Below are 72,089 nucleotides of genomic sequence, written 5' to 3' on the forward strand. Positions count from 1 at the left end.
ATCTATTACCAGTACTTAGTTACTTCCCATAGGAAATAATGCCAAGACTGTTTAACTGGAAGCCTGGCCACGCCACCACTGGGAGAAGGACGTGGCCCTCGAGCAGAGCTACCAGGCCGTGCATATTATGAACAGATGGAATGTGTGAAAAGCATCCCAGCTCAGATTCTCAATAGCAGAGTGTGTGCTAATTTGTCTTCCTATCCCTAGGGACTGGAAAGTAGTAATATGCCTTGACCCACAGCTAATAACTCCACAAGTGCTCATCACAAGATTGGAAAAAACGACAAACATTGTAAAAGTATATTTACTAGGCTTTCGTGATCCATACTTATTTTAGATGCAGTCTAGAAACGAGAATACGATTTACATTAGGGCAATGTACTTTGAAGAGTTTCACAACAAGGCAATCACAGAAGGGTCTTGCCAACTCTGAAGTGTTCCAGGCATACACTCTGAGAAGCCTTCCTGGGGTCCCAGGAGCTTTCAAATGGCTACCAGAGGCGGCCAAGACTGGATTCCCAGAGTACTCTCTCCTTATTATGCACCAAAAAATGCATTTGCCCATAAAAAAACTATGTTAACACAAATGATGAAAAATTATGGTTATTAATGTACCAAGTACAGAACTCTTTCTAAATAAGCATAGTATTTCACTTGTATCACCCAATGAACAGTTTCTGTAGACTGGTGAATCTAATAATTTAACAGCAAATCTAATAATCTAATCATCCATATGAAAATGACTTGTTAGATTTTAATCACAATTTTTATGGTATAATTGATTCTTAAATTCTTCATCATAAATTGCTGATACAAACATTTAAGGGTGGTAAATAAAATTTTTATTTCAAAATTTCTTTGCCACTTTTATGCTTTGAAAATTCAAAATGGATATATGCTATGTGAAAACAAAGTTGAGGTACAAATTATTTCAGATTTACATACCAATAAACAAAATGCTTATTTAGGATTATCAGGACTTTCAAACTGAAGGGCACTGCAGTACCATCAGCTAATCATGGCTAAACGTGAGACGCAGCACAGCTGTGTCCTTAGTACATTGCAAATGCCTAGAAAAGGGGACTAGGGGGAAATCCTAGCAGTTTCATTTTTAGAGCCCGGGGTCTTCCACAGAAGACATTCCAAAATTCTGGGAAGGCTAGGGCAATTGGAGATCATTTTGGAGTTAGAATGTACCACAAAACCGAAGTGATGCAGTTAAGGAAAATGTACAACTTCCAGCAGATCTGTGCAGATACCAAAGGTACGATGAACCCGGCTTTCATTTAAGTGTTTCTTTGCGGTATAAGAAGTCAACCCACTTTAAAATGGAAATACACCACAACAAAACAAGATGCTGCCTTCTAGAAATCCATGTTGTGAAATACCATATTGCCTAAAATTAAGCGCTTTCCTTGAAAAACTAGTATGCTTATTTCTGGCAAGGTACATCATGGAAAACCCTGGGGGTAAAGAAATTCTTGACAAGCGTATCACTGATCATATTTAAAATTTTCAATTTTCTTCCTTTGACCATGTTATTGCTCAAAAGCAAAAGCAAAATTATATCCCAGCCAGAGTTCTTCTTTTGGAAGATGGTTGTACTTCTAATAATTTGTATCATTTGTAATATCTCAAGCAGTCCAGAAGTGACCGTGAATCGTAGTGACTAGTGTCCAAGAGCCCTGGGGAGCTGTGCTCTGAGTATATCACTGATGTCTCGTAAGATATTCTTAGGGATGTCCTGTCAGCCTGGAAAAACGGCTACTGCTACACAACTCATACATAGTGCATGGATGACACAAATAATGCTTTTTATTTTTTGTAATAACAATGAATTTAAATGGGATAGCTACAAATGGGGGAGTATATGCAAGTGGCTGAACTGCCAGAAAAGGAGACAGCAGATGGACCTAAGTTGCAATACCTACCTAGCAGGGACTGGATCTGTGTAGGCGTCTATGTACAGAGACAAGCGGGGTAGGCACTTAAAGCTTTCTGATGGAAATCCTGGGGAACAGCTGGGCCTCTATTATTACTACTATCAATAACGACATACTTTTCATGAAGAAACATGCAATCAGAAACATTCTTACAGAGACAGGAAAGAGCCTAAGATTGTTCTGAAAATGAAACAACACAAGTTTGTCCAGAGCATATAATATCGGAATTATAAAATTCAGTGCTTTTACATTGTCATATTTATCATTAGTGGTAAATATCTCATTAAAAAAATCACTTAAAAATTACTGGCAATGATACAAAGCCCTAGCTGGTACAGAATGTTACTGTACTAGTACCCATCTGGTAAGGAAAATACCACCATCTAGATATCTTAAATATCTTCTACCACCCAAATATCTTAAACCAATATTCTTAAATTGTTTTATTCAAAGGTACTTTTGTTGTCCTGCCCTATTACTTTATCACCAATAGTCCTTTTAAAAATTATAATATCCTACATATATAAAATAAAAATCTAATGCTGTAAAAATCTCAAAAATGTATATTAGTAATGCTGATTATCTAAAGAACTAGGTTTCATGGAATAGCTTTGAATATTTATTGCCCAGATGTATTTAAAAAATTCTTAAATGTAATGTGGCAATGGTCCTAATACATCTGTAAACAGAATACCACTAAAAAAATTGTATTGGCATGAAATACTATACTTATGGTTGTGTGAAACTTTTAAATCTTAAAGCCTCAAACATAATCATGTATATCTATGTACAAAACATACATAAATTTCACTTTTATTTAAACATATGAAAGAGGTAATTTCAAATCACACTAAACATAATAAATATAGAACTTGCTTTGTTAAAAATCTACAGTATACATTCAAGTAAAGGCTAACCTTTCAATGCCAACTATATCTGAGACAAAAATTAAACATTTACAATAATCAGTTTCCTAAAAGTGCTATTTTTAATACCTATAAGAGGAAACTCATTCTAGTGCTTTTGCTTCCATCCAAACACCTATACATTCCTTTTTTCACAGAACCAGATGCTTCTGTTACTGAAAATACATATCCAAAGCTTTTCATATCCTTTTAAATAGACTTAACATTTCAGTTCTTTTGGGGAAGACAGGGAAGTCCAAACAAACAACTCAGACCATCTTAAATTATCAGAGATAAATGACTTTATGACACACCCTGTTTCAACTTATGTGTGAAATTTGATGAATATGTTGACGGAAAAAAACTGCAGTCCACATGTCTAAGGTAAGTCGTCCTTTTCTACATGAGAATTTGTGTAGGTCAAAGAGCATCCACCGTGGCCACCTTCCTGGGATCCGGGTCTGGATGCCACACTCCATTTCTGATTTGTACATTCCCTTCCAACCTGACTGGGTTGAGTTTCTTCAGGAGTTATATTCAGCACATTGCTTGAACTGTCAAGGAAAATAAAGAGAGATCCTAGTTATTCACTTTTTCTTTCATACTTTAGTTATGCCTGAATGTCTAAAGTCTACCACCTCCATGTCCTGTGCTAAGTGAATTTTGAGGACACAATGATCAAACATTAAAGTGTTTCAACCTAATTTACAACCTTTGCCTTATCTATCCATCTGTTTACCTCATTTATCCCTTTAGTCTCCTTTGAAGCACGGTGCCCAGAACATGTGGGTTCTGAAAGCTAATGCTCCCTGTGTCCCATCCCTCTGTCACTATTTTTCTAATCTCTCTGGTCTCTTTCTTTGCTTGTCCATTTGTTCATGCATGCTTTCCTCCATCCACCCATCCAGATATTTAATGAGTACCGATAAAAGCATTTAAGGGACCCAACTCTGATGCCAGATGGTTTTGGTGCAGCTAGCCTCAAAAGGAGGAAAGATGCTTCTATGAAAACTTTCAAATCTATGGAGCTGAGTAGGCAAATAGTATTTTTTTTTATCAATTGAATTGACAAAAACTTTTCAAAATGTATATTTATGATTTTGTTTACTAATGTGAACAAATCATAATGTAGTGATTTTTTTTTTTTTTTTCCTTTTTGCAGTTTTTGGCCGGGGCTGGGTTTGAACCCGCCATCTCTGATATGTGGGGCCGGTGCCCTATTCCTTTGAGCCACAGGCACCGCCCTAATGTAGCAGTCTTAAAAAGACATTAAATTGCTTTTAATTCTGAAATCTTTCTAAAAACAAAAACTTACACTTATTTACTAATACTTAAAAGAAAAAAACGAAATTGCTTAAAATAATTCAGTCCTCAGAATCCTGTACCTCAGAGCCCTATCAGACAAGATCAGTGATTCAACCTAAGTTCTACAAGTAACTTACTACACACTTTCTCTGCATGGAATCCAAGGCACAACCTGTTTATAAAATTCTATTCTATAATAAAGGAGCAATGAGAACACTGTAGAGATTAGTTACAAATATTCCTAATTACTTTGCTTTAATTTTCTATAATCTTTTATTACAAAGTACTTTAAGAGGAAGAGATCCAAATTTTCCAAATTACCTAAATCTCACAAACCATGTCAAAGTTCTCTATTATGTAATAACTTTTGTTTTATTCTCAGAAGACAGTAACAATGAACAGCTTAACAAAATTCCTTTAAGCTCCAAAGTTCTGTCTATGCCATGGTGTTTTAGGGGAGCATTCAGAATACAAGAAACAGAAAAGCTTTTTATAATACATTTGTTTACATATACAAATATATGTATGTGTACCTTTTTTCCCAAGTCAGAATCTTGCTCTGTCATCCAGGCTAGAGTACAGTGGTGTGATCACGGCTTACAACATCCTCAACTTGTGGGCTCAACTGATCCTCCTGGCTCAGCCTCCCCAGTAGCTGAGACTACATGTAGGCACATACCACTAACACCTGGCTAATTTTTTAAAAATTTTCTTATGCAGATAGGATCTGGCTATGCTGCCCAGGCTGGTCTTGGATTCCTGGCCCCAACTGATCCTCCCATTTTAGCCTCCCGCAGTGCTAGTATTACAGGTGTGAGCCACCATACCCGGCCATACATGTATTTTTATTTTCATAGCCTACGACTAAATGTTTACAATGGACCAGGCATTTAAATATATTGACACTACCTCACAAAACCCTATGTTGGACTTTACTGAACAAAACAAAATGCCTTCAAAAAATATGCATATCAAATATTTCATAATGAAAAACAATTACCTAAAAAGGTAAAAATTAAAAAAATATAACTGTTGTCTGTTATGCTGGCTCTTGGGTATAAAATGCATTATTTGTAAATGTGACAGAATCTGTGTCTCTGTCTATGTAGATAGTCCTGACTGTCAAATTTGGACATTTTAGTAACATACATAGAAAAGTTAAGAAAATACTTCTAAGCTTACATATTAAAGAACTTTCACATCCCCTATTCAACCCATGATTCAAACATAATCATGTATGTCTAACTTCAAAATATATCCCCAATCCCACTTTTATCTTCACCCTACGACCCCAGCCTGACTGCTACATCTCTCACTCCAACTCCAAGCACTTCATCTCCTGTTATATTACTGACTCCTACAATCTATTTTCTATACAATGAAACAGATTTCTAAAACTTAGATTTTTTTTTTCACTTTGCTGTTTAAAACTCTCGAAGGCTTTTCCACTGCCCTTTAAACATTTGACCTACTGACTAAAACATTTTACAAATGAAATCTGAAATGTGTGTGGGGGTGGACGTAAGCAGAGTGGGGTTATAGATGGACAAGACCGATCATGAGTTAACCATTGCTGAACCTGAGGGACGAGGACGCGGGGGCTCAGGACCTGACTCTCCCGACAGAAGCACATATTTCAACTTCTTCATCTCTCCATCCACATGGAGACCTCATCGCACCTCCAGGTCTTGCTCGCTCACTCCACCAGCGGCTGCAAACACATCAGGTGTGTCCTACCTCAGGGGTCCAACGTGAGCCTAGAGTGCCCTTTCTCTCTTTTTTGCCCTCTAATGTTCACTTGGAGTCCTAATCCCCCCATCTTTTAAAAGTCAACTATAAATTATAGTGTCTTGTCCTCTTCCTTTTGAAAGCTTCACTTCTTATTTTAAAATCCATCCACTTAACAATTCTTGGCCCAAGGGCCAGCCTGCTTCTTTAATTCTTGGTTTCACACCAGTCTCTATCACTGGCCAAGTTTGCTGCAGCTCTGACTCTTGCCTTCTAAGGTCTCTGTCTCCTACTTAATTGAGAGGAAAGAGATTACTACCCACTTTCCAGCTTACCCCTTTGATCTTTTCTAGTCCTATCTCACTAAGAATGCTCTACCTACTTCCTCTGCTTAATTCAAGTTAATTTTGGACTAGGCTTTGAGACAGACTATTGATAGTATCTTAGAACAATAATTTACAGAGCGAAATACCAAAATGCAGCAATTAAGAGCAGCATATGGGTTTCCTGGGGGGGGGAAGCAACTATTTTATAGTGACATCCTTGGGCACAGACCACCTTGATCACTCACGATGAACAGGCTTTTCTCAGTTCTCTGCCTTTCAATACCAATGAAATGGGCACACCAGGAGAAACTTTAAAATATGTACTCTCAACTGTCAAAACAATATACTTCCGCTTAAGGCAATTAAAATACTTAAAATATTAAGTAACTCCTATAAATAAGACTATCTTTCAAAAGTGAAATAAAAAGACACATGTATGATTAACCCTAAGAAGACAGAGGCCAGAGATCTCTCTCACTACTGTATTCCCAGCAGCTAGCACAATGCCTAGATGTACTGGACATGCAATAAATATCTGTCGAATGGATAAATCAATCTACTAGATTGTTCCCTCAAACCTCTACCGTTGCTAATGCTACAGGTAGGCCAATTTTTCCTTAGCAATGCAACTTTGACGATTTTTACAACTATATGAAAAGGTCACTTATAGACAGATACCTGTGTTTGGATACACAGGAACGTGTCTGGCCAAAGTCTGAAGGAGAAGGTGAGGCAGGGAGAGATTTCGCGAGTTTAGATGTGCAGACTGGAGACCCGTTAGCCACACTGTGAGGCTTCTTTAGCCGTTGCCTCGAGTGTACTCCAAGATTGTCCTGATCAGAACCTGTTTTTTTTTTTTAAAAAAAGGACAAAGTACATATGGTGAGGTTAAAAAAGTGAAGGTAGTTAACCAGGATGATTCATCTGTACCTGGGAGTGAAGTAAAAGAACACACTGTCACCTTATTGTTTGTGTTGCACACCCCACAAACATTCATCAGGATCTAGTTTTAAAAATATTTTCAGATTATGAATTTTCAAAAAATTATTCACAACAAAAGTTACTTTTGGTATATATAGTATACCTCTCACCCCACTCTGAATAACTAAAATATAAAAGTTGATTTTTAGTTCCTACTAGAGAGCCCTTATTGGTGATATCTAAAGTTTTATATTAATAGTTACTAGTATTTTATTTGCATGCATGTTCAGATCAGAGATTGTGAAGTACTCACTTCCTGAGAAGGCACTGAAAAATTTCACATTTTCTGAGTTCTGGTGGTCAAAGGTAGTCATATTTAAAAACTGCTGCTTTAACCAACTGGCTCTTTCTTCTTCAAATGCCTTCCTCTACCACAGCAAACAAACCAAAGAAATAATGATCAATATTTCAGTATCTACACAGTTGACATTTCACATGACTTCTCCAGCTACCTGTGTTTGCTCTCTGGTTACCTAAATGTACCTCTTGTGTTAAATGAATTGACTTAAAAAACTAAGAGACATTTCAATTAAGAAAATTATATGGAGATGTTGCATCTTTTGTATTTACCTGAATGGATTTGGACAACATTCTCCTAAGTTATCTCAAGAAAGGAAAAGCAAGCACCCACGTACCCAAACAGGTCAATAACTACAGGTCCACACAAGAGAGAAACACAGTTAAACTCAAGAAGCAGGACTGGGGGAGCAGTAAGTTCCCACCTAATGGGTACAGTGCAGGGGTATATGGAACACTTCCTGGAGAAAGGACTCGACTGCAACCCAGACTCCACCTCACAAATGCAAACAGTGTAACCTAATCATACGTACCCTCATAGTAATCCAAAATAAAAAAGAAAGTTATGTTTAAAAAATAAAAATTCACCTTTTATATAATAAACCGACAATCACTATTTTCATAATCTTGAATAGATTCAAATGGACAATGCAAAAAAAAGAAACAGAACATTAGTGTAATTTTGAACATGCAGATCATCACAAATATAAAACTACAGACAATAGAAAAATATCCTACTACCTTACACTGCAAATTAATCACTTGAACCAAAGGACACAGGACGTCATCAAGCATTTCTCTCATTCTTTAGCCGTCTACCAGTATCTGTGGCAACCACCACTAAGCCACAAGAGGATATTTGCAGGCTGTGTCAAACTCTGCCCCTCTTCTGAATAGCTGGGGACTCCCAAACTAAATCTCACTCATTGCTCTTTTCTTTCACCTTTCCTTCCCAATCCCTCACTGATCCTACTGTTCCCAGAAAACGCAGGCAGGCAGAGAGGTCCTCAAGCAGGAAAAGGCACAGGCAGCTGGGAGTGACCTGCCATGTAGCCAGAGTATCCCAAAGTAGTGTCGGGGATGTGGCTCAGAAACAGAGGGGCTCCCGTGGAGAGGAGCAAAGGCTGCAGCAAACTGCTGTTCCCTGAGGAAGAAAGCTATTGATGAAGACTTTCACAATCCTGGAGGGAATCTACGCCAGCTGCTTAAAATAACAGTTTCATTCATATACGTTAATACACACTCAAGCACCACCAGACTCTGGAAGAAAACTAGCAGTGTAAGAGAAAAAAAGATAACTGACTGTGGATAACAAACAATTCAAGAGATGAATGAAACCTTTTAAAAAAATTCTCACATCATCAGGTTAATAAACATCTATAAATTAGCATGAAGCTACATTAAACATATTTAAACGATAAATTCCAAAATAAAAATTCAGTGGCTGAAATGAACACCAAAGCCATCCCTGAAGATCAGTATGGTGATCTGTGAGGTAAAATTAAGAGAATATCCCAGAATTTAGAACCCAAAGTCAATTACAGATATATTTAGAAGATTGAACATTTGTCTAATTCAAGGTAAAGGATGAAATAATAGAGAAGAAAATTTTCCTAAACTGAAAAAAACATAGAATCTTCAGGCTGAAAGGAATTATCTAGATATATTCTGGTTTAAATTTCAGAACTTTATGAGTAGAAAAATACCAAAAACTTCCAGAGAGAAAGGACAAAAACCAAAACACAGCATTATTTACAAAATAATGCAGGTTATATTAAAATCAGTCCTCTTATTAGCAAAACCAAACACTGGAAGAAATGGATAATTCAAAGACTTGTGGAGGAAAGTTGGAAGCTAAACTCTATACCCAGCCAAACAAATCAAGTATGAATATATTTTGGGATGTTCCAGAATTCAGAATGTCTATAGCTAATGCACTATTTTGAAGAAGGTAAAACAGTTAAACCTTAAAACATAGTATAAGTTCCAGAGGGTTTCTACACTCCCAATAAGCTGAAACGAAAAAGGGAAGGCAGGTCAAACTTCAGGGCAAAAACAGAAACTCAAGAGCGAGCATAACGTGAGATATAAAAGGCCTGGCAGCTGATTCTGATTCAGGAAATCACACCGAAAGCTACAGAGAAAATCAAAGAATTCACTAAGCTTGTGACACATCACCTCTAGTGCAAAGTCTTTGAAAACAGAATATTTTCCCTTCTACGTGTAAAAATATTGTTTTAGACTAAATAATATTTGCATAACCATAATGTTATCTATGTTCTGCCCTGGTTTTCAATTTCTAAGTCTCAACTTTAGACAAAATACCTATACCTGGATTCTATGATAGAACAAGTTAAATGTGGTAACACTTAAGAAAAATTGTATCACGAACACTGCAAAGCGGGGGAGCAAGAGAGGTGGGGCGAGAATAACCCCAAGAATTTCTTCATCTTTCACTGCAGGAATGGTCTGGTATTGTCTGAAGTTGAACAAACATGAAATGCAAGCATTAAATATTTATTTAAAGTAAAAAAAAGGCAACAAGAGAAAAGTAACACTATTATGAAGAAAAAACATGTGAGTGAGGAGGCGCGTAGGGTAGGTAGGAGGGCCAATACTCTCATAGGGGACCAATAACGGACATCAAGGAAATGATGTTGGGACACGTTCAAGCTAAAATAGCACTTCCTGGAAGAATCACCCACAGACACTTGTGACATTGGTTACCACTACGGGATGAGACTGGAGATAAGAAAAGAGGGTATTTTCTGGTGTTGTAGGTTTCTGTATGGGTATTTTAACATCCACATTCAGATGCTGCTTCCCTAACTTCTGAAAGGGCAACAGGTAGGCAACGTTACATGTTGCTCAATGCTCAATGCTTGAGCTACGTCAAACAGCTGTAGAAATGGACATCCCACAACCCAAACTGTTGGCGTGTACGTCCCTGGACGAGGGGCTGTAGATGGACGCAGAACTTTATTTTTTACTGTATTTCCTCTTTTTTCTTTTTAATGGCAAACCTGCACTCGCTGGCATTGTCTTGTGATACCACACTTACTGACTGTGTGAGACACGCAACAGTACAAGGCCAAGGGGAGGGGATAACAAATGCTTACACGTTTTCATAAAAAAGTTCAAGTCTCAAATCTGGTAAAGAGGAAATGTGCTATGTATTATTCTATATGTTCAGCCTCCCTTTCATTTCAAGTTATTTCTGAGCTCACCACCAGTAAAATAATTTGGAAAAAAAAAGAGAAACAATTAAAAGCAGAACTTAGAAGCATTTAAATAAGCCTAACAACCCACTGAATTTTCAAAAGCACTACAACTGTATAAAATACCTCCAATCCCAGGCGAATAGCAGCGTCTGTAAAGCTTCGTCTTTCTCTCTCAAAGTTCTTTTTTTGCTCTTTAAAAAGGGCCCATTCTTCTTTGAGACGTTCCTTTTCTTCCAACAAATAACAGTCTCGTATCAGTGAAGTGGTATCATCATCACATGCAGTCGCCAGCTGCTGCTATCAAATTTTAAAACATAGTAAGTTCCGGAGGGTCCCTGCCACCCTCCAACAAGTAGAAATGAAAGCAAGGGAGGGCAGGTCAAACTTGAGGGCAAGAACAGAAATTAAGAAGAATGAGAAAATCAAACAAGGATTCGCCATTCCCAAATGCTACTGTCCCACCTAGCCAAGCATGGACTGTTTAAGGAATGCTATGCGATCTATCTGTCAGCAAGAAACAGACTGGAAAATTGTCAAATACTATAGACTTTATGAAAAAAGGAATACAAATCGGGTAAGATTCAGTTAAATTCTGGCCTTTCATAGAGGAGAACAGCTTTAAAAGGTGATTCGCCTTTACCTGTAAAAGTTGCTGCTGAGTTTTAATCATTTCTTTACACTGCTGAATTTCTAACTCAAGTTTTTCAGTTTCTTGTTCATGATCGTGTCGTGAGATTACATCTTCGTCATTAAGACCGTCTAAATGTACCTTTGAAACTAACAAAAATCCATAAGTTGACATAGGTTTTACAGCCACTATTTAGTTTATGGTGTTTTGAGACATATTGTTTAAAAAATCAAGGCTCTTAGAACTTGAATTTCATGGGTTTTCAAAAAGGTAATTTCCTTGGGCCTTTTAAAATTTCATTCAGCTATAATAAATTAAATTTATTTCAACACTATGAAAAATTTTTAAAGAACAAAGTAACTATCAGGTGTTCATGACAACTACAAACTTGTAGGATTTTTAAGACTAAATGAAACGCTTACCAATAGACCTCTATTGCCAACATTTAATTCGTACACATTGATTCAAGAATATGCTCTTAATAAGAACAGAGGATGTGGCTATATTCATATAATAATTAATTCATAAACTATGATCTTGTTGACATTTCTTCAAAGATCAATGAAGTGCTACAAACCCTGCTGTCACATATTATTAATAAATTCAACAAATATGAAGTCCAAACATACTTGCCATTTACTGACAATGATGCTTCAAATAAAATCTCATTAATTTATACTACAATACTATACTATTATAATAATACTAAAATAATTTTGCTGGTTGCTCTTTACTACTTAAGACAATGGAATGAGTTCACGATTTTGACTGTTAAATTTTCCTTAAATAGACTTCTTTACTAGCAGAAACCTTAATTCTCCTGATTCGAAAGCATGCAAACTTTATTTAATATAAATTAATATATTAATCAGTGTAGATCTATGAAGACAGAGAATGTCTAAAATAATACCACTGCTAAGTGAAAACACTGAAGAAACATTAAATATGTAATATTTAATTTTTATTTTTAAATGAACATTTTAGAAATCTATAGAGAAAAGATCTGGAAAGATACGCACGGAATGATCGTTACGCACCACGGACTTGGATATTCTGCTTTATGTACCTCCTAACTGATATTTTACATTGACCATCTATTATTCTGAAAAAAATTTTAAAGGAATTATTAGGAAGCCAGTAAGTAGTATGCAAGCTTCCTAATAATTTTCCTGGGAAATAAGAAAAGGTTCTTATCTATACTAATATTATGATGAATGTTTCCTGCTTTTCAAGATTGAGTAGAAGACATTCTGTTGCATTACTGAACTGTGCACTGCATTTGCAGCCGACGGACACAAGATGTTGTCTTTTTTTTTTTTGAGACAGAGTCTCACTATGTCACCCTTGGTAGAGTGCCGTGGCTTCACAGCTCACAGCAATCTCAAACTCTTGGGCTTAAGCGATTCTCTTGCCTCAGTTTCCCAAGTAGCTGGGACTACAGGCGTCTGCCACAATGCCCGGCTATTTCTTTTGTTGTTGCAATGCCATTGCCATTCCGGTTTTGAACTCGCCAGCCTGGGTGTATGTGGCTGGCGCCCTAGCCACTGAGCCACGGGCACTGCCCGTTGTCCTCTTTTCAAAGTGAGGATCAAACTTCACATCTAAACAGGCAAAATCTTCCTTTCAAACCACCAAACTAAGCTACCGTACTTCTGGTGTGAACCCATAGTGTGACTTTTCAACCGACTGAAAACGAACAGCTTCCTAAGTGTCAAGACTAGTTCCACATGCCTTGAAGCAGCAGTTACCTTGGTTATCAAGTTTTTCAACATGACTTTTTAAAATTCTCCACTGTTTCCTGATGCTGTTTGTAAGCTGCTCTCTCACCGTCTCACAGGAAAGGTCCCACACACTGTCCCTATTCAGCTCCCCCGCATCCTCTTCGGCATCGGAGATAACCTACGAGTGGTGAGAGATGGAAAGGGAAGACCAGCATCCTCAAGGAGCTTCAGACACGCAGGCAGCAGTAGTCCTCAGACTGCCCACCAGGCAGCGTCTTACCAAAGCCCTTCTGTGCTGTCTCTCTCACACACCACCCAGTACTAACATAAACAGCTTGAGAAAAGTAACTGACATTGAGGACAGAAACCCCCCAATTCAGGTCTCTCCAAACCTGAATCTGAATGTGACAATTATAGCTGGTGACAAGTCACGGAGCTGTTTGAAGTAACTATCTATCCAGCGGTGTATTAGATGCTTTCACATGACATTTATTCCTCAAATCATGTTACAGAGTGGGAAGATGAGGCTTAGAGAAGTAGCCATCATACAGTCAAAAGGCAGAACTGAGATTCGAAGTTAGATCAACTTGTTCTAATCCTAGGCTGTTTGTAGAAATGAACCTGTGAAGTAATCTCCAAAGGCAACTGCTAATCCTATTTTCCTCATATAAATTTTTATGCAACCAGAGATATTTTTCTTTGTATTCTACCAAGACAAGAAATCATAAAAAAAATGCTGCAAACTTTATTGATACATAATCATACAGAATGAAAGCAGGATAAAGAACACAGGGAATCAATACAAAAATGTAATATGTCATAGTAACCTGCAACTGTAGAAAATATTCCTTATTTGTTTTTTGTTATTAGCATCCAGGAAGGTAGAGAGAGAGATTTTCCTGACTTGAACAATAAAAATATTGCTGTGGGAAAAAGAAGAAAAAATAGGAGATGGACAAAAAGGAGGACTGGCTAGATGGCTTTCCCAAGTAGATGAGGCAGGAAGGAGGCAGTGCCTGAGTCTGAAGAACGGTTTCAACAGTCTGAGGTCAGCAGGGAGCTAGCAGAGGTCAAGGTCTCCAAGGCGGAGCAGGTGGGAGAGGTCTCTGAGCTACATGCCAGTTACTCTTCTGAGAAGCCACACCTTCTCTTCTCTCCATTCTAAAGCCGATCAGAATACTACAAATATGCTGTTAAAAAGTTAATAAGAATAAAGCTCTATCACCACAAAATGAAAATAAAACATTTATTTAACCCGAATTTTGGATATATATTTTGGCTAGAAGCAAGCAAGCCACAAAACAAAAGAAACTTGGATGCTGCCTAGGCATTCCGAGGTTATGTGTATTCCTCTTGCTACAATGCTCCAAAATATTTCCTTTAAAAAAAAAGGGCTGGATTACTTAAATTTCTAGAGAAAAGGGAGCTAGAAACATGAATCTTTTAAAAACAAAAAATATACTTAAGAAATTGGTATTCTATCCCATGCACTCAATTCTAATATGAAGCCTGTAGATGGTAATACATACCCACGTAAGAAGAAAACTCAAATTAATTCAAGGGGGGGAGGTGACGGAAGTGGAGAGGGGAGGTGAGAGGGGGATGAGTATGCTCCATCTTAAAGGGCACAATGTTAGGGTGTATGGCACACCTCTGGGGGGGGCAGGACATAATTATAAGAGGGGCTTTACTTAACAAATATAAACAATGTAACTTAATTTGCTATACCCTCAATTATCCTGAAACAATTAAAAAAAAAAAAAAAAGACTACATCAGAGCAGTGCCTGTGGCTCAGTGGGTAGGGCGCCAGCCCCATATACTGAGGGTAGTGGGCTCGAACCCGGCCCCAGCCAAACTCCAACAAAAAAATAGCTGGGCGTTGTGGCAGGCGCCTGTAATCCCAGCTACTTGAGAGGCTGAGGCAAGAGAATTGACTAAGCCCAGGAGTTGGAGGTTGCTGTGAGCTGTGATGCCATTCCACTCTATAGAGGGCAATAAAGTGAGACTCTGTCTCTAAAAAAAGAAAAAAAAGACATCAAAAATTACACCAAATGTAAATAACCTAACACTCTATTTGAGAGGCAGAGATTATCACATTCAATAAAAGAATAAGGGTCAACTGTGTGCTGCCTATAATGAATACCTTCTCATTAAAAAAAAAAAAATTAGTGTTCCTCCAAATGTAAACGTTTGAATTGTGAAGAATTATACATGATACTATCCACCAGCTGAGAAATGGGGGTGAGGAAGACAATCATCTGATAAAGATCTGGCACTTTTCGCTGACGGTAATGAGAAGTTAGTAAAAGTTGGACTGAGCACTGAAGGTGCAGCAGGAGTAACAGAACTCTGCCACCCTGAAGAGGTGTCGGGGAATGTGGAGAACTGACCAGAGGGGACAGAGTTGGAGAGAAAGGTTAAAGATAAGATGGCAAGCAGGCCCCAAATTGGAGAGTATGAAGGAATAATCAAGTAATATTTTTAAAAACGTTTTAAAGAAAAAAATAAATAGTAGGAGGTAAGATGGACTGATTGGTGGGAGTTATCAGAATAAAGAATTCTCAAGTATAGGTTTACAAAACAAGTTCCGGTGACTTGCTGGCAATTAGCATTTTCTAGTAACATTGTTATTTTCAGATTTTAATCACTAATGTGAACTTGCTGAAACCCAGATTTTAAACTTACATGTAAAGCAATTAAGGAAACTGAACTTTTTATCATTATTCCACTTTTTCCAGACCTCTGCATATTACTCTCCCACATCAAATACTTTCCCCATGTTTTCTACCTCAAAAACACCAGTTTTTAAGGAACTAGCCCAAACGTCACTTTTTCTGATGCCTCCTTTGACTGCCACAAGAACTGTTCCATTTTGCTCATTGTACCACCCTATGACAGCACCTAAAATGTGTGATAATCAATTGTCTACATGCCTGTCTCTCTCTCAAGAAGAGCTTCTTGAGGGGGAAAAAAAATCATTATCTTTTTAGGTTTTTTTCCCCAGGGACTAGAAGAAATTTATAGACTGAATGATTACTTGATTCCCAAAGTTAAGAGAAGTTTCACTCTGAAAGTAGAGCACACAATACTTCTGAAAGGATGTCTGCAAAGTGATTACAACCATGAGCTTTGGTGTGAGACAGACTGGGTTCAAATCCCAGCTCTGTCATGTGTGATGCTGGGCTATTAACTACTGTGCCTTATTATAACTGGGATAATTATAATATTTCATTCTATTTTTTTTTTTGTAGAGACAGAGTCTCACTTTACTACCCTCGGTAGAGTGCCGTGGTGTCACAGGGCTCACAGCAACTTCCAGTTCTTGGGCTTATGTGATTCTCTTGCCTCAGCCTCCCGAGCAGCTGGACTACAGGCACCTGCCACAACGCCCAGCTATTTTTTTGTTGCAGTTTGGCTGGGGCTGGGTTTGAACCCACCACCCTCGGTATATGGGGCCGGCGCCCTACTCACTGAGCCACAGGCGCCGCCCTAGTATTTCATTCTAAATTATCAAATTATAATATTTGAAATAATTTCTCAGGTATTATAAAAATGATATGAAATGAGGCAATGTTTACAAAGTGTTTATCACAATGTGTGGCACAGACTAAGTCCCTGAAAATCATCTTCATCATTTCCCTAAGCATATCTGAAAACACACAGGGACATATTTCTGGTTGTCACAGTGACTGGGGTAGTGCAGCAGTGAGCCTCCTGTTTAAACACGTGTCCCCACTGAGAATACCAAGCAGGTGTTTTTTTTACCAGCTCTAATTAACAATCTGAAGACTGTATAAAAGAGGAAAGAGTCACTCACAGTTCCTGCATTATCGTCTGCTCTTTCTCTAGGTTTCTTCTTTTGGGGGGAAAGAAGGGAAATCATTTCCTTTTTCATTTGCTGAAGAACCTTCTTAAGTTCAGCATTTTCCATTAGGATTTGTTTCTGACGACATTCATAATCATTCAAGAGAATTTTATACATTTCATCTTCATTCCTGAGAAAGAGACTGTCAGTATGAAAAGGCCGAATAGGAAGAAAAGTCTGATCAAATTTATCAATTTAAACTGGACTATACCTGGCTTCAGTTTTACCAGTCCTCCAGGAGCCTCTTTTTCCATCAGCTCTTCCCACGTAATTTAAAACATCCATAGCTACAAACACAAATACACAAAACAAAACAAATTCTTATTATTCATATTTAAGCGTTTAAAATTCTAAACTACTCTATACGCATGAGAGACATTAGCGAGTTTGGTATACAGGTTAGGAGTTCAAGTTCTAGTTCCACTACTTGTAAACAGTGAGATCTTGACAAGTTATTTAACTGCTAAGGCTATTCATTCACTTGACATGGTAAGAATAATGAAACCAAAGGATTGTGAAAACTGTTAAAGCACTTAACACAGTAGAGATGAACCTTGTATCCAGTACACAGTTAAGTACCTAAATGTTACTTTATAATTATTAATTTCATTAGCAGGGGTTTGGCAAACTATGGCAAGCAGGCCAGCTGCCTGATTTTGTAAATAAAGCTTTATTGGAGCACGGCCACACTCATTTGTATATTGTCCACGGCTACTTTTCCCAAACTACAGGAGAGACACGTGGGTGCCATAAGACTTGTAGATCCCACAGAACCAAAAATATTAGTATGTGGACCTTTACTAAGAAAGTTTGCCACACCCTGTTAACATTAACACCATCATCATCACCAAAAGAGAAAAAGTCTTGATGGTACTTAACATCTCTCCTGTCTTCAGTGGAGAGGCAAACTTTTGGTATAAGTTACTATAATTTTAGCATTAATAAAATCATTGTCACTTCCAATTGGCTTTGGGCCAGAAAATAGCAAAACCCCTATAATGTAAGGGCTCTGTTTCCAGAGTTAATTCAATCCTTAATTAACTTCTCTAACTAAAGGCTACATTTTATACTGCCAGGATTTCATCCTGCTTTTAATTTTTCTTTGCTTCATGAACATCAAGCTAACCAACATCAAAAACCAAGTCTAAAATGAGTAAGATTTATCAACTTAGAATTCCAAGGTTTCCAATGTTGTCTTAACTACCTATTACTATACATTCACTTTCTATTTTCCAATAATTTTTAAAATAAAATATTCAAATACCTGCAACAGCTCTGCTGTATAGAATGACAGAGATGTAATCGACCCTGAATTGCTGTCGACAGCAGGCAGAGCCCACCATGTGACAGCATGAACCACACGCTCACCAGCTATAGCTGAAGACCACGTCCAGTTTGGGGCAGACAGTTTAGGGGTATCACTGTATCATGTACGTTAGAGGACTGCCTATAAGCCCCTTGGAAACTATTCTTCAATAAACACAGATTCCTTTTTTTGATGTTGCTGTTGAGACAGTCTCACTCTGTTGCCCTGAGTAGAATGCAGGGGCATCATCACAGTTTACAGCAACCTCAGACTCCTGGGCTCCAGGGATCCTCTTGCCTCAGGACAACAGGGTGCATGCCACAACTCAGCTGGGTTTTTAACTGTTTTGTGGAGACAGAGTCTCACTCTGGCTCTGGCCAGTCTTGAACTCCTGAACTCAAGAAATTCTCCATCCTCCGCCTCTCAGAGTGCTTAGTCCTATAGGCATGAGCCACCACTCCCAGCTAAAAACAGACTTCTTGTTCTCTAAATTATACCAGGCCATCAAAACTTACTGTATTACTCTACTTTTTTCTGTATATAGCTTTACATTTTAATCAGTACTATTTTCTTAAAATTTTGCACATTACCTACAGGAAATAGTTGTAAATTAAAGTTTTCAAAAGAATAGAAAAAGTATACCTTAAACACACAAATATGTGCAACTTTTACAGTCTATCCTTTTGACTACTTCAAAAGTGCACACTACACTTATTTAAAGGAACTCAAAGTGACAAATGATTTGGTCTGAAGAACAAGTTTATGATGTTGACTCTAAAATCACACTTCTTTTGTCACTAAGAAACCAATCCTGATTTTTAATACTGTCAGTCCTTTGCTGTGGAAGATTAGAATGTCTTGTGGCTTAGTTTTTCTCTAAGGATTATCCTCCACCTGTCATGTTAAAAAATACATGCACTAATGAAGCAAAGCAGAATGACTCACTTTTCACTGTCTAGAAATTTGTCTAAATTTTTAGTTTATATGAACATCCATACCCCTCTACCAATCAGTGTATAAAGCACGACACCCGAGTAAGGTGCTCGATTCCTTTATCTCTTAGCATAACATTAGCTCACTTATTCCCTTAGCTGCATCTTTGCCAACTGCTTACCTATTTTTTTATCCTTCTTGTTCATAACAAGCTGATGTAGACGTTCCTTCAGTTTATTATATTCACGCTCTTTTCTCTTCATATCATGATTATATTGAGTAGCTCGACTTGCAATTATATTTTGTAATTTTTGCACCTAAAAAAAACCATTTTCTATGAGGATTATGAACCTGCTTAACATTTACAAATTCAAGAGAAAAAGAAGTCAGCATTCATCTATAATGCTGACTTTAAAGTTCCAGAATGATTCTTTCTTCTCTGTAACCAGTGAATCACATCACGTTTTTATTTTTTAATTCTAAAAATCCAGAAGTGTTAACTTCTAAATTATGTTCTATGCCCTTTACTTTACATACAGACTCTGACATTTTAAGATCTGGACCTTCCTATGGAAGTATTAAAATAATTAAATATTTATCTGAAATAAACAGAATTCATCTGGTCATTTTTAGTGACTGCTTCATACTATTGACTTGAGATGTCTTTAATTCTTATTAATCTGTGAAAAGGTTTTAGCCTGAGGCAGATGGCATCAGGTAAATAGGCTTCTGTTTCTCCAAATCAATTCTCAAATAAGAGTAAGTCCAAACTGCAGACAGAATCCAGTTCAAATATTTGCTGAGTACCTACTATGTGCCAGGCACTGCTGTTCAAAGATTATATCTGCTATGGCTTCTCAGGCGGCTCTTGGTAGAAAGCATGTTCTAGTCTACATAGCCATTCTCAATCCCTGCTAGAGATTAATATGATTAACTTAATCCCCATCAAGGATGAACTATATTCAAATCATTTAAGTGTAATCAACAGATCAAGTCAAAATTTCCTGTTAAATAATTCAAAGAGATATGCTTCAGTAACCTTATGGCTAAGATATGAATTACTCACTTACATATATATGTACAACTAAATAATCAGATATGACAAAACAAATTTATTTAAATCACTCCAAGTGTCTTTAAAGAAATACATTCCTCTAAAAGGCTTTAATTAGAGTTAAAAAAACATATAAAACACTGAAAATAAGTATTATTCCTTAGAATTATTACATAGTTAAGGTCATATTGTAAAGCACTAAAAACATAATGGTTTCCTCTTATAAAAATGAAAAAAAAATATATATATATAGAGAGAGAGACAGACAGACAGACAGAGTCTCACTTTGTTGCCCTTGGTAGAGCGCCGTGGCATCACAGCTCACAGCAACCTCAAATCTTGGGCTTAAGCAATTCTCTTGCCTCAGTCTCCCAAGTAGCTGGGACTACAGGTGCCCCCCACAATGCCCAGCTATTTTTCTGTTGGACTACTGTGCTACAGACGCAGAGTCGAAAAAATATTTTTAAATGCATTAACTCTATAGGTCCAAATAACCACTGAAGTAAAGTTACAATAGAATTCTGCTAAGTAAATATGAAAGCAGAAATTAGAATTATGGCACCTTTTGCATCAGAAATGAGATTTTAAATGTGAACTGCTTCTCTGCCCATTTAGCCAAGTAATGCTTGAGTGGATGAACAACGTCAACATTTAAGACAGTGAGGCCAGAGGGGCACATCAGGTCTTAAGTACAGGTAGGGCAGGAGATACGCATTTAATGCACCCTGGTGCCCAAGGAAAAGCAGCAGTGAACACTGAGTCTGGGAAGGGCAGTACAGGACACGGATCGTTACCGGCTATGAATACACATCTTAGGATTAATATATATGGACACACTGGCGGCAGAGAGGTGGAAGGCTGTTTGTTGGGCGGGGGGTGGGGGAGGGTTATTGACCTTCAGTTAAATAGGATACAATATTGTACACAGAGGTCCACAGTAGCAATTTGAGGCAGGAGGAATAAATGGTTCTTTCTTTTTAAAAGTAAAATGGCTTTTATGGTCATATCAGAAAATTCACGTAAAACTTCATGGGTAAGAACCGACAACTCACCTCATCTTTCTCATTTTTCAGGAGCTGATGTAAATTCCTGTTCTTGCATTGTAACTGTCTGTCTCTTTCCTGAAGCCCAATCATTTCCCTCCTGGAGGTTTCCAGTTGTTCCTAAAACATTCATATGCAATTTTGATTAAAATTAACTTAAGATTCAAAATAACTTATCTCATGAAAGGTCAATAACAAGAAGTTATACATACTAGTGTTTGTTAGTTAAAATTGAAGTTTAGTGCACTTCAAATATTTATTTGTATTTTTATTTTTTATTTCTTTCTGGAGACAAGAGTCTTACTATGTCACCCTCGGTAGAGTGCCGTGGTGTCACAGCTCATAGCAACCTCAAACTCTTGGCCTTAAGTGATTCTCTTGTCTCAGCCTCCCAAGTAGCTAGAACTACAGGAACCTGCCACAACACCCAGCTAATTTTTTCTTTTTGTTGTTGTTATTGTTGTTATTGCAGTTGTCATTGTTGTTTTTTAGCTGGCCCAGGCTGGCTTTGAACCGCCAGCTTTTGGTGTATGTGGCTGGCACCATAGCCACTGTGCTACAGGTGCTGAGCTGCACCTCAAATATTAAAGCAATTACTATAAATTTTGACTAAAAAATACTTAAATTTACATATCCAATATTAACTTAAATACCACACCGGATTTTATATGTCAATACAAAACATTTTCAGAACAGTTCCCTGACAGGGCCCTTCACTTACTCCACAATGTTGCTGCTGAATGCTTTTAAACTTTCTATCACTTTTTAATACTTCTACCGCACACTTTAGAGTATCTCCTCAGGTACAGCAACATCATCACCCTTTAGGAGTTAATCTAGCTCTGAGAAAGAGCCAAACTCGATTCAAAACTAAGTTTGAAGAAGAATCCAGAGCTAACACTGGGAGAAGGGGGACGAATGCGCCCCTCCAGTTCTCCCGGGCGGGCAGCAAACGGAAGCAAACCAGAAACCAGCAACATTCTATACACCAAGGGAGCAGGTCAACAGCCCTGTGAAAAATACTTCCTTTTATCAGAGAAAAGTTTATGAAGCCATTTTTCTCGGGTCTCTTCTAGAGCTCCAGGGACCTCCAGGAGTGAGGAGTCATCTGGCCGGTGCTCAGCACTAAGCTTTAACTCCACCAGCAATAGACGCCACAGGAATTAACTAGTGCAGCCTCTCACGGTAGGAAAATCTTTAACAGAGCACCTACTTTATTAAGCAGGATTGAACGGGAGGGGGAATCTTTATTTTCCTCAGAGCATAAATACTTTCTCATCTATCCTTCTTCATATTCCGACAGTTCCCAACATTACCGTCTCCAAGACACGCCAGGGATTAGGGAGCAGCACAACTGACTTGAGCAACTCACATTAACAGTTCACTTTACTCACCATTATTAATCCAGCTGGTTTAATATGCTTAAAATCTATTTGATAAAGCCCGTAAAAAATTATAGTATGAAGCATACAGTAATCACACTGAAATACAGATAAGCAATTTCTACCTTAAGTTTTGTGTAGCAGTTCTGTAGATGGTCCATGTCACTTCCCAGCTTCAGATTCTGGGTTTCCACATTTTCCTGAGCTAGAAGGTTCTTCCGCTGAAGCACAAGTAGCTCATTCATACAATTTAAAACAGCTACTATATTTAATTCTCTCTTTTTCTCTTTACCTTTGGAGTCTTCATATAATGAAGGAAAACCGAAAGTAGTCAATTCCTGGTAGGAGAAAATGGGTTTTCAAAGTTGGTCACTGTGGGGGAGATGCTGGTCAAAGGATACAAAATTTCAGTTGGATAAGAACAGATTTGACAAATCTGTTGTACAGCATGGTGACTACAGTTAATACAATGTATTGAATTTTTAAAATTGCTAAGAGTAGACTTTGTGTTCTTGCCATAAAAAATAAGCATGTGAGGTATACATATTTCAAAACAACGTTATACATGATTCATTATAATTTTTTATCAATTAAAAATTAAAATAGGGTGGCGCCTGTGGCTCAGTCGGTAAGGCGCCAGCCCCATATACTGAGGGTGGCGGGTTCAAACCCGGCCCCGGCCAAACTGCAACCAAAAAATAGCTGAGCATTGTGGCGGGCGCCTGTAGTCCCAGCTGCTCGGGAGGCTGAGGCAAGAGAATCGCTTAAGCCCAGGAGTTGGAGGTTGCTGTGAGCTGTGTGAGGCCACGGCACTCTACCGAGAGCCATAAAGTGAGACTCTGTCTCTACAAAAAAACAAAACAAACAAACAAAAAAATTAAAATAAAAAGTTACTTTTTAAAAAATACAGTTAACCCTCCATAGCTGATCCCCTCCCTACCTCGACCACCTCCTAAAGCTGACCTAATTTTCATAGACTGGATGTGCACCCTATGTACACATCTGTATGGGAGGCCTAGTTCCTTGTGTGGACCACCTCCGTATGCTGACCAGTTTGTTCCAGTCCCTTGGGTGGTCAACCTACAGAGGTTCTTCTGTAGTTGGTTGTAGCACAACTTAATAGAAAAACACAAGACAGAAACATTTTCTAAGAAAAACAGAAAACTATCTGGAGATAGTTCTTGAATAGTAAATATCCCAAAGGACAAAGAATTGAAGAGATGTGGGCTCTTTTAGTCTGGGCTCTATAATCTAAGTGCAAGGCACTTAGGTTCCTGCCTCAGCAAGATGAGGGCTGGACTCTGCCAGTAGGAGCCCCTGGAACAAGGGGGAGGCCAGCCTACTCCCAACAGAAAAGTTAACTTGTATCTACACCAGCGGATCATCAAGATTTCTACATAAGGAAATACTTGTGTCTGACACAGGTTTTGTTTGTAACTTTGACATATTCTATTATATAACATGATTCAAGTCATTGCTTTTTACAAAAACACATTACCTGATCAAGATAGGAAATACTTTGTTCAATATTCTCTTCTGTGCAGAAGGCACTGAAAAAACTGTGCACATTTTTTGATAAAGGGATTGAAGAACATAGCACTTGCTGTGAGTATAGACTTGATGGAGACATCTTTGTTTCTGAGGTATATTGAGAGATATTTTTGCTTTCTGAAAGAATCAATGAGACATTTATATAAATAATTCATAAAAATGTATGTAAAGCCAACGTAATCGCTATTACCAAAGGTTCCAAATTATATATGTGTGTATATAAATACTATTTTCAAATTAGGAAAAAGTCATTTTTATATGAAAACTATATACTTTTTGGCAAAAAGATAGAAATAAAGTGTTCTCAGTTGGCGTAAGAGGCAAATACGCTGTCTTAATACAGTTCTTTAGGTTTATTAAAAAATGACAGACAAAACCCACTTGTCTGTGCAACTCAAAATTATGTGATTAAAAGAATAAATCAGAGAAGCATACTGAAATAGCCACTGAATGTATTTCAAATGCATAAAAATTTCCCTTAAAAATAATATCAATCAAGTAACCTACCATCCAACGGAAGCATTAACCTCACTAACATCTGGCACATTCTCAACTCCTCTTGAAAAATTTTACTTAAGATGTAAAATTTTATAAACTTTTATGTCTCTAGACACATCTTCAATATTTGTGGTGATTATATTTCCTTTGAGAAGTTCACCTTTACAAATTAAACTGCTTTAGTTTATAATTATTTAGACCCAGTTACCTGAAGACAGACCTGGATCTGTAACAGTCATCCAATCTCCCATAGCAATCTCTAGAGCCAGGATACCTGAGGAACCAGTTCAGCAGCAGTGAGTTCAGTCTAGCTGCTGTCACTCTTCTATGTAGCCATCTCCTTAAAAAGCAAATTATAGAATAACAGCATCTGAACACCAATATATAACCAAAGTGTAGGAATCAGCTTTATGTGCCTCAAAACAGAAGGATTCTGCAAAATGTATTCTCGCGTACAGATAATGGTCCTGGGAGAGTTCAAGTTTAATAATAATAATTATATATATAAAATAAAATATGTAAGGATCAAGGTTAAAGATTTACCAAGGTTTACCAAATTCTACTGAGGCATCTTCATTACTTCATTACAAGACACATGATCTAAGGGATAGCATGTACTAAGTAATATTTCTCTATTCCATCTTTAAAAATAAAGTACAATTCTTATTTATGTAAATGAGAAGATGAAAAACTTGTTCTTGCTCAGCATACCCATTTTCTGTTAGCTTTTATCAGCTATGTTTGTAAATGTTTTCTTTTAAATTATAATTCTCAGTGTTGGCACAGATGTAGGAAAATGAACAGACTGCACACTGATCCCCACATTATATCAATTTATACTTCTACCACCAAGCAATCTGGCAAGATGCGTCCAAAAATCTTAAAAATGGAAATGTGTTTTGACCCAGAAATTCCACTTCTAAAATATTATCCAAATAAAATTATTCTTGATAATTTTGATATTGTAGTCTCAAAACATCAGAAATAAGTTACATGTTCCACCGTAGAAGACTGAGTAAATTAACGATACATTTATATAGCACAGAGCGCTGTGCAGGCTTTGAACACAACTGTGCAAAATTAGGGTAACTAACAAGCACCTAAAAGGCCTGAAATACAAAGGAATAAAGTGGACTAAGTAGAAGACCCCCTTCTACCATTCATGTTTTTAATTTTTTATAGAGATCATGGAAGATAATTATTTTTCCCTCGTAAGAAAAACCAGGAGGGGCGAGGACCGCAGGCCATCCGGGACACGTGCAAGCTCTGGACAGCTTCCACGAATCGTGCCCAAAAGGAAAGCAGGACCTGGGTTAACAGATCTTTGAATTTTGTAAAAGAAGTTGACATTCTGGATTTCCTGTAAAGTCTCCCAAGTTTTAAATGTTAGAAGCTAATTTAAAAACATTAACTCCAAGCAAGTTATCTTGTGAGAGAGGGAATGGCTGGAGAGGGATATGAGAGCACCTTCGGGGGGACCAGAAACGTCCTGAGTCTTGGTCTGGGAGGTGGTTACACTGGCATCACATTAGCTTAATTCATCAGGTTGTACGATTAAGATGCGCACCCTGGACACACTGGCTCCTCGTGTAATGAGCCAAATACATCGTTAGGCCAGCTCAGACTAAGAATCCACACTTCATACAATACCCCTTGTTCTCAATATTTAGGACTGTGGGAAAATATTTACAATATAAAGTTAGATGAAAAATTTCATTCGTTCAATAAATATTGAGCTCCCACCATGTGCCAAGCATTTTTCTAGGCACCGCGAGGCTTTACTCTCAAGAAGTTCGCATTCTGAGGTGGGTAGGAGCAAGCAGTAAATTAAATTAACATTAACACTCTAGAGTGGAGAGAGCTGTCCAGAAAATAACACGGCAATATGAGGGACTTTTAGTGCAGTGCCTGTTCTGATTAGTTAGGAAGGTTACAAGAGACACTGAAATCTGAACTGAGACCTCAATGACCTGGAGTCAGACACGAGATCATCAATGACCAGAGCAAGTTAACGCAGAGGAACAGCAGGTACAAAGACCTAAAAGGGTGCAAACTAGGCTAAGTATGAAACCGCAAAGGAGGCACGAACTAGGCTAAGTATGAAACCGCAAAGGAGGCACGAACTAGGCTAAGTATGAAACCGCAAAGGAGGCCAGTATGTCTCAAGCTCAGTGAGGGGAGAGGGCAGAAGCCGCATGTCCTCTAAACTGCCATGAAAAGCCACGGGAGAGTTTTAGACAGGAAAGTAACATGATTTCCTTCATCTCTAAGAAAGATCACGTTGGCTACTCAGAATAGACTGTAGATGGACGACAGTAAAGGCTGAAGACGCCCAGTGGTAACTACAGCTCTAACAGCAGAAGCAGCAACAGGTGTTCTGGAGACAGACCCCTCAGGACTCAAAGACGGACTGAAATGGAGACAAAAGAGAAATCGAGGAGGATTCCCAGGTCATAGGGCGGCATGTAACATCTATAACGCAGGTGATGTTATGTGACATACTGTTAACACATTATGCTCTCTCTCACACACACACACACAGGCCATCCAGTCTGGCACTGATCTTTTGCCTATTTTCTACTCCTGTGTTTTGGTAAGGAAGGGCTCTCCCAAGTATTTTGCACTCCCCATTGTGCTTCAATGGGTGTCTTCAAGCAACAGGATGAGGAGGACAAAAGCTGAGTCTGCACCAAGTAACAAAGACACTGTCTCTACTTTTGGCTTTCAGAGATAGTCACTGTAGGTGAAATAGGATCCAAAGACAATAAATCCAGCTAACAGCTCTGCTTTGGGTAAATTCCTTAACCTCTCTGAGCCCCGGTTTCCTCTCTCATAAATTACCATAACAATGGCACTTCTACATTTCCCCTGAGCCTTAAGTGAGAAAACGCACATTGGACTGAGCACAAAGCCTGGCCTATGGGCCACACACCATCACTGCTAGTCGGCACATCTAGACACCGGGCTGTTTGGTATAGATGACAGGACTCTAAAACTGGTAGGAAAACACACCAATGCTCTTAATAAAGTTACACACAGATCTGTAGAGGATCTAGAGACAGATATCCTCATAAAAACATTAGGTAGCATTAGGATATTATTATCCTCATTAGGCAGCGGGTTAAGTTTTTGTAATCAACAGGTTGTGTGGAGGAACAAGATCAAAGGCAAACAGTAATATGCATCTTTCCAGGTCTTTTTAGCTCTTTTGTTAAACTATCTGTAAATAAGACACAATGGTGCAATGTCTTTCCTCCTCATACAGAAAGACGAAAACACCAAAATGTGTCCCTTACACAGCCATTCTTCAAACCTGTAATTGAAGTCAGTTACACTTTGTGAACTTAGCTCTCCAGTGTCTACAGGTTTAGACAGTGAATTGTTCCCCCTCTCACTAATGAACAAAGCCTGTAAAATATTCAGGTCTAGTCAAATGTTCATAATGAAAACCAAAACTCCATTTTGAAGTCCTAGGAAACAAAGAACAGTGTATGATTTCATACAACCTCCAAGTTCCCACAAAGCCTTTTTCTGTTCAATGATGCACCAAATTATACACTATGAGATTTGTGATTGAGTTACCCAGCTAGTTTTTCCAAGAAAGGAGACTAAAGACTTTTTATCAATACATTCCCTCAGACCAAGAAGCTAATTTAAGCAAAGTATTACATTCTAGCTCAGTCAGAGCTAAAACTCCGTTGTTGAAGGCTGCAAAGTATTTTCTTATAAAGATGTGAAATCAATGGTAATTTCAAAAGCAGAAAATGCAACAGAAGCAACTCTGCTTTGCATAAATTTAGTACTATCACAAACTCATTTCAACTTGAAAGCTTTAAATTCAGCCAAGAAGTCCATTACAAACCTGGTGCTGGAACACAGGTTCATATTCATCAAGTCACAGCAAAACATCACATAGTGAACACGATACCCATGATGACTCACATGAGCACAAACTTAGTTATACTCTTATTGTTACTATAGTTTCATTAGGAGGAAAAAGTTAACAATGAATTGCATTTTGGTCAAGTAATCTGTAGCATTAAATTCTCTCTATATACCATTGGTTAGGGTAGCTGCCGTATTTCAAAATAGATCAAATTTATGAGTGAATTTCATGAGCAAAACTTAAAGATTCAAGAATTTATTTATTGGACAGTGCCCATAGCTCCGTGGGTAGGGCACTGGCCACATACACAGAGGCTGGTGGGTTCGAACTGGGCCCAGGCCAGCTAAAACAACAATGACAACTGCAACAAAAAAAATAGCCAGGCGCTGTGGCCGGCATCTGTAATACCAGCTACTCGGGAGGCTGAGGTAAGAGAATAACTTAAACCCAAGAGTTGGCGGTTGCTGTGAGCTGTGAGCTGTGACGCCAATGCACTCTACACAGGGTGACTCTGTCTCAAAAAAAAAAAAAAAAAAGAATTTATCTTGTAAGTCATTTCATTCATCTAAGATTGTTGGGGAACAGTCTTGAACTACATCAAAACTATAAAGTAATTCATAAATAAGTAAGAATTCTCTTACCATTCTCACCATCACAGAGACATAGTTTGGTCGCTACTGCTAGGTAAACATATATATAGCCATCTAATAAACCTCCTTGCTCAAAGTACTTTTTAATATACATGCCAATCAAATAGTCCTCATGTTGTAATAGAAAATCTCACTAGTTGCAGTAAAATTGTAATAATTTCAGTAAAAATACTATCTTACCACTTTGAAGTACTTTCGAACTGCTTTGCCTTCCCTATATGTTGTCATTGTAAAATAAGTAAGGGTACTTTGGTCTTTTCTGTGTAAAATGATAATACAGAGCTCAAGAATTCTTTTTATTAAAGTTTTCTGTTTTATTTATTTATTTATTTTTGAGACAAGAGTCTCAAGCTGTCGCCCTGGGTAGAGTGCCATGGCATCATGGCAACCTCCACCTCTTGGGCTTAAGCGATTCTCTTGCCTCAACCTCCCAAGTAGCTGGGACTACAGGCGCCCGCCACAACACCCAGCTAGTTTTTGGTTATAGTTGTTGTTTGGCAGGTCTGGGCTGGATTCAAACCCGCCATCTCTGGTGTATGTGGCTGGCGCCCTAGCCGCTGAGCTGCAGGTGCCGAGCCAGAGCTCAAGAACTATCTAGTAGCATTTTCTAGGTTAGAATCTGGACAGAAAACTGCAAGTAGAAAGATGTCTGAACTGGGCGGCGCCTGTGGCTCAGTCGGTAAGGCGCCGGCCCCATATACCGAGGGTGGTGGGTTCAAACCCGGCCCCGGCTGAACTGCAACCAAAAAATAGCTGGGCCTTGTGGCGGGCGCCTGTAGTCCCAGCTACTCGGGAGGCTGAGGCAAGAGAATCGCTTAAGCCCAGGAGTTGGAGGTTGCTGTGAGCTGTGTGATGCCATGGCACTCTACCGAGGGCCATAAAGTGACACTCTGTCTCTACAAAAAAAAAAAAAGAAAGATGTCTGAACTTAACACGATTATATCCTTTCTGAAAGAAAATGAAGATATCAAATTTCACAAATCTATCATGTTTCATGTCAAGGTTTTTCTGTACTAAGTCAGGAAACCAGGGCTCAGAGAAATCAGTTAAGATTGCCCATAGTCACAAAGGGTGCAAAAGATGAGTCAATACTTCAGAAAAAAGTATTAGTACTGATTCCCATGCCTCTTGTCCTCTTAACCCCCAAATCTCTAACACATCCCCCCCATACTGAAAGAGAGCTAAGCAGAAAAACACTATTTTGATTACAAGATTTCCTTCACAAAGGACACTATTTTAGGTGTTCTTTTGAAGTACGTTTGAAATTCCCAACTTGAGAAGGTGCAACTGTCTACTAATCAGAATTTCCAAATTTTGGTCAAGTGTCAGAAAATAACAAAGCTTTCCTTTTTACAGGAACATAATAACTTTATACCATCTGGGTTTCTACAGGTGGTATACAATTTCTCACAAGTAGCCAACTAAATTCTTTGCTAAAAAATCTCACAATGTTATTTACCAAATTGATGAGTTAAGAAAATAAAATTGTTAAAACAATTTTTAAACATTTGTCCTCTGTTACAGATTTAGTCATAAAACTTATGAATTTAGGTATCAGTCAACTTTACACAGATAAACTCTCAAAAACTAAACATATTGTGATTTATTAAAACAGCTATACCCCCTTCTACTATAATTTTGTTCCAAGGGAAACTATGGTTTTTAATTCAATTTCAAATATCTCTGCTACCTAAAAAAAAAAAAAAAACATTCCATTCAAATGTGTATATCAGTACAGAAATCACTTAAATTCAATCTCTTAGAAGATTTTTATAAATTTAAAATCCAAATTATTTCATCTGAGGGGTATAATTTAATAATATACTTTCTACAGAATAAACTCTTCCTCATATACATATGAAACTCAAAGTTGGGCAGTAACCATGTGCCTCCTTGAGGATTTACAGCTGGGAATACAGCCCCAACAACACAGAGATATGACAAACTCTTTCTGCACGCCCAGCGCCCATTCCACAGATGCATGAGTACTCCTGAGCAAGGGTGACACCCTGCTACATCAGGGCACGTCCCTGGGGATGTCCCTGGGAATCTGGCCCATCAGTGAGACAGGAAAGAGAAACCCAGAAGCCAGGCTTTCCTCCAGCTGTGTCAGGAGTAAAGTCACCGAGTATATGCAGAGGGCAAAGGTGGACTCTTCCCTGGCTTAATCAAAAATCCAACCTCGGTAGGAAAACAAAAACAAGAGACTGACTTTTATTTATAACCATTAAGACTCTCTTCAAAAAAGAATATTCTTAATCTATCAACTTTCTAGGAGTCAAACAACTAAGAAGGTGTAACCTTGAACCAGTCATAATTCCTTTGGTTTTCAGGTTCATCTGTAAAATGAGAGGTCAAATCAGGTATCTTTAAGGAATTTTCAGTTCTATTATCTATGATTTTTACATTTCTTGTGGACCCAATTGAAATTGAGTATAGCTATTTATATTAAAATTATTTCTTACTTTTTTGTAACAGAATGTGCACACAATGTCTTTACAACTCAGTGTTTAGCAAACAAGATTAATACCTAATTTTAACAATAGCATATAGCATTTACTTAGAAACATTTTAAGCATTTACACATATTAACTTAGTGTTATGATGATACAAATAAATGTTTTCCACATTATAGATGAGGAAACCGAAGCCCCATTTTCTTGACTTAGGATACAGGGCTAGATCGTAATAAAGCCAAGATCCAACGCTGGTAGTTTAATACCTTAAACCATGACCATCTTGATTACCGGAGGGCGGGGGCAGGGGGAGTGTACAATATTTGAGCTGCTTTTTCAAACTAAACAGGTATTCTTTTCTTTATCACCTCACTTGACATTAAATTATAATAAGATAGTAATTAATCTAATTGAATGGCTGGAATGGGAATAATATAAAAGCAGACCAAATATTAAAGCTGTAGCAATACAAAAAAATTTTTTTGAAGAATCTCCTGAACATGGAATCCAAATTACCAAGCTTTCCCCCAACTGCCATCCTCTTCTTTTTGTGCTTCCAGAACATTTCACATTAACTATATTACAGCACAGATCCAACTGAAATGAAACTTCTCTCCCACTACCTGAGCTCCTGCCGGCCGGCTTGCCATATATTCTTTGTACTCCATCTTGGTATGAGGCAGCATCACTGACCCAATCCAGTTTTTAGTTCAAGGATATATCTGTGTAAGGTGTGCCATGGTAATATTATAATAGACAAGTCTTAACACTCCAGCCACGCTGCAACTTAGAAGGGCTTTCAATCTAATTTTGGTTGGTGCCAGCTCAGAGAAGCAGCAAGGTGATGCTCCCTTTAGAAGTGCAAAGGGAGACAGTGTGGGTTATAGTTTCAGAGGAATCTATGATGCCACCCATTTGCAAAGGAACTATGGACCTGGAGTTAAGAATTCCTGTACTAGCTAATTATGTGAAACTGCAGGACAGAAGGTGACGGACTCTGAGCAGCTGCTGAGTGCCAGATGTGGCTCATCAGCTATGTCATTATGCCTGACAATGACCCTAGAAAAGAGCAGACACAACACTGTTTCACTGATGAAAGAAACTCAGGTGAGAGATTAGGTCACTTACCCATAGTTACAAACCTGGAAGATAGGAACAAAAACCCAGCTATTTAACCAGGAGGTAAAACTAAAAACTAGCTATGATTCCAATTCTCATAGACATTAGTTTCCTCCTGACATTCAACAAACATCCTGAGCAAGGGATATAAATCCACTAAGCCTATCTTCTCATGACATAATAAAATAGCATGGCTGACGATGGGCCGTATGTATAGATGACTTCTAAAATACCATCTTGCTTTTATACTTTAGGTCATATGCAAAGGATATCCCTAAAATTTGGATAGAGAACAGAAGGGATAATGTTGAAAATGCCATCTTTTAGGCACGAAAGCATGGCCAGATTATAATCAACTGGCAAACAACAAACAAGACAGATAACAAATAAATGCAACAGCCATCTTGAATTACAAGTTATCTACTGGCCACTCATTAGACTCTGCATATGATTTTAAAATCATATTTAGTTCTATAATTCTTTTTATTTTTAGTCCTACAATTCTCTTTGAACAGTATTTTTTCTACCAATCTCCTTCAGACTTGATGTTTCCAAAGTAGCTTCCACTTGTAGCACCCTGGCACAACGATTTTACAGTGCTCACTGTAACACCTTTTCACTTTTTATCTCAAACTGGTTTTCACAAATAGCATCCATTATTTTTATAATATAAAAAATATTTAAAGAGATATTATTTAAAACAATAGATTACTGCAAACTGGGCAATGACTGGTGAGGGGCGGGCTGGCTGACTCAGCCAGCGACGAGGGTGGTGAAGAAGAGGTATGAACTGGAGAGGTGGGACTGATTGCACAGAGCGATAGGTACGTGAAAGAGGCACTCACTCTCTCTAAAAACCTGCCTCTGGTACTAGAGAGATAATGTGTCATTTAGATAAACAGAACAGAGGAGTAAGATTGACAAAACTGGGCTTGGGTAAATGCATGGAGGTGATGAGTTCAGTGTAGAACTTACTGGGGTTGGAGGTGCCCTCATGAGACGTTCAAATGGGCCTGGGGATCAAAAGGTACCAGAGCAGACTGAGGAGTCAGCAGCATCTGTGTGGTAGTTGAATCCATAAAGAGAAAAGGGCAGGCAAAAGAACCCTGGAGGACATCAACTTGGGTGAGTGGTGGAGACACTTAAGACTGTGGAGGGACAGTTAAGATTGTTCTGATTAATTGTTTGCAGTTTAATTTCAAGTTAAGAACTTATTTGGGGGCCAGGTGTGGTGACTCACACCTGTAATCCTAGCACTCCAGGAGGCTGAGGTAAGAGGATCCTAGAGGTCAAGAGTTTGGGCCCAGCAAAGCAAGACCCCATCTCTAATGAAAATAGAAAAATGAGCTGGATGTGGAGGTGGGCGCCTGTATCCCAGGTCTTCAGGAGGCTGAGGCAGAAGGATCTCTTGAGCCCAGGAGTTTGAGATTGCTGTGAGCTAGGCTGAGGCCATGGCACTCTAGCCTGGGCAAGAGAGTGAGAATCTGTCTCAAAAAAAAAACAAACAAAAAAAAAACCTCACTTATTTTTGTTAATCTGAAAGATAACTTAGTATTCCCTCATCTCAGAATGCGACACTACTAAAGCCTGACATTTCTTATAGGTACGATGACACTGATTCTTCACAACATTGTATTATTTCTCCCACTGAACTGCAGGTTACTTGAGTGTGGGGCTGCACCTTATTTTTCTCTCTAGGCCTCCAGTATGTAAAAGTACTTAACAAGGGTTTGTTGTATGAATAATTACTTCTGCTTTTCTAAAGTTCTGGGGGGGCTTCTGTAAAATGTTTTTCAGGTCTAACTGCTGTGCAGGGCTGCTGGCTTTCAGATAATACTTGAATAGTGTGTGTTCAAATTACTGGTTTTGGTGGATATTCTTCTAAAGTTAAAAATCAAATAAAATTCCCCTAAATAAAACCTTTTAAAAGTTCCCTCTCATCTGCGGGTCAATGTTCATAGCACTGTTCTCCAATCTTATTGCTAACGCAACCCTACGTGGGTCCAGCTCTACCAAACCACCATCAATTCCTCTCAACTGCTCATTCTACAGACTGCACCACCTGCCTGGTGAGCCACTCCTGTCAACACACAGCTGAAATTCTCTTTCCTAAAGCCTTTCAGTATTTTTTTTTTTTAATTGGCTCTCTCCCTTACTACACTGTAAATTTCCGAAATACAAATTTTTCAAGGCAATACTCATCCTTTTATCCCCAGGTCTGGCAAGCAGTAATTTACTAAGTGTTTAATAAATGTTTATTGAAAGAATAAATTATTAAAGTATAATTCAGTAAATCTCTTCATACTTTATAAAACAATATTGGCCGACCATCAAAGGCATGCTTCTGGGCTGTAATGAATGTGTGCTTCTCTATTCTAACTCATCCCGTGAACTCAGGAGTTCAACGTAACTTGTACCTTCATTATCAGCTAATCATATCATCATTACCAAGACACAAATAAACGCACATGGTATCCAAACCTCTTTCTGTCATGAGCATATCATCAGATCAACCAAGCATGCTCATAGCTATGGTGAAAAGATATGAAAAAAACTTTAAAAGCGTGCCAATGGAAGCATACTGAAATGAATTAAAATCAGGCAATTCTGGGGCAGTGTCTTTTCATCCCATCTCTAGGTGCATACTCCACAGAAGGGACTCGTATGGCTACTTTAAAAAACCTGGGCCACAGCCGACTGTACTGGGAGGTACAGGAGACAGACCCCAGCATAAAATCTGATGTTGAGATGGACTTGAACCCTTTGGCAAACAGTGTGAGTTGTAACATTTCAGTTTTTTCATATATCTGCCTCAGCATGTTTGAACATAATGTGCTTTAACAAGTCCTGTCACAAGGCCCAATGTGTTATGAGGAGATCGTTACATTTCATCCTAGAATAATTAAGCCTTTGCAGTTATCTTCAAGTTATTTCACCCATGTTACCTAATCCAAGGTCTTTATTATCTTCACTGTACAGATGGGAAAAGACAAGGGAAGGAAGGGTAGAAAATGACTTGGCTGAAAAGGCCCAGACAGGCACTAAAAGAGCCTTCATTTTTAACTACCAGTTCCTAACCCTATTCTCAAGGAACCATATTGTTTGAGAAACTTTCATTGACAGCAGGCAGAATAGAGTGTGAAATTAGTTATTAGCTTCTCTTAAATGTTTGCATGAGTAGCCTAAATTTCCTATGCCTAACAGGACAGCTCTAAGTTAAGAGATCTGATGGAGTAAATTGTGCCAACTGGATCCAAGTTTGTAACTCTACCTCTAATTTTTAAATTTCAAGACAGCTTGACCTAAACCTTAAAGGAATTTTTCTCTCCAGATCTCTTTCTTTGCCAATTTTATTCAGTCTCCTAAATGTGTTAAGTCATACAGACTTTTCCAGTTCTGGATTGAATTACAAAGTTGCCACAATTTTCCTCTACTCCACAAGTAAGCCAATTCCTCTCCAGACCTAGGCCTAGACTCTAATCTGAATTGTTAGGGGAGCACAGCAATTTCGAAGTTCAAGAAACCCTCATCATTCTGAACCACCCTCTCAGGAGTACCTTTTCCAATCTTTAACTTCTTACAGGGCCCAGAAAAGGGAAATATCAATGCTCTCAGATTCAACAAGAACTTTATCAGCGCTACTGGTGATGACAGTCTGGCATTCATAGCTGTGGACCTGCAATGACCTATAATCTGAAGACTCCCGTACTGTACGTGCTGAGAGCAAAATTTTTAGCAGATTTCTTTAGGCCCAAGCGATGTGCCTAAAGTGGGCGATTAGCATAGGCTCAAAAGGGGTGCAGGGAGTTCACAACCTTTTACTGTAGTTGACTGTAAAATTCTAAACCAAACTATTTTCACACATGCCTGCGTCTTGGATGATGTAAGTTCTTCCCCGAGGCTTTTAATTAGACCACTATTGCGGTTCTCTCCCCCTGCAGCGGTCACGGGCCACCCAGTAACTCATTTTAACGACTGCCTCTGGCCGCTGGAACTAACAGATGGCCGCCCCCCGCGCGCCCCCAGCTTCTGCAAGGGAGACACTGCACACCCAAACTGGCCATGCCCGCCTCCCTCACGTCTCGGCGCCGCTCCTCATTCCACACCAGGTTCCACCCTCGCTCCATCCCGGGGAGGATTTGGGGACCCCTGGGCAGGAGCCCCGCCGTGGGCGCAGGGCCACACGGACGCCGACAGGAGCCGTCCGCGAGCCCGCACCTACCTCCCACCTCCTCCTGAGGCGCGGCCCGAGTCAGCACCCACCCGCACCCTCCAACGGCCCCAACGGCACACAGAGCTGCGGCCGACACGCGGGGCGCCGAGCCAGGTGCCGGCGCTCACCTCTGCGCCCGCACCCCGCCGGCGCCCGCTCGCCCCGTCCCCGCCGGGCGCGTCACAATCCCCGCAGCGGGGCGAGGCTGCTCACCGTCACGGCCCCCGGGAGCGGCGGGGAGTCACCGCTCGGCTTCCTAGCCAGGCTCCCGCAGCCCCGAGGGCCAGCACAGGCGCGGCGGGACGCAGCGCCTCGCGCCGGCGCCCCTCCTCCGCCGCGGGCTCCCGCCTTCCCCGCCCCTGGCCCGGCTCCGCCCCGCCCCTCGCGGCCGCCCCCGGCCTCCGCAGGTTCCCACCCCGCCCCCGCGCGCCGGCGCCCCGGGCTCAGCCGCCTCCCATTGGCTCCGCTAGTTGCTAGGCGATGAACAATCGCGGCCCGCATTGGTCGGGTGGGGGCCTGCGGAGTCTCCAGCTCACCTCCAAAAAGACCCAGCGAAAAGGAAAACCTTATCCCAGATCCCGAGTTCGCTGCGGGCGCAGCTGCGACTGCGGCACCTGTTACGCCCTGTGATTCACCCTGCTGGGCCTTGCTCCCCGCCCACTCCTGTCGCCTGCAGCGGTCAGGGCCCAGGACTATGCGGGGGCGGGAAGGCCGATGCTTCTTTAGGGAACGTTTTCAGAGCCCCACTGAACGCAAATACCCATTCTGGGAGCAAAACTGAAGCTCTCCGAGCCACGTGCTTTTGCCAAACAGCACCCAGAATTAGGTCAGGGCCAATGGAAGGGAGGTTCAAGGGTCTGGAATCGAGATGCAAACCACCCGGGCAAAAGAACGTTACATGTAAAATTAGGGCAAAGAAATGGACCTAGGCAGAAGACAAACAAGCAAAGGGAAAACGGTTAGGAATGACACTCAGGCACTGGAAGTTTACGCAAAAAAATGCCCCACACCCCCTCAGCAAAATATGTGCAAATGAAACGTACGCCTGCTTCCTGGTGGCCAGGGTCAGGCCCGCTTCTCCCCCACCTCCTTCCCTGTCAGTCTGAAATTCTCCAGGGAAGAAAAGAGGCCAGAGAAAGGAAAGAGAGAAGATGGAGAAATCACAGGCATATGAGTTGGGTTATATACACAAAAGTGTACTCTGATGGGTGCTTACCCCCAAGGGATTTTTCTAAAGGAAAAAACCAGAGTTGACATTTTTAAGCTGTTCTGAGAGCACTTCAAAACTAACAGTATGAGAGGAGAACAAGAAATGCTAACACTGAAAAGAGAGGAGGGGCTGCACTCTTCAATTTACAGCACATATCCCGGGTCCTGGACGAAAAGTCAAGGCAAGGGAATGAGCACGTCATGGTGACAACTTCAGGGCCCAAGGAAATCCCCCTTCTTTACTTTTGGCCTAAGTGATCAGAAATCCCCTTCCTCCCTCCCCCGAGCCAGGTTTCTGAGCGTGGTGACTGACAGCCAAACAGCCCAGTTAGGGCCTATTGTAAGGAGCCTTTTAGCACAGGTGGCTGGGAGAAACCAATTACTGCCAATGATTACCTTGCTCCCTAACTCGGGCTACTATTGGGGATTGGGTATTACTCCTGCTCCCAAGAGAGTTTTGAAATTTCAGTTGTCCCCCTGCTAAAATACCACACCTCTTCTTATCTCAAGAAGCAACTTTAATATGACAGTTTTTCTTTGAAATAGCATTGAAGGCTTCATTTTGACCATTTCACCTCTCCAGCGTCAAAAAGGGAGAACTCATTCTTTGATTAGCTAGAAAAGTTAAGATACATCAATCCAATAGCAACATCTGGTCCACCCTATTTTAAATTTTGGGTCAAACTGAGGTGAGCTCTGGAAGATTTAGTCCCTCCCCCCCACCCCCCAGCAACCTCGGGGATGAATCAGATCTGGCAGAATACACTAGTGGTTCTCAATCTTTTGGCCACAGGATCCCTTTCTGTTCATAAAATTATTGAGAACTCAGAAGAGTCTTTGTTTATATGGGTTATATCTATTGATATTCATTAGACTAGAAATTAAAACAAATTTTAAAATATTTTTAAAAATATAATTGTAAATAAGAACAAAAATGATTTATCACAAATAGCACATTTTTATATTTCCAAGAAATAGAAAGAATGGCATCAGTTTAAAATTTTGCACATATCTTTAATGTCTAGCAGAAGGAATTCGATTTTTGTATCTGCTTCTTCATTCAATCTGTTACACTATTTCAGGCAGCTCATGGAAAACTCCACTGTACTCTCACGAGAAACTGACAGTGAAAAAGACAAGTGACACTCTAGTGTTATAATAAAAATAATTTGACCTTGCAGAGTCCCTGAAAGAGTCTTGGGGACACCCCTCCCCTGGAGATCATACTTTGAGAACCACTAAATCCGTCTTGGTATTCTGTCCTTTTTTGTCAGTGACTGGGTGAAAGGCTCAGCATATGACCTAATTCTGGTCAGTGCATAATGAGAAGTAAGGAATGGGGAGCTTCAGAGGAAGGGTTTTATCCGGAGAGTCCATAGGGGGAAATCTTTTTCTTCCTTCTTGCCTTGGCCATCTTCCAGTGAGCCAGACATGTTTGGAGCTGTGGTGGCACATCCTAAAACCATGGGAGAAAAGCAAGAAAAATATAGGCATATCCTGTTTTATTATGCTTTTCTCTATTGCAATAAACTGTTATTGGTTTCTTCTACAAATTGAAGGTTTGTGGCAACCTTGCATCAAGTAAGTCTGCACCATTTTTCGAACAGCATGTGCTCACTCTGGGTTTCCGGGTCACATTTTGGTCGTTTGGTGTCATATTTTAAATTTTTTCATTTTTATTGTATCTGTGATGGTGTTCTAGGATCAGTGATCTTTGATGTTACTATTGTTTGGGGGGAGGGGTGTCACAAACCACAGCCTTATAAGACACAGAACTTTATAAATGTGTGTGTGTCCTGATTGCTACACTGATTGTCCATCCATTCCTCTGTCTCTTTCCCTCTTCTCAGGCCTCCTTATTCTCTGAGACACAATGACATTGAAATCAGATCAGTAACTAATGGTATGGTGGCCTCTAATTGTTTAAGGGAAGAAAGGAGACACATATTCCTCACTTCAAATCAAAAGTGGAAATGATTAAGCTTAGTGAGGAAGGCATGTCCAGAGCCAAGACAGGTTAACAGGCAGGCTTCTTGTACCAAACAGCCAAGGTTGTGAATGTGAAGGTAAAGTTCATGAATTAAAAGTGCTGCTCCCTTGAACACATGCATGACAAGGAGGCAAAACAGTCCTGTTACTGATATGGAGAAAGTTTCAGTGGTTTGGATACAAGACGAAACAAGCCAAAATATCCCCTTAAACCAAAGCAAAACAAGACCATACATTTCACTCCCTCCCTCCCTCCATTCCTCCCTCGCTTCCTTCCTTCCCCTTCCTTTTTTCCTTCCTCCTCCCCCCTCCTCTTCTTCCCTCCCTCCGTTCCTTTTTTTTTTTTTTTTTTGAGTTCCACTTTGTCACCCTTGGTAGAGTGATGTGGCATCACAGCTCACAGCAACCTCAAACTCTTGGGCTCAAGTGATCCTCTTACCTCAGCCTCCCAAGTAGCTGGGACTACAGGCACCTGCCAACACCCACTATTTTTTCTTTTTAGAGATAGGGGTTCTCCCTCTTGCTCAGACTGGTCTTGAACTCCTGAGCTCAATCAATCTATCCACCTCGGCCTCCCAGAGTCCTAGGATTACATGCATGAGCCACCATGCCCAGCCTGAGGACCCTAACTTTTAATTCTCTGAACACTGAGAGAGATGAGGAAGCTTCAGAAGAAAAGAAGAAGCTAGCAGAGTGCAAGGTAAAGCAGCAAGTGCCAATGTAGAAGCTGCAGCAAGGTATCCAAAAGATCTAGCTGAAATACTCAATGGATCTGGCTACCCTAAACAACAGATTTTCAGTGTAAGCGAAACAGACTTCTATTGGAAGAAGATGCCGTCTAGGATATAGAGAGAAGTCAGTGCCTGGTTTCAGCGCTTCAAAGAACAGGTTGACCTTGTTAGGGGATAATACTGCTGGTGACTTTAAGTTGAAGATAATGCTCATTTACCATTCCAAAAATCCTCTGTAAATGGAAAAAAAAACAAAGCCTGGATGACAGCACATCTGTTTACAGCTTTATGATTTATTGAATATTTTAAGCACACAGTTGAGACCTACTGCTCAGAAAAAGAGATTTCTTTAAAAACACTATTGCCTATTAACAATGTGCCTGGTCACCCTAGAGTTCTTACTGACGGAGATGTACAAGGAAAGTAATGTTTCCAAGCCTGTTACCACATCATCCCTTCTGCAGCTAATGGATCAAGAGTAATTTTGAGATTCAAGTCTTACTGTTTGAGAAATACATTTATTTTCCTTTTTTCCTCTGGAAACTTGTTCAGAAGATAGAGAAATACATTTCATAAGGCTGTAGTTTCCATAGATAGTGATTCCTGTGATCTGAGCCAAGTAAGTTGAAAACCTTCTGGAGAGGATTCACAATTCTAGATGCCAGTAAGAACATTCATGATTTGGGGGAGGAGGTTGAATTATCCACATCAGCGGAAATTTAGAAGAAGTTGATTTCAACTCTCATGAATGACTTTGAGAGGTTAAAGACCTCAGTGGAGGAAGTCACTGCAGCAATAGCAAGAGAACTAGACTGAGGTAAAATCTGAAGCTGTGACTGAATTGCTGCACTCTCATGATAGAACTTGAACAAACAAGGAGTTGCTTTTTATGGATGAGCAAAGCAAATGGTATCTTGAGATGGAATCTCCTCTTGGTGAAGACACTACGAACATTGTTCAGATGACACCCAGTGATTTACGATATTCCATAAATTTAGTTGATAAAGCAGCTGCAGGTGCTTGAGAGGATTAACTCCAATTTTGAAAAGAAAGTACTACTGTGGATAAAATGCAATCAAACAATATCACATACCACAGAGATATCAATTAATGGAGCAAACTTCATTGTTTTATTTTAAGAAATTGCCACAATCACTCCAACCTTCAGCACCTACCACCATGCTCAGTCAGCAGCCATCAACATCGGCCACGAAAATGATTATAACTCACTAATGGCTCCAATGATCATTAGCCCATTTTAGCAATAAAGTATTTTTAAGTTAGGGTCTGTACCCACTGGGAACCCAGATGTTACGGAGTGGCTGAATTAACCCACCCTGGTTCTGCCTCTCTCTAGACTGCTCATCATATGAGAGAGTAAGTAGCCTTTTACTTAAGCCATTCAGGGTCAGATATTCAGTTCTTTGTAGCTGAGAAGATCGCCACTGATATATAGGACAAAATAAACAATTTAGGTATAGCCTGAAATAGTCTGAGGCCATTTTTTGCCCAGAATTAAAAGAAATTAGACTTATTAAAACTTTGTATGGTAAGGAAAGATAAAGAGGAAAGATGTAATCTGGAAATTTTTTAAAAAATGCTTTACTTTTTTCTCTTATTCAAAGTTAAGGGGAGGTAACTATGAAGTTTTGCTGATACTGCTGTTCTTGCCCCAAACACATCAAAACATCTACCTTTCCTCCTCTATAGTCTGTATCATAATGGCCTGAGAAATTATTTTAAAACACAAGTCAGATTATGATACTTCTCTGCTTAGGCTCTCCTTGCTCAGTGTTCAAGCAAAAACTCCTACCATGGCTACAAGTTTCTCACAACCTGCCCTCTACCCCCTTTCCTCTCTGACCTTATGTTCTACAACCCTGCCAACTAACCACTCAACTAACCCCTAGCCACCTCACCTTGCCTCTACATTGACAGGCACATTCCTGCCCCAGGCCCTTTGCACTGGCTGTTCCCTCTGTATGTCCTTCCCCTTAGCATCTATATTACTCACCTCTCCCCTTTCAAGTCTGCTCAAATGTTACTATCTTTGTGAAGCCCGATATGACATTACTTAAAATTGGAACCCCTTTACAGCTTTCCAGCTCTCTCTTAACCTTGCTCTTACACAGTCTTCAACCATAATATATAATTTACTTATTTTGATTGTTCTTTAATTATTTGGTCTGCCTCCCTCCCCTAGAAGGTAAACCTAATTACAAAAGGGATTTGTCTGCTTTGTTCATTGATGTATCCCCAGTGCCTGGGACAGTGCCTGGTACTTTGTGATTGGTGATCAGTAATCATTTGGTGACTAAATAAATGTATAAATTCCATTAAGTGCTTTCCATTTCAAAGTAAGCGTCTTAGCAGACTGTATACGTATTCCAAGGATGTTGCTCACAACAGTAGGCTCTGAATTTGTTGAAAATAAGTTTTTCTTTGAGAATAAATTTGATTTGGGGGACAATCCAAAAGTCATTCAGAGCCAAATCTGATGAACACATTCTACAGAAGTATGTTAACGTGACCAACCTTGTGTTCCTACTAAGTTAACTGCATTTGAATGTGGAGGGAAAGGTCAAAAAACAAAATGTGTTTGATTTTCTAAGACAAACCGATTCAGAACACGATTTCAAAGAGGAGCTGTAAAAGTGTACACCAATAACAAGGTGCAGAATAAGTACTATATGTCACCATTTTGTGTTAAAAATAATATGTATATATATTTATTTCTGTTATCTGTATGTGTGAATGACTTTCTTCCAACCTATCTGAAGACTTCCAACTTTGCCCTGCCACAACTAGGCAGAGTTGTCTTTCAAAAATGAAAATCATATCTGACCTCCACCCCCAACACACACGTCTGACTTCAAGAACCTTAATAACCTCTCATTGTATTTAGTAGAAAATTGAACTTTCCACTCTGTCCTACCTGGTGTGATCTGGCCCCTCTCAGAACTCTCGCCGTGGTGCACAAGGTTCCAGCCATCGCTGCTCCCTTTCTTTCCCTTGGCTCTTAGTACTTGTCATTCAGTCCGCTGGGAAGCCTCTTCCTATAAAGGCACAAGACTCTGATTCTTTTTCATCCCTCAGATCCCACCTCCATACGTAAAGCAACCTCCAAGGGCTTGGTTTGCTTGTTGTTTGTTTCCTTGCTTGCAGTCTTTCTATTCCTGTTAAAACATAAGCCCCGCGAAGGCAGGGACCCCGTTAGTTATAGTCACTGCTACAGCCCCAGCTGCCCTGGGTCCGCACCTGAGGGTTGATGACCCAACTGTGCAAAGTGAGACCGGGAGGGAGGCAAAAAGAGGAAAGGAACGTTTGTTTTTGATCTTATTAATTTCTGTGGTATATGAATTTTTACAAATATGTATTACAGTGATTTTAAAATATTTTAACTCTGCTGAAATAAAGAGGTTCTGACTTTAGTCTGTATTAAGTTAATAACCCACCCCTTATTTCCAATGTTTCAAAGACCCCAGTGAGCACGCAAGCCACACAGCTGATATTCAGATTAGGATAATAAAGGACCAATTTATAAAGGCGCTCTTCGGTAATGCATACCATATGGGTTATTTCAACAACAGCAACGGTTCCGGGATCTGGTAGAGAACATTTCTTGTTAGGGCCTGTGTGCTGTAACAGATGAGAAGCTGGGCTGAGTCACCTCGGCTTTCATTAATCCTAGGTTCTGGCCAGGACTACCTTTCCGGAGATGACAGGATGGATAAAATCAGTCTCGCTGGGTACCACATGAGGCACTTTCAAATCCTCAGCCTCATTTTCTTCATAAGATCAATTTAAGGCTGTTTGTAATTAACTGCAAAACAGTGTAGGATGGAGTCCAAGGACCAAAAGACTTCCTCCTACTGGGCTAGAATTATCAGTACTCCACAGAAGAGAAGAAAGTGCACTAGGGCCTTGGGGTCATCTTTATCCTGCAAACCTGGCAATAGTCCTACAAATTAAAGAAGCACAGAGACCAGACTCCCAGCTCTGTCCTCTGACTTCTAAAACGTGGCCTTAAACTTAGCTGAGCTTGACTCGTCTGGTTCTCTCAGTGATTCTCTGTACCCTGCTGCCTTTCCAGAGATGGCTCATTTCTAGCCAATCCCTTTGGATTTAAGCTAGTAGTAGCAGTATTTGAAATGACAGTGAGTGTCACTTGCAAAGTGCTGGCTGAGTTTGCAGGAAAAACGGACCATCACCATTCACTGTTCCTCCCACCTCCACCCAGGTGAAAATCCCCAGAAAAGCAAACTGTCCCTCCTCCCTCCTGCCATTACCCACATCCCATCCCGCCCCACACTGTCACTCACAAACACAGATCAGCAGACAAATGCCTGGGGGTTCCTTTCTCCTGCGTGTTCCATTCTTGTGCTTTAGATTTTTGTCTGATCTGCTGAGTGTTTTTCCCTAGGAGTTCTTTTGAAAGGGCCCTGAGTAAGAACACCCGAAGAATTTGTCAAGCCCTAACACTTTGGCTCCCAACTCTCCGTTTGTACTAAAAATGATTTATTAATTTTAAAATATGCCATGCAAAACTTGACTATACATAAATCACTGGAGCATTTGATAAGGTACTATCATAGAAATGTGGTTAGGTACCAACCAGAGTAGTTTTCAAACTTTATTTCCAAGAGAGAAGCTCACCACCTTTAGTGAATGCTGTGTGCACGTGCAGAAAACACGGGCTTGTGTGTATACATACACATACACACGCACAGTAGGTGATCGTTTTGAACCTTCAGGAGGACTGTCCTAAATTCTGATGTAACTCTTAAACCATGTTAACTCAAGTTCTTCACACAAACTCGTCTTCTTCAGTATCCAAGCATTATATGACTATTATAATGTTATTCAAAATTTGTGGGACATCTCATCAAACAGCTTATAAAATTTCACGTTTTAAAACAGCACCACCAAACATATTTCCTCTCCGAACTTTCCTCCAGCCACCTTGCCTTTGCTCAATTCTCTCTACCTTTCCAGTACACACACACACAGAGCTAACTTTGAGCACACTACAGAGTCAGCCTCTAAACCAGCGGTTCTCAACCTGTGGGTCATGACCCCTTTTTAACAAAGAAAATACACTGTGGCATTAGGAAGGTTGAGAACCACTGCTCTAACCTTTCTCATGCAGAGCTATTTAGCTCAGTCTCCTTTTCTAAACTTGCAAATTTAAACCCAGAGCTTGCTCAGCCAACAAAGATGCACCAAGAAAGTGGGGGATGAAAACTGACCCAAAGTGTTTCCCAGTTATACTAAAATCTGTTTAAAAACTAGACAGCACACACTATCTTGAATAGTTTGCACTGATTTACTTCTATGCCTGAGAACCCTTCTATTCCATTTAGTCCTAGTCTCCCTCCATTTGTAATTGACCTCAATGATTTAATGAGTATTTACTGAATGATTACTAGGTGCCAAACACTGAAGGAATATAAGATAAGCAAAGCTCTCTTCCCGCAATTGGAACACAGAGTTCCCTAAGCAGACGGAATAGTGACAGTATAAGCACCAGAGGAAAGAACAAGGGTGTGTCATGGGCACTTGAGTTAGATTACTGGCCTGAAATCTCGGCTCAGCCACCTGGGGCCAGGTTGATATCCCTGAGCTCCCAAACCAGCCTGAGATCACCTTCCTCTGGGTATTCTGTTTAGTAAACAATAAACGCTTAGTGTTCTAAGACTCTGTTATTTAGGTTGTGTATTACTTGCAGCCCAAAGCATCCTGATAGTACACTGAAGAAAGAACTCTCATGAAGTGACCTGAGGGTATGATATTTCATTTTACTGGAAAAGTATGCTTAAGTGACTCGGTACCCATGGCTCCATGTAGGGTGCTAGCTGCATATACTGGGGCTGGTAGGTTCGAATCTGGCCTGGGCCTGCTAAACAACATTGACGACTACAACAACAACAAAAGAATAGACGGGTGTGTGCCAGGTGCCTGTAGTCCCAACTACTTGGGAGGCTGAGGCAAGAGAAACACTTAAGCCCAAGAGTTTGAGGTTGCTGTGAGCTGTGATGCCACAGCACTCTACCAATGGCCACATAGTGAGACTATGCCTAAAAAAAAAAAAAAAAACCAAAAAACCCTAAAACAACAGCAACAAAATGCTTAATTGTCATAAATGGAAATAGTCAAATGAGCAAAAGTAGTAAAAAATGAAATATAGAATTTATTTACAAAGTACTGATTGAATGGAATAATTAAATAAGAAATAGGAAAAATGTGGGACTGTTTATGCGTTGTATTATAAAAATATATAAGGTCTGAACATTTTTCTGAATACTACTTTCTCTCTTTACTAATTTAACTGGGCCAGGAAAAAAATTAAAGCACATCAGAAAAATAATTTTTCGCAAAATTATTTACTGCTGTTCTGAAATTTTCAGGACACCACCCCATGTTTTTCGCTAGTACTTGCTTTATGTAATAGAAATGTTCCAAAAAATGTCATGTGTAAATAGTATATTTATAAATCAAATCATATTCTAAAGGTATTAGTGAAGCTAGACATTTAAAAATTGTGATAAAACTTTTTGTATGAAGAGTAATGTTTTTGTAGAACAAATGATTTCTTTATCATTTATCTATTCTAAATAGAAAGATATGCTGGATTTCTCTAAAAGAGTTTTACCTACCATCCTTTAAAACCAGACTTTTGCCCAAGAATTTTAATGAAGAGTTTTCTGTAACCTGAACCTCACTCCAGAAGGTTGAGATGTTGTGATCACTCAAATGGTTTGTATCTTTTTATTCTGCAGCTGGCAATTCAATTCTATCTTGTTTATAAATTTCCATTTGATTTTATCATTTATATTTCACTAGGAGAGTTTCTTTTTCTGCATTCTCCATGAAGGAGAAATCCTGGTGGATTTTATTTTCCGCTTTGTAAACCTCTATCAATGATCAGTGATATCATCAAATAATTGCTCAAATGGAAGTATAGTGCAATAGAAACCTGTAAAACACTCACATAAAATTTGAGGTTTAAAAAAGCTTAATATTGATTAAAATATAATATTGATTTAAAGTAACAGCTTAAGACACAAAATCCTATGTGAATCTGCCTGTCTCTTTAAGAAGAAAAGCAATTGCCTTCTGGTTGTTGGGCTTTCTTGGGTTTATTTTATCTTAGCAGCTGTTCCTGAAGCCGATGTTATTCAGATGAGGGTTTTCAAGCCCTTGGCTATGTTTTTCAGCTTATTGTATATACTATCAAACATAAAGCCCAAATTTAGAATGAGGTGGGGGTAGGGACAATCAGAAATGCTAAAGAAATAATATGGGGAAGAAACCTCTGATTTTCATTTAACAGAGATAAAGCTGTTTAACACCATCTGTCTGAAGCCCCAGTGACTGTAGCAAGGCAAAACCCCTGAACCTCTAAGCACCAAAAGTTGGATGATATATTTAGTAATAAATGTGTGCGGCTGGGGGCTGGAGGGGAGTATTGGAAATAATGGGAGTTGCTGTGGTTAGAGAAGGTGAGGACAGATCACACTTCTTGCCTCTCTGGAAATAAGCATAATAAATTTTGCTTAACATATGCTACTTTGATCCAGAAAGAAAAATTTTACAGCTCATATACCTCTTGTTTCATTGATCTTCATTTCATTTGTTTTTCAAGAGGTGCAGAGCACAGTTGTTAACAGTGGAAAATCTGGCTAAGAATCTTGGATCTGCCCCATGCTTGCTCTGGAAACTCATACTTTCTTTGTCTAGTTTATACATTAAACTAGTTGGCTTAGGTAACAGCAAAGTATATGCTGAACTTTAAGTTATGTGGGAGGTTGTTGTCCTAATTTTTATGTCATATGCAATAATTTCCAGCTGGCACAGTGGCTCACGCCTGTAATCCTAGCACTCAGGGAGGCCGAAGTAGGTGGACAGTTTGAGTTCATGGGTTCGAGACCAGCCTGAGCAAAAAGTGAGACCCTGTCTCTACTAAAAATAGAAAAACTGAGGCAAGAGGATCGCTTGAGCCCAAGTTGGAGGTTGCTGTGAGCTATGATATCACAGCACTCTAACCAGGGTGACAGCTTGAGACTGTCTCAAAAAAAAAAAAATTTCTTAGTGGTCATATTAATGATTGAGTGAGTGATGATCACTTGTCAAGCACTGTTCTAAGTGCTTTGCATATTAACGACTATATGAAGTAGTTATCATTATTACCTTTATTTCCAGATGAGGAATTAAACAGAGAGAGGTTAAATAAATTGCTCAAGATTACATACACAGTGAGTCAATGTTAGAGATGTGGCTTACGAAGCTTTCCTCATGGCCACCACATCATTACCAAAGACTGATGATTAAGAAATAGATGTCTTCAAACTCAGGTCATCCCCTTCCTTTATTCTCCACCCCCAATCCTTCCCTAACCCTCTCTCCTCCAAAGTTACAAAGGCTCTCCTCCGAGAGGTACACAGCAAGGATAGAGTTAAGAGAATCACTTCTACACCCTCAACTTCCATGCTTTCCTGAAGTCGATCTACTTGAAAATATGCTTGTGATCTGTTTTCCATCCCACTCTCCCTGGTATGCCCAGGAGTCTCTCCAAGACCATATCGCTAGACAAGTCAAATTTAAAGAGGAGTTCTTTTATTGAAGAGCTGACCGGTGACTGTCTCAGTGTCCCAACATGGGGTTTCTGAGAGCAGCCCTGAGTGATTCAGGGGGTGGCTTTTTAAGACGTGGTCTGTCTGCATCCTAGTGGGCTCGCAGGCTGCTCGGATGTATTCGGGTAGGTTAGCAAGCATTGTACAGAAGTAGAATTTTGCGGTTAGTCAGTCATACATCTTTGTTTCAGTACTTTCTCTGCCTGGTATTTCTTAAAGGTGAGTTTGGGGACAGTTGGTACTTCCTGGTCCATTTCTCAGGGGAGTTAGTCAAGCAAGAAGTTATTGAGTTGCTTTCCCATCTATCTTGGGAGTGAATCAGACTTACTCCATTTTGTTGAGGGCTCGTAGCCCAGAAATTTGCCAGGAGTTAACTGGTATTTTTCTACCTTAGTCTAGGCCTAAAATCACAACTGCTATTTTCTTCATTTAACAAAAAGTCATTCTTCTCCCAGATTCCACATCTTACTATGGTGCATTATCTGAGGTACCTAAAACAGGGGGCAAATTAGAAGCATTAAGAAAGGGAATGGCTATCATGACTGGGGAACAAAATTGTCCCCTGATAAAGCATTAGAAATAATTTAAATCATAGACCATTGCATGATATTTGGCATATAATTGAAAGGAGCTCATGAAATTGAAAACCATTGCTGCAACAAATTCCCCCCGTTCCCATCTACTCATTTCTGTGAGCCAAGTACCTCAGCATTGAAATCTACAAAGACAGCGTCAAACACATGAATAGAATCGAAGTGAATGCTCTCTTCTTCTAGCTATAAATAATATTCTTTTACCAACACATTGGAAAAGAAAAGGCCCTTCCATATAATTAACAAATGCATTTTCAATAAAATTTTATTCTTTATGTTAAAAAAGTTATCAATTTGGAGCAGCGTCTGTAGCTCAAGGAGTAGGGTGCCGGCCCCATATACCGGGGGTGGTGGGTTCAAACCCAGTCCCGGCCAAAAACTGCAAAATAAATAAATAAATAAATAAAGTTATCAATTTATAATCTTACTACTGTTCGATCTATTGTGTGCTACTGATAATTCTAGTGATATCCCCACCCAGAGACATTTTAAACATCTCAAACTTTAGAATCGCAGGAGTGTAAAATTATGTTAATATAAATATGTAGTTACAATGTCTGTTGCGAAGAGTGATGTAATGATCAATAAGGATTTTTCAAGCATAAAAATATGCCCCATGAGAACATTCTACAGGGGAAATGCATTGAAAATATGAATTCAGGAAGAAAAGGAAACAATGCAAGTTTTCTCTTAGAGAAGTTTTGGTTCATGTGTATTTAAAATGAAAAATGTTAGGTAACAAATCACTGTGGGATTTAGACTCTCCGAGATAAATTTAAGAGTGAGTTAACAGCTTTATTTTAAAATACCATGAATTGCAATGTGCTAGAAATTACACCCTTTGCAAACTTGTGACGAAGAATTATGCTGTAAGTGGCAACACAAAAACGTGAAAGAGAAACAAGGTTTTCTAAGTTTTTACAGAGGGGTATGTGGGTAAAAATGTTTGAAGACCACTCATCTTAAGAGACCGCAGATGATCTCCCCAGGGTGCTTCAAATCGGGTCCAGGTAATCATTAACACAAATATTTTGTGTAGAAAAGCACAGGTTCTAAGTAAAATAAAATACCATTGGTCCCTGTTTTGAATGCCCTGGATGTTTAGCAAATGCTTACAAATGAGAACTGAGTTTGGAGTTGTGACACTGCCTTTTCTTACACTGTCCTTTCATCTCTAAAGACACCGTGTGTAGCTATGTCTACCACATTGTACGTGTGTCGGGAAAACAATAATACAAACACAGCTTTGAAGCTGAAGAACACTGCCACAAGACTTCCCCACGATGTCAGTACGAGCCTGGCCTACAATCTACTTAGGAGATGTGTTTTCCAAACCCAAATTTAGAATCTGTGACCAGATATGTGAAAGTATTCTTTGGAGGTTAAACTGGCAGTTTACCTGGAATCAGAAATTTCCATAAAAACTTGGGGCCTCAGGTCAAAATATCTGCTGTCTTAGAATGAAAGTCTTATAACTTTAATGCCAAAAGTGGACTCTGGAAAGTCTGTGGTCTGTTTTCCATCATCATTGTACACTGATAGTAGTCATGAAATCCTTCATAAATAACTTCCCCTGCTTCATTCCCTCCATCTGTGAAATAAAATGGAATGCTTACATATCTTTTGCTGCCCTCTGCACAGAAATTCTATTCACATGTGAGTTTAACAAATATTTATGCGCACCGCCTGTGCTGTGCAAGGTGCTGGAGATTCAGAAGGGGACAAAGCCCCTTCCCCTTAAGCAGCTTTTAGGCTGTGAGGATGCTAAGGCTGTTTGCTCATTTGCAGATAATTAACAACACATTCCTGAGCCGGGAATGTGGAAGGCACAGGGACAGCTCAGCGGAGGCAGGTGTTCAGTTAGGGAAGACTCCACAGAGAAGGAAATGTTTGATTCTCCCTTTTGGGGGGGTTCCATCTGATACTCTAAAAAAATTTTAAATTCCGTGACTTCTGACTATGAGGTAATACATTTATCTAATATAAAATTCAAAATGTCCAAAAGGGCATGCTGTGAGAGGTTTCCCTTCTACCCCCACCAAGCTGCCTAGTTTCCATTCCCAGAAACAACCAGAACTACCCATGTCTTGTATATTCTTTCAGAGATTTGAATTCTATCTTAAAAGAATGAATAAAAGACAATGAAGTGAAGAAGAAGGAGCTGAACTTGCAGACAAAGAGAACAGCATGAGCTTGTCCGGGGATTGGGCCCATGAGGCTGCAGGCAGGACAAAGAGGCATCTCCCAGAGGGGCCTTCCCATGTTGTGGAGTTTGGATCTTACCTCACAGGAAGGCCACCAGAGGACGGACAGCAGAGGAACACCACATTAAATTAATGAAAAACAAAAAAGAGTCTGGCAGAAATGTGGAGGATGGATTGGAGAGAGGCGAGGTCAGTGAGAGAACAGTTAAGAGGGAATTGTCATAGTCCAAGAGGAACTAAGGAGGACCTCAATGAAGACAGACTCAATGCAGACGAGTGAAAGAGGGCATGGGGGGTGGTAAGGAAGAAGGATGGACGGTGTTATTGGATCAATTGTATTCCAATGAATTTAATTTCTGTTCTCTCCTTACCTAAGAATCAAGTTCCAAGGATTATCGGAATTACCTCCTCCCTTTGAGCAGCCACCAGGGCATCTCATCTTGTCTTAAATATTTATCTCAGTGATCTTAAGATGCCCAACTCTCCCAGATCAAATATCTGATTCAAACCCCCATGCCTCTCTGGCATCAGAAAAATCCTCCCACTTCTCTCTGAACAGAACCTTCGTTCTCCAACTTGAAGGGCAACCTCGCTCCCCCTGGGCACACTGACTTCCCTGTGGGCCTCGGGAGTGGCAGCCAGTTTTTTCTCACCTCCCATGTCCCACTGGCCCAGAAGGAGATGGAGACGTCCTCCTTGCTCCTTGCCATCACTTCCAAACCACCGTCCCTTCCTTGCTCTCTCTACCATTTGCTCGGACACTCACACCATCAGATGCCCTTCTCTGGGCCTCCTCGGTGTGTTCCCCTCCTGTCCTCCTGGTCACTACCACACATTTCTTGGAGATGTCAACACGAGGTTGACTGCCTTTCTCTCTGTGGTTTCTTTTCCATTATTCCTGATGATTTTAATATCTATGGATTTCAATATCAATCCCACCTCTCCATTTATCAACCTCTTTGTCCCCAGTGATCTGGTGTCCTATTCCCATCAGACACTGTCCTCCCCAGTCAGCTGAAGACCTTGTCATTTACAGCAACTGCACCCCCTCAATTATTTTAATTTCTTAATTAAAATTTTTTTTTGTTTTTGAGACAGAGACTCCCTCTGTTGTCCCTGGTAAAGTTTAGTGACATCATGGTAGCTCACAGCAACCTCAAACTCCTGGGCTCAAACTCCTGCCTCAGCCTTCCAAGTAGCTGGGACTACAGCCACCTGCCACAACACCTGGCTAACTTTTCTATTTTTAGTAGAGATGGGGGTCTTGCTCATGCTCGGGCTGGTCTTGAACTCCTGAGCTTAATCGATTCTCTGGTCTTGGCCTCCCAGAGTGAGCCACTGTGCCTGGTCTCTGCTCAATTATTTTATTATACTAGTTTCAAGCCTCCTACTCCCCCATTTTCAGCTCACATTTTCTAATACTCAAAAAATTCTTCTGGTGTATGAGGTTCTTTTTTCATGTGAGGCTGCAGCCTTCCCACTGTTGATCTCTGTTCTTCAGGTTCCGTTCCTTCTTCACCTGGCTTAGATTTCAAGGTCCTTCATTATGGTTACTCCTCTACATAAGCTCTTGCCTTTCTTGGCCTTTCATGCTTCCTTTATATTATCCTGAAAAGCATCCCAGCTCTGGTCATGGTCCCTTCTTACCTTCTTGGCCCTTGCCCATGAGAATCTAAATGTTCCTCAAGAAAAACATAGCTCTGCTTCCCTCCAATGTCAAGTGAGCCCTCAGGGCTGTGTGGTCATCCATCGGTGCTAGCCTAGTCAGTTTGCTATTGGACTTTCCCAGACTATTTCACTCCTCCTCAAAACTCCACTACCCTCCCTAAACTTCATCGACAATGATTCCTACTTCTCTCAGAAAAACAGAAGCAACAGAGGAGATTCTCACCATGAGATCTACCCCCTCCTACATCTCTTCCTGTTTACACTCTTGGCTTTACCTTCTGTTGCCATGATGAGCTGCCCATCTTTCTGCCTAAAGCCTCCCCTGCACTTGTGCACTGGACTCCACTCCTGTCTCTGGCTCCCAAAGTTACCCATTGCCTTTTCTCCACATCCGCGCCAACATCTCTGGTCTTGGGATTTTGTGATATAGGCTAGTCTCACTGGAGTTAGATGGTATCTCAAAGTAGTTTTGATTTGCATTTCTTTGATGATTAAAGATGATGAACATTTTTTCATATGTCTGAAGGCCGCGCACCTGTCTTCTTCAGAGAAGTTTCTCTTCAAATCCCTTGCCCAGCCTGCGATGGGATCCCTTGGTCTATTCTTGCTAATGCGTTTGAGTTCTCTGTGGATTCTGGTTATTAAACCTTGTCGGAGACATAACCTGCAAATATCTTCTCCCATTCTGAGGGCTGTTTGCTTGCTTTACTTACTGTGTTCTTGGCTGTGCAGAAGCTTTTTAGTTTGATCAAGTCCCAGTAGTGTATTTTTGAAGCTGCTTCAATTGCCTGGGGGGTCCTCCTCATAAAATACTTACCCAGACCGATTTCTTCAAGGGTTTTCCCTGCACTCTCCTCTAGTATCTTTATAGTTTCATGTCTTAAGTTTAAATCTTTCATCCAGTGAGAGTCTATCTTAGTTAATGGTGAAAGGTGTGGGTTCAGTTTCAGTCTTTTACAGGTTGCCAGCCAGTTCACCCAGCACCATTTGTTAAATAGGGAATCTTTTCCCCACTGAATGTTTTTAATTGGCTTGTCAAAGATTAAATAACAGTAAATAGCTGGATTCATCTGTTGGTTCTCTATTCTGTTCCAGACATCTACTTCTCTGTTTTTGTGCCAATACCATGCTGTTTTGATCACTATCGATTTGTAGTATAGTCTGAGGTCTGGTAGAGTAATTCCTCCTGCTTTGTTTTTATTTCTGAGTAATGTCTTGGCTATTCGAGGTTTTTTCTCATTCCATATAAAACAAAGTATTGTTTTTTCAAGATCTTTAAAGTATAACAGTGGAGCTTTAATATGCTGGTGGGAATGCAAATTAATACATTCCTTTTGGAAAGAGATATGGAGAACACTTAGAGATCTAAAAATAGATCTGCCATTCAATCCTGTAATCCCTCTACTGGGCATATACCCAGAAGACCAAAAATCACATCATAACAAAGATATTTGTACCAGAATGTTTATTGCAGCCCAATTCATAATTGCTAAGTCATGGAAGAAGTCCAAGTGCCCATCGATCCACGAATGGATTAATAAATTGTGGTATATGTACACCATGGAATATTATGCAGCCTTAAAGAAAGATGGAGACTTTACCCCTTTCATGTTTACATGGATGGAGCTGGAACATATTCTTCTTAGTAAAGTATCTCAAGAATGGAAGGAAAAGTATCCAATGTACTCAGCCCTACTATGAAACTAATTTAGGTTTTTCACATGAAAGCTATAACCCAGTTACAACCTAAGAATAGGGGGAAGGGGGAAAGGGAGGGGAGGGAGGGGAGAGGTGGGTAGAGGGAAAGGGATTGTGGGATTACACCAGCGGTGCATCTTACAAGGGTATATGTGAAACTTGGTAAATGGTCTGTGAAGCTAGTGAATGATGCCCCATGAATATATCAATGTACACAGCTATGATTTAATAAAAAAAATAAATAAATAAAAAAAGAAAAACAAACAAACAAAAAAAAAACAAAGTTACCCATTGCCTTCTTGTATCACATGTTCAAATTTCTCCCTCCATTGAATCTTTCCCATTAGCAAGCAAACTTTATTTTTAAAAATCCCCCTCTGCCTCCATATCTTCTCTAACTACCACCTCATTTTTCTCCTTCTTTTTTACAGAAAAATACATAAAAAGAATTGCCTATCCTCAGTATCTCCATTTTTTTACTTACTGGGCTCACATTCTGGGAATCTCTTTTTTTAAGGTCATATTGCTAAAGCCAATGGTCATTTGTTGGTCCCCATTTTCTGATCTAAACCTCTGGACAATATACTATGACACAGTCCAGACAAATTCTTCTCTTGATTTCCATACTCCAGCAATCTCTTGTCCTCCCTCTTTTCTCACTGGCCATCCTTCCCCGTTTCCCTTGCTCATCCTTTTCATTTTGACCTCCATGTTTTGGAGTATATGGTAGACATGCTCAAAGGTGAGCGTCAGCAAGTCACACCTGTATTAAATAATGTATTCCTTGGGCGTATAGATGGAACCCACATCATGTTTCTAGCCAATAACAAAAGGCAACAGTGAAGACACTTACCAAATATGACTAAGGTCCCAAATCAGCTGAATTTGAATTGACTAAAAGGGAGATTATCCTGACCAGGGCCTGACTTAATCAGATGAAAGCCATTATAGAGGGCCTGGGGCCCTCCCTGAGTCACAGACTCTCTTTCCTGCTGACCTTAAGCAAGCAAGCCACCATGCCTTTCACAGAAACAAATTATTCCAGCAAGCTAAGAAGCTTGGAAGTAGATCTTTCCCCAGGTGAGCGGATGGGATCACCACCTGCTGACACCGTGGGCCTAATGACTCAACTAACCCAGGCCTGGACTCCTCTCCCATGGAAAGCATGAGGTAATGAAGTGTGCTGTTTTAAGCCTCTAAGTTTGTGGTAATTTATTATAACAGCAATAGAAAACAAACACAGTGTTTAGTATCCAGATGCTCTTCTTCTGAATGTGAGATTTTCAATTGACTCCCGTCTTTTATTCCTGCTTTGTTCCTTACTGTAGAGGCTAGAGAGCTAAAGAAAATACATTGCCCAAAGCTCTCTTGCAGATAAATCCTGCATGCAAACTAAGATCCATCAGTTAGATGCACTATGTGAAATCTAGAAGGAAAGAAGTGGTACAGATAATGCTCTCGCTGCTTTGTTTTCTACAAGCAAACATGGTGGATGGTGGATGTTGTGAGGTTGTTGATGGTGGTATAATTGACTGAAATCAGCTTTTTAATGTCCAAGCACCAGTTTTCAGTTGTCAAGAGGAAGTTATGGTGGCCGCAGAGCCTGCGTGTCCTGCTGTCCAGCTGGTGGTGTGGTGGTGGCAGCAGTAACTCCTGATCCCAGTTTTCTGGTCCTTGGACTGCAGGTAGGACAGTCTGTCTTTCACTCATTCAACATTTTTCCTTGAGCGCATGGCAGGTACTTTCTGGATGCCGAGAGCACAGGTAAACAGACCAAATCGCTCTCCTGATGGAGCTTACATTCTAGTGATTTCAGCAGTTCCAATGAAGCTTCTTGATTCTCTGCTTTCTCAATTGTGATGAGAGAGGTTAACAGCTTCTGTAGTTGACCAATTCTGCAGTCTCTTGGAAGCACAGGTTAGAGCTCATTCTTGCAGCCCTTCCAAGGATTCCTAAGGACCTAATTCCCTAGATTAAATTCTTTTCTCCTTAAAATAACTGTACTGATTTCTGTTTTCTGCTCTGAGCCCTGAACAAGTAATCTTCATTTCTGTGGATGAAAAGGGGCCCATGTAACACATGAGCTTCCATATTTGAACAAAAATTGGAGGTCTGTTTGAGAAGAGAGATGGCTACAGTTGAGCAACCTGCATGTTTGCCTTTCCCCTCCCCACCAGGCGTGGTTAGGCGCTCCTCCTGGGTACCCTCTGAGCCCTTCTTCCTTGGTATGTGTGTGAAATACTCTCAGGTACACAAGACAGGCAATTTCCCAAGGGCAGGACTCCTGTGGGACTTCACAAAGACTGTTCTTTGAACAGTTTCACTCTGGCAATTTATCCATCATTTCCCTTTTCTGTTGCTCCTTGGATATGGTTTTCAATGTGTGACACCTAAAACACCAGAAGTAATTCATTTCATATCCCTCGTCCACATTAGAACAATATTAAATTTTGAGGGGTTCTTATCTGGATTTAAGTGCACTACTACTGGGTTGAATATAGTTCCTCCCCCTGCCAAAAAAAAGTTCATGGCCATCTGGAATCTCAGAATGTGCCCTTGTTTGGAAACAGGATCTTTGCAAATGTAATTTATTAAGATGAGGTCACAGTGGAGTAGGGTGGGTTCTAACTCCAGTGACTGCTGTCCTTGTTAGGAGGCCACGTGAAGTCACAGAGGGAAGAAGACCATTTGAAGATGGACAAAAAGGATGGAGTGATGCAGCTATAAGCTGAAGAACACCAACAATGGCCAGAAATCACCAGCAGATTCTTCCCCAGAGCCTTCAGAGGGAGCATAGCTCTGGTGACATCTTAATTTCAGATGTATGTCCTCTAGAATAGTGAGAGAACAAATTTCTGTTGTTTAAAGCTATCCAGTTTTATGGTGGCCATAATTCTAAGAATGGGAGCCTAAAATCTTCTATTTAGGCATAAGCTCTGAGGTTATTTTTATGGTAGGATGGGGGTGGGTGAGAGTAAGCTGAGATGGAAAGTTTGAAGAGAGTGACAAGGGTCTAGAAAAGCCATTGTGGAGAATAAGTTTCACAAGAACGCCAATTCTTTTTTTTTTTTTTTTTTATTAAATCATAGCTGTGTACATGAATGCGATCATGGGGCACCATACGCTGGTTTTATATACCGTTTGACATATTTTCATCACAAGAACGCCAATTCTTATGGCAGTGGTCTCCATGAAATAGGGAATTTCCAGAGCCCTCTGAGTAGACAGGCTTTTACTTGATAAAGGATACATAGCAAGACAAGGAATAAATGATGGCTTAATGAAAGACATGTTACCAAATTCCTCACCTAGAATAATTTTAAAGGTTGTAGCCATGTCCCTTAACTCCACAAATAACAATCTAAACCCTTATATATAGTTTATTTTTCTAATATAAAGGCTTGCATTGCAGTTTACTTTTTTTTTTATGCACCTCTAGTCCTGACAGCAGCCACAGTGTCTGTCCTCCAGGCTGGGCCTTGCAGGGAACCAGGCTTGGATGTTGAAGGTGGAGGGAACAAGAACTCGAGGCAATGAGTGGGCATGAACAGGGGCTGGTAGCAGCAGTTCCATGTGTGTTACTCAGAGTCCCTTCAGTTGTGAGTGTCAGGAATTCAATCAACTTAAGCAAAAAATAGAATTTATTGGATTGCAAAGATGGTCATCACAGAGTTGGATCTGGCCTTTGGTATGATCATATCTAGGATTTCAAACATCATTAGGAACTTCTGCCTGGATGTTGCTCTTATACTCTGGTAAGCGAGACTCTTGCTATGGGCCCCAGGACTCCAACAGTCCTGCCATTGGGTAGCTTTCTGGAAATTTTCAAGTCTTTTGGTGGGCTGGCAGTACTATTAGGGTAGGGTACCCTAGGTTAGGATCAGATACCACACACATTCCAGGGACTGTAAGCATCTTCATTACAATGTTCTAAGTCCTCTCTGTGTCTAGTACTTGCCAGGGCCAATAGGGTTTTCCAAGCCGGGATTAGGACCCAAGTGGGTCCACTTCCCTGTTTATGTATTGCCTTTTGGGTGCTCTGAAGCCTCCTGCCCTATGGATGGAATCAACCAGATGCCCCAAGAAGCTCCATGATTCAGTCACACTTCTAGGATCACCCCCAGGTTCGGAGGCTGTGCCCAGTTCCAGGAAGGCAGCCTGGGGAGCAAATCATTCTCCTTGGCCAGACTGTTCATTCTTCTGTGGGATGGATGGGCTGCCAGAATGGTGCTGACAGGCTGATTTTGAATGACTCTCAGTCACTTCAGACATAGGACAAACTTGGGTCTTTGGGCTACTAACAAACATCTGTTAACTTGGACTTGAGCTGCACATGTGGGCCCTGGGGCACCCATTGCCTACCCAGGTTCCAATAGCAGAGTTGCTTTCAGCTCACGGCACTTGTGGGTAGGGTACTAGTGGCAGACATCTTTCACCTTGTGCCACCAGGGTGCACCCACCCTCTCTGTGACTCTCTACATTGGGTCAAGTAGTCCTCCAGGGTGGCCATGCTTCCTTCTCCTCTGACAGCTTTTGAGTTCATTGGTCTGCAAAGCCATTGGACTCTTCTGATCAATCTCCTCTCTTACCCAGCTTCTAAGTCAGCTGTAAGTCATGCTAGACTAGAGACATACATTCCTTGGGAAAGGGGACCATTCTTACCTTCTCCCCAGTGGGGTCATTGTATATCCCACTGTTGTGGAGGTATGTGGAGGGGGGGGGGTTGGTCAATATGGAAAGAGGTGACATTCTACCGTGGAGTGATTATGTCCTAAAAAATTCAAGAGATGTATTCGGAAAATGTGCTGTTCTTTGTTTTTGCTGTAAAATTACAAATGGTAAATTTAACATGAGAAGAAAACAAATGATCATTCAGGTTTTCCTTCATGCTATGGATAAGGCTAGCTTTTGTGTTCAACATCCACAAAGCACAGTAACCACCTCTGAGAGTCACTAGAAGCCAGTATCCCTGAGTGGCCCCATGGATGATGCAGATTTGTGAGTAATGGTGCAACCAGCGTTAAGTAAATGGCATAGGAACTTGCAGAAGTTCTATATTCTTTCCATATAAATGAGGTGCTAAAGAGCCATGGCAGTGTGAGTAGTAAGAGCGTTGCTACCTTTTTCTTACGGTGGAAGATAAGATATTAGTGAGGATAAGTGCATTTGACAGTGAAAAAGATGAAGGGATGATTCTTGAACCCGAGCAGAAAAGATGGTGTCTGGACACTACAAAGACTCTTCATGTAATAAACTGATTAGACAATAAACAAATATGAAAATACCTCTTCTCTACCCAGTATTCTAAATTGTCAGCAGTAAACTACTATGCCTTACAAAGGCCCAAGAATTTTGCAAGCCATTTTTGGATCAAATTGTTCATATACACATGGGCCCTGCAGAAATTATTTGCCTGTACTTTCTGTCTCCCCCTCTTACCTCTGCCTCCTGCAGTACCTTTGGCCTCTTTCTGTCCTACTGAGGACGACATTTCTCCATGAGGTAGGAAACATGGATGCAGGGAGCTCTTGGGTTACATCTTACTGCTTGTCACCAAAGAGAAATGAAAATGATTTGTATTCCAGAAAACTCAGGGAAGACACTCTGATTGTCTCGGTGTGGGTGATGTGCCACATTTGAATCAATCACTGTATCATCAATGACTAGACTAGTGTGCATTACCTGCTAAAACCCTTTGCCAGAGGAAGTGTCAACAGGATTGGCAGTCCCACCAGTGCTGCATGGAGTCTGGGAGAAGCAGTTGAGGGCAAAGAAAAAGGGAGGCAGGAGAAATGAAGACAAGAGGTGGACCTGTCCAAGTTGCTAAGGTGGAGTAGGCACCTGGGAAAGTGGCAGATGGATTACAGATGACATGATTATAGTATATTTAGCTTAGAGTTTATTCCATAAGCAAGGAAGAGTTGATGAAACAAATTTAAACCCTGGCTGGGACAGTGGCTCACGCCTGTCTGTAATCCTAGCACTCTAGGAGGCTGAGGTGGGTGGATTGCTTGAGTTCAGGAGTTCTAGACCAGCCTGAGCCAGAGCAAGACCCCGTCTCTACTAAAAATAGAAAAATTAGCCGGGCGTTGTAGAGGGCACCTTGTAGTCCCATCTACTTGGGCAGCTGAGGCAAGAGGATCACTGAGCCCAAGAGTTTGAGGTTGCTGTGAGCCAGGATGCCACAACACTCTACCCAGGGCACAGAGTAAGACTCTGTCTCAAGAAACAAATACAATAAATAAAATAAAATAATAAATTTAAATGCCTTACCCAGTCATTTGTAGAGTTCATAAAATAATACTAAACAAAGGCCCTATAAAGAAAACCTTAGGAAAAGATAAAAGGAGTCTAATTTTTATGTTTCCACCCGGCAACACATCAGACACATGCTCAAATCAGAACAATACGATTAGTGTCTTTCCCTTTTCATTTTCATAAGAAATAAACATTTAAATTCACCTTTATCCTTTCCTGCAAACCTAGTGCCAGAAAGCAAACACACAAACACATTCTAAATTATTCAAACAAACATGACCTGAAGAAACAGAAGTAAGTATGTGAAATTTTTATTGTATAGAGAACTGTGCTATAAAACTGTTAATAATAAAATGTTTTCTTTTTTAACTATCCAAAAAAATAAGGCAAAACAAACAAAATGAATAGAATACAAAAGTCCACAAACCCTGCTGGAGGTTTTTGAGAGGCTAAAGGTTTCAGAATTGCTGTGTACAATTTTAAAATATGATGAACTATTTATAATCCCAACATTTTCCGAATTCAGCATATTTAAATGCTGCCACCTGACTTTACAAGCCAAGATATCTAAGCTAGAACTGCAAGCAACACAGATGGATCAGGCGTCCTCAAACTTTTTAAACAGGGGCCAGTTCACTGTCCCTCAGACCGTTGGAGGGCCGGACTATAGTTTAAAAAATAAAAACTATGAACAAATTCCTATGCACACTGCACATATCTTATTTTGAAGTAAAAAACAAAACGGGAACAAATACAATTCACACAGCTTCATGTGGCCTGCGGGCCGCAGTTTGAGGACAGTTTGAGGACGCCTGGAATAGTCAAACCCAAACCAGATGGCTCTTTAATGCAAGGGAAGTAGGCTGGCGTTAACAAGATGTTATCTAAGGATGCAAAAGAAGGTGGGGGGGGAACCACTTCAAAAATATCTCTCTTATTCAGAGTCCTGGGGGCTGAAACTCCACCTTCAGCAATTAGAGAAGGCAGGGGACATATGCTGCTTTTGCCTGCCCAGCTTCTATTTCTCCTACTGATAATAAACCCTGATTTCCCTTACCTAAGCACCTATCCCCAGCACTTGATTGAAACAATTAAGAGTAGTTGACTCCGACCCTAAATTTTGAGGTGGGCATGAGGCCCAGTCTCGACCAATCAGAGTACTGCATTTTCCTGGCAGTTGGTTAATGGGAAGACATGCAACCCAATGAGATGCAGATGTGGGATTATGGATTAAGGGACTGGGAAAGAGAGAACTCCCTGCCCTTGGGAAGCTAGCAAGGAGACTGAGATGAGCCTGGTTTGCCTGGAGCCCTTCTCTGTTTTCCCCACACCCTCACTTAGAGCAACAAGGAAGGTGCTGGGATTGGGGAATGGTGGTTGAGGCTCCTGCCTGGGCTCTCGGGTGATATTTGCTAGCTCGCTGAGATTCTCTGGGATGATTCCATGAAGTCTGCTAAGCACTAAATTCCATGTTTTTGAGATAAATTTCGGAAGACATGTCACAGGAATACCATGTTACCGTATATAATGCATGGCATTAAATATTATTGCTAATGCTCATACAAGGGGTGGAAAAGATACATCTATTTGTAAGAAATCACTTGAATTTTCTTCATCCTCTTAAAAAGGAGCTAAATGGACATTCTAGTTTTCCCATTGCAAAAACAGAATATAAATGCTGAACACACTACTTACAGTAAAGAAGTCCTATATATGGGCTCAGAGTGTCAACAGCCTCCACCTTTGAACCCTTTGAAATGAATCCATTTTCCTCTGTTCTTGGAAGTCTTCCACGGTGACTGATGAAGCCGGCAGTGAGGTGAAAGGCCTGGTAAGGCCTCTGAATTTATTTCTCTTCTCCCTCAGTTCCAAATCTGGCCAGGTTCTAGATGGTTTCTTCTGAGGGGGTGTAGCTCAGGGGTAGGCCCATTTTAGAATGTTTGGATGTAGACTAATGTGGATTCGTGTGTGTGTTTTGCTGCACCTTCCTACCTTCCTCCCAAATCACATACTGTCCACCTACAGTGAGACAGAGGACACTCTGTGACAGACAGTGTCCTGGACATTGGGGATACAGCAACAACATCAAAAAAACCCAACCAGGTAGAGGCCAAATATGGTGGCTCACATCTGTATTCCTAGAGCTCTGGGAGACTGAGGCAGGTGGATTACTTGAGCTCAGGAGTTTGATACTAGCCTGAGCAAGCGTTGAGACCTGTTTCTACTAAAAAAAAAAAAAAACCTAAATTGGTTGTTGTGGCAGGGGCCCATAGTCCCAGCTACTCAAGAGGCTGAAATAAGAGGATTGCTTGAGCCCAGAAGTTTGAGGTTGCTGTGAACTATGATGCCATGGCAACAGAGTAAGACTGTCTCAAAAACCCCAAAACAACAACAAAACCCCCCAGATAAAATCAGTCTTATTTTATTTTATTCATACTGTTGTCACCATCTGAAGTTACTTTGTTGATTGATTTGTTTGTTTTCTCTTTGTCTCATCCAATAAGAAGCATAAACTTCATAACAGACTGGTAGTATTGGCGCAGCGCCTGTGGCTCATAGGAGTAGGGCGCTGGCCCCATATACTGGAGGTGGTAGGTTCAAACCCAGCCCCGGCCCAAAACTGCAAAATAAAATAAATAAATAAAGTTAGTATTGCAAGGCAGTATCTAGTTAACAATAATGCACGTAAAAGATTTAGTATAGTACTTAATTCCAAATACTGCTTAAGGAAATGGTAGCTATTATTTTCCTTACACTTTGAAGTTCAAGTTCTAATAAAGAACTGGAGCATTTAGGAAGTAAAAGAAATCTTAAGGATTAAGAAATTGAAGGCAGATGAGGAGAAGCAATTTGCCCAAAGATACCCTGTAGTTAAACAGATCATCGCTGGGAGAAAGAGCTACTTCCTGTCCTAACAGTAATCAGAAAAGGAAATTCAGAGCTCAGTGGAAAGGGCATAGGGGAGGCTGATTCTGTGAGCAAAGGACTTGTGGCTGGGAGGGATGTACAGATGGCATCCATGACCAAGCTTCAAATCCTATTACTCCTTCGATATGCAATTTGGAGCAAGTCATTATATCTCCTTTTGCCTCATTTATTTCCCTTAAAATTGGCATAATATCATACTCTATAGGTTGTCATGAAGTTAAAATGAGAGAATGTAAGATAGAATATTTTGTAAACTGCCCAAGCTACAGCATTAAATATTGTTATGCCCCTCCTCTCGTGTAAAACCGCTTTCCATTTCCCTTCAAATCTTTAAAGGCACAGGGACATGCTTATTTGTAGTGGTGTGATAAGTCTTATCTTTTCACTTAGTTTTTGCCTAAGTGACAAGCCTTCTGATGCCCCTGTCTGGATAATGGACCCGGCAATATTCACCAGTTTCTGCTTCTGACTACAGCAATATTTCCTTTCAAAAGTTGACATGCTAACATAAAATGTGCTTTCCCCAGCTTTCCACATATGGCTCTGGGTTTTCATCCATCCAAGCTTTTGTACTGCTGACAAATTCATTTGCTATAAACTGGAACTCCGATGCAATAAAAATAATTGTACTCTTCAAAAGAATAGAATAGATTTGAAGCTATGTGCAACTGGGAATTATTTATAGCAAAGACAGTTTAAGGGTGTATTTAGCTAATTAGCATACATATGTCTTACATAATGGAATTTGAAGAGGCTTTAAAGAGCATTAGAGATGACAGAGTTTTGAGGACAAATAAATGGATATAAGCCAATGCTACTATCACCCCCCAAACCAGAGCTAAAATAGTGATAGTAGCTTTCAGCACTTAAACACATGAGCTATAATAATGCTAGCTTGGGGACGGCTGATCTGATTAGTAAACTACAACTACCTGCTCTGAATACCAGATGACACCCTCTCTCCCTCACTCTTTATTTTCAAGAGTTCTCAGCTGTGAGTGTATCAAATGCTGTCTAGTATAAGGGCCACGTTCTCCCAGGGGAGAGTCCACTGGTCTATCTTCTCCATGGACGCCTGAATGGAAATAAATCAGCCATTCAATATGTCTATTGAAAGTCTATTCCCTGCGGGGTGATCTCGATCCCACAGTGAATGCAGAATGCATGAGCATATCATGGGTCCCAGGGCACCATGCATTGTTTGGGAAACAAAAAGGAATTAGAGACATGGGAGAGGGACACAAAAACCAAGACAACTTAATGCTTTATGTGTGTTATGTTTGTCTTTGTTTAAATAAAGACTTTTTGAGACAAGTGAGTCATCTGTAAATAATGTCTGTTTAGACTGGAGTGCGGCAAGGAAGGGGGGATGCTCATTCAACAGAAAGTGTGAGATTTAGGATTCACAGGTGAAAGCTTTAGAAACATTCAAAATAACGACAACTTCCTCCTACCACTGGACCTTTGTTGTATGTTGGTTTTGTTTTTAGACAGGGCTGTATTTAATTGGAGGAATAGGTACAGTTGAAAGCATGAAGAAAACACAAGGAGAGCAAAGATTACCAGTAACTACTGGAATCAACAGGGGCCAGGGAGCAGGAAAAATGATACAGTGACCAGTGAAAGCCAGAATGCAAAAAAATCTGCAGCACAGATGACCTGGATTTCTTTCCTTTTTCCTTCCCTTCCCTCCCCTTCCCTTTCCTTCCCTTCCCTTTCCTCTTCTCTCCTCTCCTTTCCTTTCCCTCTCTTCTGTTCTCCTCTCCTCTTCTCTCTTTCTTTTTTTTTTTTTTTGAGACAGAGTCTCAGTAGGGTGCTATGGCATCACAGCTCACAGCAACCTCAAACTCTTGGGCTTAAGTGATTCTCTTGTCTCAGCCTCCCAAGTAGCTGGGACTGCAGGCACCCACCACAACACCCAGCTACTTTTTTGTTGTTTTTGCAGTTGTCATTGTTGTTTAGCAGACCCGGGCCAGGCTCGAACCCACCAGCTTTGGTGTATATGACCGGCGCCCTACTCACTGAGCTATGGGTATGACATTACAATCACAGGCAACAACAAAAATAAACACGTAGGGCTTCATCAAACTAAAAAGTTTCTGCTCAGCAAAAGCAACAACCAACACAATGAAAAGGCGATCTATAGAATAGGAAAAAATATTGGGAAGTGCTATATCTGATAGCATCCGAAATACATAAGGAACTCATAATTCAATAGAAAAAAATTAATAAATAAAATAAAGAATAACCTGATTAAAAAATGTGCATAGGATCTTTTTCTAAAGAAGACTTACTAATGGTCAGGAGATACATGAGAAGGTGCTCAAGATTAGTAATCCTGAGGGAAATGTAAATCATAATCATGACGAGATGTCACCTCGCACCTGTTAGGATGCCCGTATTATCAAAAAGACAAAAGATAACAAGTGTTGGCGAGGTTGTGAAGAAAAGAGAAACTTTGTGCAGCTTTGATAGGAATGTAAGGGTATAGTAATTGTGGAAGACAGCAATGAAGTTCCTCAAAAAATTAAAAATAGAACTAGTATATGATCCAACAATCCCACTACTGGGCATAATCCAAAGGACACGAAATGAGTATGTTAAAAAGATATCTGCACCAAGTTCCCTGCAGCATAATTCACAATAGCCAAAATATGGAAACAACCTAAACATCCACCTACAGAGGAACTGAGAAGGAAAATATGGTACACATATACGAAGGAAATCCTGCCATTTCTGACAATGTAGATGAAGCGGGAGGACGTTATCTAAGTGAGGTAAGCTGGACACGGAAAGACAAATACCGTATGATTTTGCTCACAGGCAGAATCTAAAATGGACTCAGAAAGGCACAAAGTAGAGTGGAGGTCACTGGGGGTTGGGGGTGGGGGATGGATGATGTTAGTCAAAGGGCATAAACTTTTAGTTATAAGATGAATAAGTCCTGAGGATATAATAAATAGCATAGTGACTACAGTTAAGAATAGTGTATTGTATTATATACTTGAAATTTACTAAGACAGTAGATTTTAAACATCTTCACTATAAAAAAATTGTAACTGTGTGAGGTAATGCCCATAAACTTCAGTGTGGCAATCAATTCATAATATACAGGGTGGCCATAAAGTTCATGTGCATTTAACATATTTTTAAATATTTAAAATATCACATTGCACATAAACTTTATGGCCACCCTGTATATTAAATCGCTGTTTGCACCTTAAATATATATAATTTTTATTTGTCAATTATATCTCAATAAAGTTGGAAAAAAAAACTCATGTGATGATTGGAGAAACTTGAAGACTGGTTATTTCATAAAATTAAGTCTTAGTTTTTAGAGATGTGTCCTGAATATTTATAGGTTAAAGTGATAATGGTGTCTAGGATTTGATTCAAAATATGAAACATGATTATCTATGGTTGTTAATTATTGAGGTTTGGATACGGGTACACGGGGATTCTTTATACCATCCTTCTTCTTTTGTATAAGGTTATAATTATACATAGTAAAATGTTTTTTAAAAATAAACAGGCTTTGAATGATAAAACCAAAATTGTTTTTTGCCAGAACTAATATTTCTAAATATTATTATATAAGGACATCATAAAAGTCAAATCAAAGTTCATGAACAGAGAAGCTCTTTTCTAAATACGTTAATATATAAAGCATTTAAATAAATGCTAGGTACACTATATGATGAGTGCTCAAGAAATGTTAACCATTGCTATTATTTTCTTCAACTACCGAGTCTAAAGCTTAGCTTGCAAACACAAGTGTATAAGAAACAAGGCTTTATTTTTTTACAACTCAGCATAGGTTCTTCTTTAATTTCACTGTCTTCTAGGGTGTTAGGAAAAAACCCTTTACTTGTAATTGTAAATTGCAGAGGCTTCTAAAGCTCTAAGTGTTGGAGGCATGAGGGGATGTCTATCTGATCCTCAAGGTCGTCTGCTCACCCATAGCACCTGCTGAGAAACCCATCATCTCATACGACTCCCTCACCTTCGTGTTCTCCCTCTCCTTAACTTTTGGGTTCAGTGGGGCTCTCTAATCTGCTTCTAGGCCAAATTCTGTCCCCTAGGAATCATACTGCTGCTCCCAATCCAGTGGCACACCCATGGGACCCTCCAAGATCCTACCTCCTCTGAGGTTCCATCTGGGAGACAAAACACTGATCTCTTCTTCCGAATCTCACAAACCTGGGGGGTTTGCTCCTGTGTCACTCTCTACTGCTCCCCAGTCCAGGCTGAGCCCAGCGAGCTGGAGCAGGACCTCCTTACTGCAAGACCCACCCACAACCATTTCTCACACAGCCATCATTTCCGCTCAGGACTGCCTTCTCGTCCAACCTGGGAAGCCTTTGTTTCTGCTCAGCTATTTTCCCTCATGTATTTTTTTGTGTCCTTTTAAAACTCAAATGCTGGCAGCACCTGTAGCTCAGTGGGTAGGGCACCAGCCACATACACCAAGGCTGGCTGTTTGAACCTGGCCCAGGCCAGCTAAAACAACAATGACAACAGCAACCAAAAAATAGCCAGGTGTTGTGGTAGGCACCTGTGGTCCCAGCTACTTGGGAGGCTGAGGCAAGAGAATCACGTAAGCCCAAGAGTTTGAGGTTGCTGTGAGCTGTGATGCTATAGCATGCTACCCAGGACAACAACTTGAGACCCTGTCTCAAAAACAAAACAAAACAAAACAAAAATAAACCAACCCTCAAATGCTAACAAAAAAGGGCCTTTTTCACTGCTTTCTCCTTTCATACCCCTTCTCTGAGGCAATGATCAGAGAAAGAATAGCTGAGCAAATAGGGAAAGGAAATGATGGGGGATTATGTCCATAAATATTTCAATTATTTCCCCTTTCATTCCAACAATGCATGAATGGAAAAAAAGCACACAGCTGAGTCGCTAAACCCTATTCAAATTCCCATAATTAGTTAAGGCAGCCTGGCTGTATTTCAGAACATCCGGATTGGGGATCAGATTGAATGTCTGCCCTCGACTCAGCCCCTGAAAGAACAGATGAACTCTCCAGTGGAGGTCTATAGGTCCAAAGGACATTCCCACTTCATTATTTTTCAAAAAGATGTAAAATCTATTCCAACAGAGCTAGTAAAATCTCACAAGCTCAGACCAAGAGAAATGAGGCCAGATAACATCTGCCAATTGCCCCGCTTCAAGTTTTAATGGAATGTTTACATTTTCAGGAAAGATTAACCCCCCATGTCTTTTTTGTCTTTGAGACAATGTCTTACTCTGCCATCTGGGTACAGTGCTGTGGCATCATCAACCAGCAACCTCAAACTCCTGGGTTTGAGCAATCCTCTTGCCTCAGCCTCCCCAGTAGCTGGGACTACAGGTGCCTGCCACAATGCCTGGCTAGTTTTTCTATTTTTAGTAGAGATGGGGTCTCGCTCTTGCTCAGGGTGTTCTCCAATCCCTGAGCTCAAAGCAATCCACCCACCTCAGCCTCCCAGAGTGTTAGGATTACAGGAATGAGCCACCACACCCAGCCAATTACTCCCCTCCCTTTTAAAGACAAAATAGGAGCTATGTAAAAGTAGATTTTAGAGCTTTTGATCCACATTGTTCCTTCCAGCTGCACATTTGGAAATCATATCATGCTAGTAGTCTCCTTCATTTTTCCACTCACATATTCAATAAGTATTGAGTGAGTAACTGTGTGCCAGGCACAGTGCTGAAGACTCACAGTCACAACTAAGTAGGAAGCTATTTGGTTCTTCTTAAATATGTATTGGGCTTGTTTCCCAGCCCAACTTGGCCAGTCCGTGCATATGAACTTGAAAAAACTGTTCAATTAGTAAATGTTCTGGTCAAATATGTTAGTTATTATGGCTAAGAAATGTGTAATCAGGAGACATGACTAAGGAAAAAAGCATTAATCATGGCTTTCAGCTGAACAGGCAGAGAGTAGAATGAAAAGGCCTTTTATTGGTGGGGAGAGAGCATTGTGCCATCTGAGCACCAGGTTAAATGCCACTGCGTTATTACTGGTCTAATGAATTTTAAAAGTATCATTCTAACGCAAATCCAGTGAGCACAACAATAAAGAAATTCTGCTGCCACAGCTTAAAACATTGCCATTACCAAGGCACTTTCTACAGCGGCATACACTCAGACTGAATGACATTTTGCACCCATTGGAAACTCTCTCCTCCAAACAAACATCTCTTTGAACTTGGCATTCTTAATCCAAGTTAAAGACCAAGAGAAAAAGCACTAATTGTAATCTACCAGTTCAGGGACGGAAAGGCCATGAGTTTACCTTACTTCACATATGCCTAGGATTTCTAGTTCCGCAAACAAAGAAATTATGTGTAACATTAGTTATAATTTTTTCTTTACACATCTGTGTTTTTCTACCAAAATGAAAAGTTGAAGCTTTCTTTGCTAAGTTTCTATTAATTAGTAATAATTGTGGAGCTTATAGTCAGTTGAATGAAGTTATCTGCTGAAGTAAGGTTCCTTCCCTTAGAGAAGTTGCTAGGTTGTTTTCCTTTTTGGTCTATGATGACATTTTATTATTTATAGAATAGTTCCAAGCTATTCCATATGAAGTTTAAATAAAGTAGGTCTTCAGAGGAGCTTCCTTCTGGAGTCTGGTGACTTTGAAGATGCCATATATTAAAGAAAAACAAGAAGACCTACACCTTCTCAAATATTTAACCTGTGGTTACAAGGATTACCCACATTTTATAGAGCTCATTTCTTTCTTTTTTTTTTTTTTTGTAGAGACAGAGTCTCACTTTATGGCCCTCGGTCGAGTGCCGTGGCCTCACACAGCTCACAGCAACCTCCAACTCCTGGGCTTAAGCGATTCTCTTGCCTCAGCCTCCCGAGTAGCTGGGACTACAGGCGCCCGCCACAACGTCCGGCTATTTTTTGGTTGCAGTTTGGCCAGGGTGGGGTTTGAACCTGCCACCCTCAGTATATGGGGATGGCGCCTTACTGACTGAGCCACAGGCACTGCCCTATAGAGCTCATTTCTATTTCAAACTGTGTTTTTGTGACAAAAGCCATGTCCATACAAATGCATATAGGAAGTGGTATAAATGAAGAAAGAAACAACAGAATTCCTAATTAAGAGCCACAAAATACCTCACTATGGTGTTTGTGAGTAATTTGGAACCATGACTCAG

General features: G+C 40.1%; 1 protein-coding gene across 4 annotated transcripts; it reads right to left on the minus strand.

Moving 5' to 3' along the window:
- Nucleotides 1–2,019: 2,019 nt before the first annotated feature.
- Nucleotides 2,020–37,428, minus strand: SSX2IP (SSX family member 2 interacting protein). 4 transcript variants are annotated; one of them, XM_053592117.1, is made up of 14 exons: nt 37,229–37,428; nt 24,900–25,031; nt 24,141–24,310; nt 22,768–22,980; nt 21,270–21,380; nt 19,345–19,480; nt 17,136–17,211; nt 16,877–17,054; nt 13,086–13,236; nt 11,350–11,486; nt 10,833–11,006; nt 7,445–7,559; nt 6,889–7,054; nt 2,020–3,405 (listed from the first exon to the last, which is right to left on the minus strand). In XM_053592117.1, exons 2-14 carry the CDS (start codon nt 24,940–24,942, stop codon nt 3,231–3,233), a joined length of 1,845 nt encoding a protein of 614 aa, XP_053448092.1. In that variant the 5' UTR covers nt 24,943–25,031; nt 37,229–37,428; the 3' UTR covers nt 2,020–3,230. The 4 variants fall into 4 exon arrangements, with proteins under 4 accessions (XP_053448092.1, XP_053448093.1, XP_053448094.1 ...); XM_053592118.1 differs by having other exon boundaries at nt 37,144–37,327; XM_053592119.1 differs by having other exon boundaries at nt 10,833–11,003; nt 37,025–37,327.
- Nucleotides 37,429–72,089: the final 34,661 nt, after the last annotated feature.

This window comes from Nycticebus coucang, chromosome 5 (genome assembly GCF_027406575.1).
Source record: "Nycticebus coucang isolate mNycCou1 chromosome 5, mNycCou1.pri, whole genome shotgun sequence".
NCBI lineage: Eukaryota > Metazoa > Chordata > Mammalia > Primates > Lorisidae > Nycticebus > Nycticebus coucang.

What these genes read in the sequence shown, in the direction of transcription:
- SSX2IP (XM_053592117.1), bottom strand. Translation starts at nt 24,942, where the DNA reads ATGGGAGATTGGATGACTGTTACAGATCCAGGTCTGTCTTCAG. An exon ending in CTATTCGCCTGGGATTGGAG is followed by an intron (nt 7,560 to 10,832) that starts GTATTTTATACA and finishes TTGCTGTGGTAG; the next exon opens with AGGAAGGCATTTGAAGAAGA. An exon ending in TCCTGTGTATCCAAACACAG is followed by an intron (nt 3,406 to 6,888) that starts GTATCTGTCTAT and finishes TTTCCTTGACAG; the next exon opens with TTCAAGCAATGTGCTGAATA.